Below are 60,948 nucleotides of genomic sequence, written 5' to 3'. Positions count from 1 at the left end.
CATGGAACTTCTGACTTACGTGTCGAGATACAGTTGGTCAGACCCGATGTGTCAGAGCATTAAGTGTCCGTATATACTTCCGTGATTTTCTTCTTCTTTATCAAGCTCGTTTTACCAAAAATAACCCTCACCGGCGCTGCGAATTACAAATTAACGATTGTCCAACATATTGTCAAATTACAAGAATATCCTTCCGTTCAAAAGAAAAAAGAGTTAATAAGACTTATGTTTGGTTTGTAGGAAAAGGTAGGAAACCTTTATAAACCTTGTATAGGTTTTTCTGTCTTTCCCTACTTTTTCTTTCAAACCAAACACAGCCTAAAGAATCCTTTCGGGAGGTTCTTATTAAGATCCTTTTTCACATTGCATAAACACGCATTAAGAATATCTACTATACATATGCTAAATTCATGGAGAAATGTTTCTATTGTACCACTTAATTTTCATTATTTTACTGTGTAAAGAGCTTATATTTGTAGGGAATTCCGATATCTAGATAAATGCCTGTTTGGAAGGGCTGAGCTGAATGTCAAGCTAAATTAGTTCAGCGACTTTGAGTCATTCTCGATATCTATCTAAAAAGTAAAGAGGTTGATTTTTTGTTAAAACTTAAGTTGATGTTTGGTATTGATAATGATTTCTTGAAAATCATTGTCATGTTGGAGTCACATGTACATTAGTATTAGCAGAATTCGTGTTTAAATTTTTTGTTTGGTTGGTCGATTTTGGTGATTTTTAGGAAATCAACCAAAAACAGATTATTGAAATCACCCCTTTTCAGTTTTGGTGGTCCTGGTTTCTAGCTGTTTCCAATTTTTGTATGATAACATGACATCGAATAATAACTAATACAAAAATAATTGGTCCTTAAGAATCAATACCAAAAAAATTCAAAGGCGGTTTCTCGAAAATCAGCTTACATGGCATAAATAACACCAAACAATAATTTTTTTAAAAAATCACTGATTCCTGAATAATGGGCAAGAAATCATCATCAATGCCAAATATCACCTCGGTGGCTTTCTGTATAGGGCTAACCTTGGAAAGCCAGAAGCCATCACATATAAGCTCTCCCAAAATTGGCACTCAAATGACCCAATAACAGCTGATTTGAGTTTTTCTTTTTGTTTGTATCCTTTCATCAAACATCTCTTATAGCTGTCCATATGGGACCCATCTTAAAAAGCCAAAAGCCACTGCAATCCAACCCTTCCAAACGGATACCAAGCCTTATGGGTTTGCAGATTAAAATGCAAGCGTAGCTTGCTTTTCTTAGCAATTGCACTATGGCAGTGATTATGGTTTTATATTATATATATGATGTTTTTATGCACGCCTAGCAAAAACAATAATATATATATATATATATATATTCTATATTGAGAAGGTAGTGCTCGAGTGCTTAGTGGTTAGAATGTTGGCGAAGGTGGGAGTTGGGATATGATGTGTGTGGTAACAAGCCTAAGAAGGCTACTCCCATCCCTATCAAAGGAGATGACAAATTATCTCTTCTTTGAATGAATACAAATGTTGGGAATGGCAGAAAGAAAAAAAAATATTGAATAAAAAATAAGGTTGGGTTTTAGTTTAGGGTTTATGCAGTGACTCGTGTGAATGCAAAATTGTGAATTCTCACCCAATGCATGAACTATTATCAGTATTAGGGTTTGCAATTAGTATTTTAAACTCAAAGTTGCATTTATATTTACTATATAACGCAGATATTTGCATTAATTTTGCATTTAAAAGGTAATAACCTAATAGTTATTAAATCATAATATTTCAACAATCTCACGATATCTAAATATCTTAACCTTTAAATATAATCAATGAATTAAAATATTTATTTAATTCAATTGGGCTTCCATCATTTTATTGAGCTTTGCTTTAGTTACACACATGCATTATTTGGAAATTAATGCAAAGGCTCACATTACAGACATCTATGTTAGATTGACTAAAGACCACATTAATGGAGTCGCTTATGTAAACCAATAATGATCATCACTATGAAATATGGTTGATATTCTCCATTCGTCCACTTGACTCAAACAAGTATTATTACATGTACAGTAAAAAGATCAATTATTCATTATCCCTTTGAGATGTCCTAAGAAGCCACAAAACTTTGGCTTATTTTAAGCACTTTTTTAAAAGTGATTATTGCATTTTTGGCTCGTTTTGGCCTGTCATGTAATTTTCAAAATACCCTTATTAGCCCTGTTTGAGGAAAAAAATAAAGATATTTTCAAAGCACTTATTAAGATGGTGTTTGGTATGGCTTCCATTTATCAATGATAAATGTCGAGGCAATGTTTATTAACGAAAAATGTTTTGATATATTTTTTGTTGTTTGACACCGTTTATTCTAATGTATTCCGTGTAAACACATTCCACCTATCCACGTCACAGTACCATTGGAAGCAACATAGGGGCATTGCGGGAAGCGTCATTTTGTCGCTTCCTGTTTTAGCCTCTATAATAGAATTCGAGGCACTTACGTTTCTTCTTCTTCTTCTTCTTATGTTTTTTTTTTGGTGATAAACACACCAAAACAACTCCAGTTTTTCTTGAATAAATGTAAATGCTTATATGGCACCATTTTTTCTAATAAATGGAAGCTATACCAAACATCGTATAAGATAAAAGGCTTTATTTATCGAATAAGCACTATCAAGCAAGGTTTAGTTGTTCAGCGGGCTGTGGAACCAATGATAAGGTTCCATGCCAGTATTAAATACATGGGGCCCATGAATCTAATACTGACATGGAACCTCTCGATTCCATAGCCCGCTGAACAGCTAAAACGTTCAGCTAATCTGAATTCCTCTCAAGCATGGGGGCTTAAGTTGCATTTGACATTCTTTATTTGAAGGATTTATCTCGTTTTTACACTTAAAATGCTTGTATGAATAATGAGGTTTTAACAGAAAAATAAGATAAGCACTTCAGATAAGGAAATGCCAAATGCAGCCTTTGCCGCTCAAAATATTCCATTTATGTCTATTTAAGTCATTTTGGAATTGGGGGAGGAGAATAGGAGGTTGAGAAATAAGCAAACAAACGGGGGAATTGTGTCGTTGTTCATTTGTAACGGGGAGAAGGACAAATTTGTCTTATTAAGCAGTAAAAAAAGCAAGGGCATTGGGGTTATTTCAAAGAAAAGCAGTGTCGGTTACGTATTTATATATAGATCCGGATTCTTTGTTTAAAGATTTTGCGCGAATTTACAATTCCAGGTGCTTATTTAATGTAACCCTCCTCTTTGGCTTTGGCGGGTATATAAACGAACAGACGAAATGAGCCCCAGCAAGGAGGTCGAACGCTTTGAAAACGGGGGAAGAGAGAGACTGTGAAAGAGAAAGAGGGAGAGAGAGAGAGGGCGACTGACGGACTGAGCCAGAGCAAAACCAAACCAGAGAAAAAAAAGAAGAGCAGCGAGAGCGAGACCCATCCAATAAGCAATCAATCGCTTCATTGCCCAAGCTCCCCTCTCTCCCTCTCCCTCCCCCCTAAATTGATTGGACATTGTTCAACCTTCCTGAATATTCCAGCCCACCACCGTCCAGAACCGCACTCTACACCCGTTCCCTTTTCATTCCTGTAAATTTTTGTAAGGTATACTATACACCGTCTGTACCAATGGAGATGTACGGTCGGAACCCAGCAATGGAGGGGTCGCAATCGGATCCGCCGGTTGACTGGAACTCTCCAGGGGCTCAAACTGGGCTTGAAGGTCAGTTCTTTCTCCTGGCATTTGGGTTTCGTTTTTTTCATTTCGTTGAAGTTTCGTAATAGCAATCTCAGTTTAGGGTTCACGGAATGTGGAGGTTTCCTGAATTTGGTTTGGCCTTGGCTTTGCAAATGCAGAACCCATGTGGCAAATGGGATTGGTCAGCAGGGATTCGTACCCGGAGAGGCCTAACGAGCCCGACTGTGTCTACTACATGCGTACTGGGTTTTGTGGCTATGGTGCCAGGTGCCGTTACAATCATCCCCGCGATCGCAGTGCGGTAACCCCCCTTGATCATCTTTTGCTTTACTTTGAGCTGTAGAAACTTAGGGCTTTAACCGAGGCTGTCGATATGCCTTTTTTCGGATGAGAATGATCAGTTTTGTCGGTTCAATTCAGTATAATATTGTAATGTATGCTATTATGTATTTCATTGTTTGGTTTCAATATTGATTTTGAACAATTCTGAGCTCTTTATGGTTCTTTCTGGTGAAGCTGTGGGAAGACCGTCCATTTTTTTTTTCTTGTTGCCCATTTTCCTTTGAATTATGAAACAAGATCTATGAACTAGAAGTTGGAATTTGTCAATCAATTTGAACAATATGCACTGCTAGGTTCTGGGATCTGCAAGACCCGGAGGGGTGGAGTACCCGGAGCGAGTGGGCCAACCTGTGTGCCAGGTACTTTGCTGTCTGACAATGTTAATATCCTATGTAGTACTTTTCCTAATGCAGGCCAGGCAACCATTTGATCTGGCCGACTCTGATTGGTGATGAATTCACTACATTAGCTTCTCCATGGTTTGTTCGTCTGTTATATAAAAAGCATTATTGCCGTATGGCGTTAATCATACTGTTGCCTTTAAATGTGCAGTATTTTATGAAGACGGGAACTTGCAAATTTGGTGCTTCCTGCAAGTACCATCACCCGAGACATGGAGGTGGATCCGTGAGCCCCGTCTCACTAAATTATCATGGATACCCATTACGACCGGTTTGAACCACTTTCAAATTTTTACTATATTTTTTATTTACTTTTTTTTTTCTTTTGAAATCATTTTTTATAGTTTTTGAGTAGGTTTTGAGACATTTGTAATTAGATTATCCCTGAAGTGAGATTAACTGCAACAGGGGGAGAAGGAATGTTCCTACTATGTTAAAACGGGGCAATGCAAGTTTGGTGTAACCTGTAAATTCCATCATCCACAACCAGCTGGTTCATCAGTGCCGGCACCTGCATCTTCATTTTATCCTATGGTGCAGTCTCCTTCAGTTCCTTCTCAACAATATGGGGGAGTGGCAGCCAACTGGCAAGTTGCAAGGCCCCCACTTTTACCTGGTTCATATGTACAAGGGGCTTATGGACATGTGCTGCTTTCCCCAGGGATGGTTTCAGTTCCTGGTTGGAGTCCTTATCCTGTATGTGAATAAAAACTTATTTCTGTTACTTTGGACTTTTGTCAATATTGTCTGCATTTACTTAGGGGTTATTAGTCCACTTGCAGGCACCTGTTAGCCCAGTGGCCTCTCCTGGTACTCAACCCACTGTTGGAGGAGGTCCACTTTATGGAGTAACACAGCTATCACCTTCTGCACCTGCATATGCAGGACCTTATCCACCATTACCTTCTTCTGCTGGCCCTTCAAGTAGTAGTCAGAAGGAACATGTATATCCAGAGAGACCTGGCCATCCTGAATGCCAGTATTACATGAGGACAGGGGAATGCAAATTCGGATCCTCATGTAAATATCATCACCCCCCAGAATGGATTACACCAAAAACAAATTGTATCCTCAGCCCTATTGGTCTCCCTTTGCGTTCGGTATGTTTTATTTATTCTTTGTCTTGTCCATTTCTTAATGCAGAGTTATAATTGTTGGTTTTCTTGGAATTGAAAGGAAGGCCCTATAAAGATAGATCAGTTATGCTTGCTTTCTTAAGGAAAGAAATGGTTATACACAATGATTTTGAACATATTTTGATATTACATCTAGATATAGTTTAAGTTCTTACCTTCCTGATTCTTTCTTCTTAGTTTGAGACTATTTAACAATACAGGACAGCATCTGCACTGGTGTTCTTTTTTCTGCATTTTTTTGACGTCCTTGCAAATTCATCCGGGGACCTTTGAAGTGTCTTTTCATAAATAACTAGACCTTTGAAGCGTTTTATCCCTTATAAGCATTCAATGTATGATGTTTGTGTGTGTGGGGGGGTTTCATCTGTCATGGTTCCATATAGAATTTGTTGATCTTACTATCATTTTTTTCATGAACAATAAAAAAAGAAAATATCTTATACTATCATTTTGCTTCATGTGCTTTGAGGATGGAGAGTCTATTGGACACTTGTTAATTAACTGCAGCTTTGCCAGAAGTCATTGGCAATTTTTTTCTGGATGCATCTCTTGATGGAAGCTACAGTTGGATTCCTCCAAGTTCAGTCACTGAATTTGTTGCTCCATGGGTCAAAGCAAAAATGGGAAAAAGAGGAAAGCTTTTTTGGAAAGCAGTAATTCATGCTGTGATGTGGGGAATCTGGGAAGAAAGGAACAGAAGAATCTTCAAAGATAGATTCTCCTCCTTGGATAGTATTTGTGAGAAGATTTTATCCCTAATCTTTTCATGGATGCTGGTCCACCAACTTTTTGATGAGGTGAACAGAGGGGAGTTACAAAGAAATTGGCTGCAGATTTTGTATACTTCCCCTTCTTCTCCAACTTCAACATCTCTTCCTCCACCAAGTAGGGACTGTGAGTACCTGTTGTAGTTGGATGGCAGTTTTAGAAGGTCGCTTCCTCCCTCAGCAGCGGGAATAGGGGACATTGTTAGAAATTCTAGTGGAGACATCTTTTGGGCCTTTAGTGGCCCGGTTCAAGCTGCAGATGCCTCTGAAGCAGAAGTCCGCTCCCTTGTAGAAGGTTTAAGGGTTGCTAAGGGGGTCCTTTTCAGTCCCTTAGCAGTAGGAGTGGAGACTCAAGGATCACCATTAAGTGGGCAAAAGAATCAGATGAGGGACCATGGAGGTTATCTCACTTCCTTGCTGAAATTCATGGGCTTTCTTCTCTGCTAAACTGCACCTTTAGATGGATTCCCCGGGAGATCAATAGAACAGCAGATATTTTAGCAAAGCAAGGTTGGGAAGGGATTTTTTGTATAGTGCTAACTCTTTGCCATCTTATAGTTGATCCAGGCCCTTCTTTTTTGTTTTTTATTTTTTCTGGTCTAATTGTACATCTCTTATGTACACCCCTCCCCCCTTTTTTGAATACAAGTTGTCTTTCTCTTCAAAAAGAAAGAAGGATACAAGAGTGGTGATAAGATTTCGCCCACAAGCAAGAGAAAAGAAAGACACTCTTAGGCCCCACCTCTCTCTTCTAAACAATCTTTCTAAAGCCCAACAAAGAAAAAACCCCGGACGAAACACACAAAAAAACCTCACATCACCACATAGTTAATTCAATCCTTACCTTACACTTTAACCTACTCAGCCAATAACTAGGCCAAACAAACCTCCCACTGTTTATACTCATTTAGTCAGCTACAGAGTTTTCAGCTAATTAATTTGCAACATACATGCTTAGAGAAACATAAGTGGAACTTTGTAGTCTGTCTTGCAACTGAAGCAAATATAGATTTTTTTTTTTGAAATAAGAGTTAACTGATTGTAGCAAATATAGAATTATGTGGATCGACTATTGTCTTCGTTCATGGAATTGAACTGGTGTCTATGACATAAACGCCAAGGCAACGCCTAGGTGAGAAGGCGCCCTTGGAGTTCGAGGGTTGCCTTTTGTATTTTTTATTTATGATATTTATAATACTAAATTATTCATTTTGAGGGTTTATAATATTTTCATAATGCTTTTACTAGTTACTTTTTATTATTTCTTATTTGTTTGGGTTCAATCGACACTCAAATTGTCTTGAGCCCTTTAATATTTCAAAAAAGAAAATGAAGAATTTATCCAGTGAGCACACAAGAGCAACCTAGGAATTATTATTGTTATTTACTAATACTAACAAACAAGGGCTTGGTGCTTATATCTTCTTTACTACTAATAAAACAAGAGCAACCAAGGAATTATTATAATAGGTATGCTGATTTTTTATGTTTTTATATGAGGATTATACTTATTTCATGAAGATTGTGGTGATTATTAGTCAAAGACTACTGCTAATTACTATAAAACCTTGGGAACTACCCTGGGATTTATATTTTTTTATTATAAAAACCCATTGCCTAGGCAACAAGGTGCCCCCTGTTGCCTAGGTTTCCCTTGGCTTCTTGAAAACTATTGCCTGTGAGATGGTTTTTGGGTCGGTACTTTGGTAGTGGGTCCTAAGAGAACAGTCGTAATGATGACTGGGTATTCCTCTTATGGTGACCATTTTAGTCTTAAATTGGGTCATCATTTATGAGAATTTGGAAACTAATTATATTTGAAACACTTTTAGCAGTACAGGTTAAAGAAGATTGTATTAATTATTTATAAAAACAGAAGATTCTATTAATTAAAATATGGTTTTTAAGGCACAGAAAAGATATACAATATGGACATCATATTGAAACATAATTACTCCATGATAGCTAGACAAAAACAGCAAAAAGAGAATATTCTATACATGTGATCCAAGGCAATGAAGATGTGTTGTGCATCCTTCCTCTGTTCACTCCAGACCTTGTTAGCACACCAGCAGTGGAGTTTAAGACTCTAATTATCTGTCTCAAAACAGACTTGCATGTGCCCAATAATTGCGTTACCTCACTCAGCTTGCTAGATAGCTGCCATTGGTGCCTTACAAATACAAGTGTTTGGAAGTTCAAGTCAACTCAAGACTCAAGAGGATGGTTTTTCATTGAATCTATCTTCTACACCTTATGAGCCCTTTCATTTTCTTTTGTGTTCCTTTATTTTGCAATCATATCTTTAGTGAAATAACTTATTTTATTTTTGAATGGTTGCCCCTTTATCAAAATTGTAACTTGGCATCCGGGTTGAATCCTTAGTTTTGTTAGATTTCAAGATATGCTAATTTGGTTTCTGGTAGACTCAAATTGGGGGGTGGGGAGGGTGTCAGAAAAGTCATTATTTTACTCTTTGCAAAGAGGTTTGTTAGGTATCAAGTTAGCATAGCAGGGTTGTTTCTATCTTTTTATCTTTTTTTTTTTTGGTTTCAAATCTCTCTTCTTCTTCTTTACCTAAGCAATTTGCTGACCAGCATGTTGTGTTATGGTTTTATGATGATGTTTTATTGAATTTATTGTCCTTATTTGTGGTGTCTTGGTTTTTCCCCCTTCTCCATTCAATGAAGAAAACTTTATTAATCAAAAGACCAAAGCAATACAAGCATCCCTAGGAGAGGCACAAGCTATGGTGTCTTGGGTTTTCCAGGAGAAGTTTCATAAATTAATGGTTTCTCATCACCTTTGAAGTCCATGCCAAAATTTTATTGGGACTGTGTTTTCCGTTGTTTTTTCACTGATTGTAGTTTATGGAGATGAATGATGATGGCATTTTTTTTTGAATGATGATGACATTCATCTGATTATTCCAGAGTAGTCCCTTAATCATAATGCCGTCGTGTTTATTTTTAAGGGTTGTTAATTGGCATCTATTTTTAATGAACTCTTGATTTTTTAACCAATAAAACGGATGGTTGTTCAATGGGGAAAATGGGGCATTGATCAAAAAAAGGGGAAATGGGATTGTTGGGTATTGGTTGGCCTTTATGACGAGTTCAAAAAAAATGACACTCACCATGTACATTAGTTATTCATTTAAGTCGAATAAACTAGGAGCAGAAAGGAAAATGTTACATAGAAGATTGGAAGTTTTTCTCAAGAATCCATGAAATGTTGGAATCCAGTGTGTTTCTGAGAAAGAAACTTCATCTAGTTATGTAAGTTCATGCAACATTGGTTTGAGAGAATTTTTGTTTTGTTTCCTGGACCCTAATGATAATTGAGATAGTGCATGGGTGTCTTGCATTATTCTGAGTGACCATATTTTTTTTTTATCGATAACAGAAATCTTTATTAATGAATAATACTTGTGAAAATTAATTACAGAAAATGGGGAGGTAAACTATCTTAACTCCCCAACATCAAAATGGCAACAAAATACTAAAAATGTGCCCAAAACAAAGAATCCTTAGCCACCCCTTGCTTAGCTAACCCATCAGCCATTGAGTTAGCACTTCTCTTCACCCAGCTGTATTGCACCTCTAAGTCCTTACACAGCCAATTACATTTTTTCTTCTCATTGCTGTAGCTCCACAAGCCACTGATATCTCCTTTCAGCCACCTAATCACCACCTTCGAGTCCCCTTCAATCACTAAGCATCTAATGCTTAATTCTCTTGCTCTTTGGATTCCTTCAAGAATTGCTAGAATTTCGGCTCTAAGAGAGTCACCCTCTCCAATTGATCCAGAGAACATGGCAGTAATATACCCCTCCTCATTCTTGAAAACACCCCCTATCCCAGAGGGCCCTGGATTCCTTAAACTACATCCATCAAAATTCAGTTTTATGAATCCGACGGGAGGGGGGGGGGTCCAAGTGGGACTACAGTTCCTTTTATACATAACAACAGTAGCAACCTCTTTCCATTTTCTCAGCATGTCTGCCATAGAGAATTCAGAGAATATCTCCATTGATTTCAGCCAATGAGAAACCCTTGAAAGTATCAAATCTGTTAGGTTTTCTGTGGTTCTTTCTTTATCTGAAAAAATTCGTGAATTTCTTTCTTCCCATATTGACCAGCACACTGCAGCCCTAATGCTTCTCCACATAATCTTCCCCCTTCTCTTAGGCCAACTAAAGAAAGAAGGGGAGAACAAGCATTGCACACTCCTGGGGGGATTCCAAGTATACCCAAAAGGGAAAACACCCACTCCCAAATAGTCTTAGTAACTGGACAAGTAACCATAATATGATAACCTGTTTCCCCATCAGCTTTGCAAAGAATACACCTATTGGGAAGTAAACAGCAGTTGGGCCTCTTTCTTTGAAGCAAGTCATTTGTGTTAACTCTTTCCAGGAAAATTTCCCAACAAAAACTACCAACCCGAGGAGGAATGGGTTTGCTCCAAATCTCTTTAACCAGGAATGACAGCCCAAGCGGTGTAGTAGGTTGGACTAATATCTCAAAAAATGAAGCACAAGAGAAAGAGCCGGATGAAGAAGGGGCCCATATTCTGGTGTCTCCCTTACTAGGGTTCAAGAAAACATTTTGAAGGATGGTTAGCAAAGATGACATACACCCCAAATCTGTATCCCTTATTGCCCTTCTCAACCCCAGATTCCACCCAAACCCAGAAGAAGAATCAGAAGGAACCAAGGAGGAAATGGGTTCATTTTTCAAATCTGACAAAGCAAACAATGATGGAAATTGGTCTTTTAGGGGTAGGTCCCCAACCCAAATTTGCTCCCAGAATTTTATTCGATTACCAGAGTTCAAGTCGTACCTGATCCAAGGGGAGAAAACTGGAAGCAAATCATGAATGGCTTTCCACGGGGATGCGGCAGTAGTCCTTCCCAAAATTCCAGGATCCCAGTCATTCTCATCCAGCCCATGTATGCTAGCCACAATCTTCGTCCACAATTTGTCCCTTTCCAACGGGAATCTCCACAACCATTTCCCCAATAATGCCATGTTCCTTTTCCTGATATTCCCAATCCCAAGCCCCCTAGCTTCTTGTTCCTATTTACCACTTCCCACCTCACCCTATGGTCTTTCTTCTCCACTCTTGGTTCCCATAAAAAAATCCCTCGTTAATTTTTCTATCCTGTTTGAGACCTTTGTAGGAATCTTAAACACTGACATGAAGTAAATAGGAAGGTTGGAAAGGGTAGACCTAATCAAGGTGATTCTCCCCCCAAGAGAAAGATAATTTTTTCTCCAAGAAGCAAGCCTTTTCTCAAATCTCTCTACTACCAGGTTCCAAAAGCTTTTATTCTTGGGGTTATTTCCTAGGGGGAGGCCCAAATAAGTGATAGGCCACTCCGAGATAGCACACCCTAACACACCTGCACAATCACTTACTTCCCTTTCCTCCAAATTCACTCCCACCACACAACTCTTATCGAAGTTCACTTTAAGATTAGACATCTGCTCAAAGAGTTGTATTGTCAGTTTTAGGTTTCTAATCCATCTTATATCCCCACCCTCACAAAATAGGATTGTGTCATCTGCAAACTGCAAGTGTGTAAGTGGTACTTCCCCCCTTCCGACTCTCCAACCTCTTATTAAGTCTCTAAAATCGGCTCTATGTATCAGTCTCCCCAGGAACTTTGCAATCAGAGTAAAGAGAAAGGGGGAGAGCGGATCACCTTGTCTTATTCCTCTCATGGCCGGAAAGAAATCCACCGCAGTTCCATTCACCAATATCGAGTAATGGCAACTCCTGATACAACCCCAAATCTATCTACACCATCTGTATCCAAAACCAAAACCTTTCATTACCTCCGCCAAGAAGGACCAGTCAACTAGGTCATAAGCCTTCTCTAAGTCTAGTTTGCATACCACTCCCTTTTTCTTGGATTTCCTAAATTTCTCTAAGCTCTCATTTGCAATCAAAATTTGATCAGTGATCTGCCTTCCCTTCACAAAAGCTCCTTGATTGGGTGTGATAATGGCTGGAAGAACTTTCTTAATTCTTAGGGACAATACTTTTGCAATTATCTTGTACAGACTATTCACCAAACTAATCGGCTTGAAATCCCTTGGATGTGATGCCTCTTTCTTCTTAGGGACCAATGCAATGAATGTGGAGTTTAAACCCAGATTAATGATTCCCCTCCTGTGGAACTCCTCAAAAACCAACACTAGGTCCTTCTTCACAATATCCCAACAATCCTGATAAAATGCCATTGTAAATCCATCTGGGCCTGGAGCTTTCGTTCTATCCATTGAAAATACTGCTTCCTTTATTTCCTCTAAGTCAAAGTTTTTCTCTAACCCCACTCTGGTTTCTAAACTAAGAGTTGGCCATTCCAAATCCTCTCATTTAGAGGCCTTCCAAAAATTGATTTAAAATGGGTTGCAAATGGCTTTGCTATTTCTGCTGGTTGGGAAAGAACAACTCCATCAACTTCTAGCTTAGAAATGATATTCTTCCTTCTTCTAGTGTTTGCCACAGAGTGAAAATATCTAGTGTTTCTGTCTCCCTCCTTTAACCATTTACATCTAGACTTTTGTCTCCAACTTATTTCTTCCTGCAATAAGAGATCCCCCAACTGCTTTCTAACCCTCCATCTCAATTCTCTGTCTTCTTCTCCAAAAGAACCCCCTTTCCTCCTTCAAGTCCAGTTCCTCAATTTGCTCCATTAAAATCTTCTTTCTTTCCTCCACTCTTCCAAATTCTAGACGGTTCCACTCCTTTATTTGAGATTTTAGGAATTGAATCCTTTTGTGGAATCTCATCCCCTCCCATTCAACTGATGGATTGTGTTGTTCCCACCATTCTTGGATCTTCTCTACGAATCCCGGATGGATCAACCACATATTCTCAAACCCAAAGGGAGCAGGTCCACCTCCTCTTAAGTCCTCCTTACACAACACTATAGGCCAATGGTCTGAAGTGAGTCTAGGGTGCTCTAGAATTTAGGTTCCCCCAATGCTCCTCCCAATCTGATGAGAACAAGAATCTATCTAACTCAGAGCAGATTGGGTTAGATTGAAGGTTGGACCAAGTGTAGATATTTCTTTGGATCGGGAATTCCTTAAGCTCAAAAGTATCCACAAATTGATTGAAATTTCTCATGCTGGTTGTCACTCTCTGTCTGGGATTATTGGTTTCCTCCGTGAATCTTACTACATTAAAGTCCCCCCCCCCCCCCCCCCCCCACACACACACACCCCAAGGTCCTTCCCATAGGCCCCTAATATCACTCAATTCTTCCCATAACCTCTTCCTCTTCCTATAGTCATTGGGGCCATATACATATTTTGGTACCCATTCAAAACCATCTTCCACCCTGCCTGAATTTCATAGAAATTGAATGATCCCCTATCAGTTCTTCCAAACCTACCACCACATCTTCCTTCCATAATGTTATGATCCCACCCGAGGCTCCCCAAGATGGAGTAGCCACCCACTTTATCCCTTTAGAACGCCAGACACTTCTTGCCCATCTACTATCAAAGTCCATTCTCTTGGACTCCTGGATTAACACCACATCTGGATTGAACTTCCTAATTACTTCTTTGATAATTGCTCTCTTCCTTGCATTACCCAATCCCCTCACATTTCAGCTTAGAATTCTCATCTCAACTTTAGAATTTAACCCTAAAAAATCACCAGATATCTATTTGATTCCTTTCCTTCTATCCCCTCTCACCCCAAACTTATCATCCTCCTCGATATCTCTCTTTAATCTCTCCATTTCACTCAATTTTCTTTTCTTATTCTTTCTCTCCTCCTTTCTTTTTATTAGGGAAACTTTTAGATCATTTAGATTCTTAAGCTTACACCCCAGCTTTCCAAATTCAGCTATCGATTCATCCTTCCTAGTCTCCTTCCCTTTTTCATTTCTGTTCTTTCCATAACTAGTCCTCTCCTCCATTCTAACCTCCTCCTCCTCATTGCACACCAGCTCAGACCCATTTGTAACTCTCCTTTGTAGCTCATTTTTCTCGATTTCACCCATTATGCTCTCAATGATTCCCCATATTCTTTCTTCCCTTAAAGTTCCCTCCATCCTCACCTCTCCCCCCTTCTTTCCTTGAGGACTCAGTGTGGCCTCCTTCTCATGGGCTTCTGAGACTGGACTGGGAATGGAATCTGGAACAAGAGAAATAGAAGCCGCATTAGTAGCAAAAGCTAAATGAACAGGGTTACCTGGGTTCGGCTGGGCAAAGGGAATTGGGATTGTAGGTGGACAGATGGTTGTCAAGCCCTGTGTGTCAAAGTTGGAGTTTTCTGTCTCCTCGTTTTGGAGGGAAATATTCCCCGTCATTCTGTTTTCACAATGACTACTCCCCTTACCCAATTGTTTACCATTCTGTGATGTATTCTTGCTCAGTTCTGGGTTAACGTAAGCTAACACCTCGGTTTTCCGTACAGCACTAGCGCTTGAGAGAGGCTTTTTCAGTTCTGGGCACCTGAATTGCCCCCCACCTCTTTGACTGTGAGTCTCTCTGTTTTCAGCCTCTGTATTGTGCATCTCTGCCTCCTCGTTCCCTTCTTGTTCTCCCACCAAATCTCCATGGAGTAGGCGGTCCAAGTTTAGGGACTCCCTGTTATAGTCCTCTTGAGATCCTTCATCTTCCAAGCTTCCAAAACATGAGATGTCGTCTGAACTCTCCTCCTCAACGTTACTGTCTGAACCACAGCTTATCCACCCTTGGTCTTCTACATCCCTCTCTTCTTTCTTATCCCTCAGATAGCGTGGATTAGGGCGATCTGCTGCCCTACTTTCCTGCTCCTCAACACCCAGTTGAGGGACCCAACACAGAGATTGAGTTTCTCTGTTTGGCATTTTTCCTTTTGTTTCAGTTCGGCCAGCGCAGTTTTGGAAGATGATAGATGGGATTTTTCAACTATCATTAACCTTGTTGGTTCGAGCTGTGCTTGTACTGCCAAGAGAAGGGGAAGTCTTGGTCTTTATCCCATTCACTTTTAAAATTGTAGCAGTTATAGCTTGTCATTGATGCTTTAAAAGAGAAGCCCCAGGCTTTTGAAGAAAAAGTTCAAGGAAAGTTTTATGACTCCAGTCCTTGGGGGAGGTAACATCTCGTGCTTCTTCCTAGGCTGCATGTATTTCTGATACTCTTTCAATAAAATTACTCTCATTTATCAAAAAAAAAAAAGTTTTATGACTTTGGTCTTGCCACTGAAGATGTGGAATTCATCCCATGACCTATTATTATATGCATTTTTTAGGATGTATACCTAGAGCCAGATCTAGATGTTCAACAGAAGCTAATTGACAAGTTGCAGATCGGGCCAATTCCTGCAAAGCCGATGAAGCTTGATCACATAGATACTGTGGTTTCCATGCTAGGCATTAAGCAGAAGGGTCTTATGTTATAATCCAACTGAAGATCTCTATTCTTTTGATGGCTTTGAATCTAAGTACTAGGAGTTGATTTTCTAGTTATTAGATAAACTTTACATAGTTCTTCAAAACTTGGCAACAAGTTTTTGAAATGGCAGGAGGATCATGCGGATGTGGAAAAAGAGAAAGATAACATTGGAATAAGAAACCAGTTTTTTCCTGTTTCATTCTCCAGTGGCAGTTTTTTAAAAATTGGGATTTTCTTTCTTGTCTCATAGGAACCTGGGAAGCTATATGAAGCCAGTCCAAATTGGTGCACCAGTAATCTGAAGGGATCTCTCTGCTGATCTCTACTAATGTCAAGATTTGTTTTAAGGTTTTTGGGAATGAAATTGAAATCTGTATCATCTTGTGTGATGAAGACCTTCTTGGGGTGGGAGGGTGGGTGAGGGAAAGGGTGATCCTGTTTGTTTGACGAGGTGGGACAACTATTTGTTTTTTTGGATGGATGTGTGAGAGAAAGGGTTATCCCCTTTGGGTGGGGAGGTGGGATAGCTATTTGAATTGGTTTGGAGCATAATTTTCAAGGTGCCAAGGCGAGGCCAGGCGACAAGGGGGGTGCCTTGTCGCCTAGGCGATGGATTTTTTTTAAGTAAAACCATATATCCTAGGGTAGTTCCCTAGGTTCCATTTCCATAATCATCTTTCCTTAACTTCTATCCATAATTTTCATAAGAGAAGTATAAATTTCATGTTTAAGTCTAGAAAATCAACATTTTATGAGAAGAAAAAGAAGAAAGGAAGGAAAATTCAAAAAATATAGGGGCCGAACCCCTACTTTTGTTATAGGAAAAGAAAAGGTGGAAGAAGAAAATGTGATGATTAGACAAAAATTTAAGTTCTTCCCTTGCTTATTGGTTCACGTTTTGAAATCTTTGACGGTTCAATCAAGGATCAAAATTTTGATACAATACGCCCCGTATCGGGCGTATTGTATTGTATCTTTGTGGTCCCGATACACCTGTGGTCCCGATACACCTGTGGTCCCGATACACCTGTTTATAGGTGTTTTCGGGAACCCATTTTTTTAAATAATATATATATATATATATATATTTATTTATATTTGAAGATGAAATTGAAAACCAAAAAAATAAAAAAATAGGGGGAGTATCATTATAAGTACCGATACACCTCTGCCGATACACAGAGGTATATTGATACTTTGAACCATGGGTTCAATACAGCAGTTAGCATTGTTTGTGTTGATTAAACCCTAACAAATAAGAAAATAATAAAAAGAAATTAGTATATACAATTATAAACACATAAAATGTATATTCTAGTTTAATAATGTCTATTTTATAATTATATTGTTAAAAAATAAAAAATGTAAAAGTATTTTATAACACAGTACACAAAAATGCTTGGCGATTGGGCGAGCCTCGCCTCCAAGGGCTAGTTGGCGTCGCCTTGACAACTATGGGTTGGAGATATGGTTCAACAATGATGGTGTTTGGCACCATGGGCATTTCAAGTCTCAGTGTTTGTACTTGAATTTAGTATCGGAAATCAGGAAAGTAAAGTGTTTTGGCATATAGCATAATGCACAGTTGTTTATTGTGGTTTTAAACATACAAGTGCCACTGGATGCCACGTATAAAACCGAAGTGGAAACAATCCCTTGTTACTTTCCTCCAACATCATGCACATAATCTGATATAAAGAGTAGTACAGACATTTGTACTTGAATATGCCCAACCAAACACCATTTCGTACAGTGCTAATACTTTACCTTTGTGATTGTTTTTTTTTTTTTTGATCAATAACACTACCTTTGTGATTGTTCTGTTGGGGTCTTTTTGTTTATTGTACATCTTTCAATGTACACCCCCCTGATTTATTTTGAATAGAAAGTTACCTTTTTCTCAAAAGAATTCAAAATGCCTACATGGACTCCAAATGGAAAAACAACAGACAACACTACAGTTCCAAATGCCCCCAAAGAGTGGCGCTTTGGTTTCTTTATTTACTTCTATCTTTTAAGGCTATTTTGTTTGATGGAAAACAATAATAGAGAGATATAAAGTTGGGGAAAAGTTCTTAACAAATTTCGTGTAATTTCTCAAGAACTTCTCCTCAGCTTTCTGTTTCTCTCTTTTTTTTGATAGGTAACAAAATTTTCATTAATATAAACATAAATTATGTACAAGTACAGGCACAGCATCCCTGGGAGAGATAGAGCTTCCTACCTCACCTCAGTACAATTAATTACAGATGACTGCAATTGAGCCCAATACAACTGGTCCCATTTACCCCTTGCTTAGCTAGAGAATCAGCAAAGCCATTTGCAAACCTTGGTACCTAATGACTATTGAGTACTTATCTCCATGTCCCTTGTTAACCACTTAGTCTTCTTTATAATTCTTTATAATTTCTCTGAGTCCAAACCACTTTCTTCTCATCTTTAATCTACCCAACCACTGCCCGTTTCTCACTCATTTTCTATCAAACCAGGTACTGCCGTAGGCTTTAGGTTCAGTTAATTGAGGACAGTTTGGGTGGTCTTCCTTACATCAACACCACAGGATTGTGAGAATGGCAGTATTAAATTTGGATGGCTTAAATTGATCTGATGTTGTAATAATTCTGATCCAGAATACCAGACAGCTGAACTGCTGAACCAGAAACCGCTGGTCTCAGTGGTTTGTCTGGTTTTGGAAAACATTGGTTTTGTTATCTAATCGTGAACATGAGAGTTCGATCCTCTCTCACCCCAATTAATGTTAGCAAACCCCATATTGTTGGGATAAGGCATGGATTGCTGATGATTTTACTCTTTTAAATTTTCTTTTACCCTTTTTTAACATGTACTGAATTGGACTAGGTGAGATTGGGTGTTCAACTATTGGGTCAGATGGTTTGGCCTCAGCTTTGCCAACCTTGCCCAGGTTAAAGCTCTGGTTTCAATGGTTTAATTTGAAGTGGTTGAATTTGTCAGCTTTGTCATGGGACTGGCATTTCTCTACTTTTTTGCACATCCTTTTACCATGCATCTTTTTATAAATAGGATATGCCCCTGATAATTAATACAAAAAGGGAGGCCATAATCCAACATTAATCCTGGTTTTCTGGATCTTGAGAGGGGTGTATTTGGACAAGGACCCTAACCTTCCAACTTTTTCTTGCACAAAATGGTCATTCTCAGACTTCATCCTGTGTTCTCACACTTGTCAGCTCAATATTTTACCATCGCACCGTGAAAATTAGACCTTTCTGTTTCAATAGAAAAGTTAATAACTTGACTCTGAGTGCAATGCCCACACAAGTGGGCCTAAGTAACTCGACATCCTTTTCCATTTCACTTTTGAAAACCTCTCTGACCGTATGAGGTCAAAGATACACAGAGAATACCTGTTGAAGTTGAACTAGCTATTGTGGATGGGAATGAAAAACATTCATAAGTTATTACATCATATGGTGTAGGACAGATAAGGAAATGGGAATTTGTCTGTGATTTTTGAATTAAAATATTTCAATGAAGAGGTTGCTAGACGAGCCATACTTTGTGAAGTAGACAGGGTACAAATAGCTGCAATTAAGATGTTGAGATGGATGAGGAGCAAGACTATTAAAGTATAAATGAATGAATTCAAGATAACTTGGGTACCCTAATAGGTGATGGTAGCACAGAGTTGATTGAGATGGTTTCGTCATCTGCTACAAGGATCAGCAATGCCATGATGAAGTGTCATGGAGCAAGATGTCTTTAAGAGGATCAAGTTGAAGGGTGAGAAGCCTGCATTTTGTGATGGAAAGCATCTGAAGATTTATGCTTTAATAGAGATACTCTCTCTGATATACTGGAATGGTAGAAGGTGATTGATGACATGGAGCAACAGTAGTTAGTATTAGGTTCTATTGATTTTGATAATGAAGGCGTTTAAGTGAAAACATGTCACTTCTGTGCTTGTATGCATGCATTATCAATAATACTTTCTCTCATGTATCCTTTCCAGTATTCAGATATAGCTGAAATATTCTTAATTGTTGGGCACTTTGTTCTTTTTGGATGTGTTTGTTCCAAGGTTCTTCAATGCTTATTTTTTATGATGCTGTCTGGGTCTACATTGCCCTTTTTCTTGTTTCTCAGTATTCTATCTTCATCTCTGTGCACAAATGGTTTCTTTGGCTGAAGTTTCTTTGATCTACCTGTTCTGCTTCTTCCATCTGGTTTTATAGTTAATTTTATATTTAATAATGCTGCAATGTTTTTTGTGCATTTATAAACTCTATTGCCATTACTACATTGCATCTGAGCTTCTATTTGATTAACAGGGTGCTTCACCTTGCGCTTTCTATACACAATATGGGATATGCAAATTCGGACCTACATGCAAATTTGATCATCCAATGGGGAGTCTAAGTTATAGCCCATCTGCATCTTCTCTTGCTGATATGCCAGTTGCTCCTTACCCAGTTGGATCTTCACTGGCTACTCTGGCTCCATCTTCTTCTTCTTCAGAACTAAGGCCTGAATTCATTTTGGTATCAAAGGATTCTTTCTCAACCAGAATACAATCTTCTGAGAACACATCCAGTGGTTCAGTTGGTTCAATTTTCTCAAAGAGTGGACCTGTTCCTCATTCTGCCATCCAACCTTCTGGTCAGACATCCACTTCATCTTCTGGTAGCAGTAGCACGGTGCATGGCAGTGAGGCTCGTAGTTCAAGATGATCATTACAAAATCTGGTCCTCATTATTCCTCTGGATCAAATTTCATGATTTTGGTATGTTCACTGTCCTTGTACCCCAGGAACATAATATATTCAATACTTCCTTTCCAGATAAAAGCCTCATTTATCAGTCGCCGGGTTTCCAACAACAGATCCAGTCATAGCCCAAATTAGGTATAATCAGCTTGTGTTCATACAATCTTTATATGGCCAACTCTCTCATTTTGAATAAGCTATAGCCATTGTTGATAGGTATAGCAACCTTATAGTAGACATTTTAATAACCAAAGAAAACCCCTTTAAGAAAGCAAACATACGCCCCTCCTGTACTTTTGTATTTATTTATGCCCTGATCTTTTCGAAGCGAAAAGGATCAGTCAGTTCTACTTTGCTTGCTTTTTCTTTAACAGTATTGCCACCTTTTCTGTTGTTTCCCCCTTCATTTGGTCTTAGCTTGGGAATGGGCATTCAATTTTGTTGTTCTAAGCTTAAATACCAAAGCTTAGAATGGGATTTAAAGGCTTTCTGCTCCCCTTCCCTTTTTGTCCAGGGGTTTATTGTGAAAAAGTAACTTTTGAAAGTCAAGTAGTATTGCATTTATGCAACATATGAGACAGGAGACATGGCTATGTCTTTGAGACTTGTGCATTGCTTGATGATGGCTGTTATATTTATTAAATACAAAAAGGAAACTTTGACATTGTAGTAATTTAATTATTTCTTTATTTTTCTCAATTAATTTAGTATCATCTCATGCAACATTTTCTGGCATAAGAAATTAAGAAGTATACTTTAGCAGCGGCTACTGAACTGAGATATTATTCTTGCTCCAAGCAATAATTTGTTCTTCCCTGACAACAGTGTGTGCAGTTCAGTCTTAAGTACCTGGTGTATTTCTATAGTTGTTGCATGGTATAGTCAAAGACCCCTCAATCTTTTAAATGTGAAACAATTTTACTTTCATTCCTTGAACGTAAATTGTATTATTTTTGTTTTTTGAAAAGACCACATTAGTCAAGTAATACCCTTAAAGTTCAAAATTGCATGCATTTTCTAAAATAGATTATTTACTGTATCCATAAAAAGATTATTTACCGTCCTATATTTATAGATGATGCACCATCTTCTAATCAGCTATATTTGGTTGTGTACGATGTTTAAAGGTTTTCTTCGCTCATCTCTGACAGTAGGTTAAAATAAAAGTTTTGCTAATGTGAAAAGCTTTTATTTTTTTAGAGTAGTGTTTCAATCCTTGAGCTATCAGCTATGCTCTTAAGTTGGTATGCAAGTGAGGATTTCTGTGGATTCTTTTTTTTTTTTTTTTAAATACCAAAATTTCTATCCAAAGCATCCACTTTCTACTTCCCGTCTCCTTATTTATCTCTAAAATTTACTAATAATTAATTCCCTCTATCGATTATCCCTAATAACGGTATAATTAACCCCACTTATACTATTATTAAGTCATACCCTCTTTCCCAATTTATGACAAACACTACCACTGCATCTCTCATACTAGTTCATGACGTAGCTTTCAATCCTCACCTGTGATAGCGCTTGATTGATTGTATTCTAATGTTTCTACTTTTTAATGCAGTGAAAGAGTTTCTTTTTCTTTTTATTTTTGTTTGATCCCAGTTCTCTGCTATGAGTCAGAGATCCTACCAGCCTCAGTTGGTAATAGGCATTTTCTTATTTACCACAACATATTGGAACGGAAATTTTATTGGATTTGAACCAACTACTCTAATACGTAGTTATTCCTTTTTTTTTTTTTTTAATTTTGATCACGATTCTGTATTTTTTTTATGCCAGGATCTTAATCTTAAACTAGCAATAACCTGACAATTGGATTTGGATTATTGTCTAAAATGCCCAGTTTTGAACAGAATTTATTGGAAGCCCAATTTTGAATAGGAACTAGTGATTGGTTTGGCAGTAAATTGAGTACTTAAGTGAGATTCCTCTCATTTAGAGATTTAAGAGGGAGGCAGGGAGGTCATCCAGAAAAGCTTTATAGCTATGTATATAAGGTAACATTTATTTATTTATTATTCATTTTTCTGGGTAAAAGGGGAATTATATTAAACTAACACAAAAAAAAAACTAAACTGCCAAAAAGATAAAGAGGTCTATGTGAGTCTCTGACTAGCAAGCTCTTTGATGGCAAGGGGGACGGTTCAAAATAAAGATGCCAGATTTTGATACATGGGTTTTGGAAACAGAGGTCTGGATGAAAGCTAAAAAGCAGCAAAGGTAGGTAGAACCGCAGAGATTATATTTACGAGTTACGAGGCGATTTCTTTAAAGATCAAACATTCAACTATTAAAGCATTATTGTCATGGACGTATCACTGCCATTGTAAGTAATCGATTCGAAAATCCCTCGCATTTGCAAAGGAAGAGCTATTTCCTAGAACTTTGAACGTCATCCCAAGTCACAAAAATGGTGACAAGCTGATTCCTCTACTGATTTTTGAGGAAGCCATCTTATCAAATGGGGGGTTTCTTTTCACATTATTTGGGGAAATGACTGTTTAATCCCTTGCGGAACTTTCCAACTTGGGATTATTCTTGTGTGTGTGTATATGTATGATGAAGACTAGGGGGAAGTTAAAAATTGAACCGAATAAATTGAAAATTTAATCCAAACTAAAAGGGGTGAGCTTTTAGTTTATTTGGTTAAAATCGTTCTGAATAAATCGAGATTTTTAAAATTGAAGTATAAATGAAAAAAAATCAACCCAAACCAAATAGCTGAAGTTGATTTTTTTTTTGTCCGATTTTTGGTTAGAAATGAATAATATATAACTGAAACTGAAACTGAAATAGCTGAAAACTGAAAATCGAATCAAATAGCTGAAAACCCAAAACCGAAATCAAAATTTAACCGAAAAGATTTTTTTTTTAATTTCAACCGAATAATGCTCGATGGAGAGTTCGAGGGCTGGATGACAATTTTTACCCTACCTGACGGGGTGGGTCTTTTTGCTTGAAGGACAAGTTTTGGGGCGGAGATGGGTTGTAGGATTTTACAACTTCTATGGGTATGGGTAGGGTTAGGCTAAACCCAACCCTCCCCCACTTGCATATTGTTGGAAAGCATATAAACTCTATGTTCCAAGTGTTGAATTTAATAATATTTTGGATTTCATGTAAAAGATAATTGATAGTTTGTGTTTTTTACATGTCTTAACCAAATAATTGAAAATTTTGTTGTTTATTTGTTTTTACTTATTTATTTTTATATATGACAAGAAATAATAGGAAATTAGATATGGGTTCTAAATCCAACCCTTGAATACGGGGAGGATAGGGTTTTGTGTTTTCATGTGCGGATAGGGTTTGGATTCTCAAAATCCAACACGTGATGGGTTTTGGGGCAGGTATGGGTTGAAAGGTTTAGGGACTAGAATTTACAAAACCCTTTTAGAACCTGCCTTGTTGCCATCCCTAGTGTCTAATGTTATTGACATTTCTATTTTCTTATCTACTGTCCGTCTGTTTTGAGTTCGGCCAGCCTTTACAGTCTTGCATTGGGGATATCTCCATACTTGCATGTTTTATTTCATGGGTAGATATTCCTGATGCAAGGTTGCAAAAGGTTCTTGGCACAGTGTGAGCATGGACTTTCCCTGACCGAACCCGATCTTGTATGTTTCTTGTTATTTTGTTCCTTAGGTTGTGTTTGATTGCAGTGCAATTTTATTTGTTCTAGTACAAATTTAAGGGAGTGCAAATGAAAAAAAAATGTAAATTTTGATTTAATTTTGCTTTGAATTTTAGGTTATTCTGCCTTAGGTCTTCATTTTTACTGCAACCAAACAAAGTAAAGCAAAATTTGAAACAAAAATAAATCAAAATTTACACCCAAAGCATTTGCACTGCCATAGTTTTGCATCAGTGCAAATTTATTTGTACTGCAACCAAACACAGCCTTTGCGGTTTAAATATTCCATTCTCCTTATTTTCATCCAAATTCCCAACTTCCGAGAATGAAATAATAAATTTTGACAATCAATATTCTGGTCTTTTTTAGTTCAACACATCCATGTTTATATGATAAGGATTCACCTGCTCGGAGCATTTTCATTTTGGTTTAGATGGGAATGGGTCCCGCTGATGAGAGAACCTCTCATAGGCCGAAAATGTAACACGTGGTAAGTTACTGACGCAGATTTGATGACTGTCAATCTGGTCAGTAGCAATGTAGCATATCATTCATTCATTGCCCTGTAAACTAAAAAGAGATAATGGTTTGGTCTGAACTCTCTCTGAAGCTCTACTTTTTTTCTAGGAAGTTCAGTAAATGTTCCCAACAGGACTTTGGGTCTATATTCTATAACACCAACACTGGGGGGATTTCTTCCGTTCTTTTATTTTCTTTCGACCATTGCTTGCTTTCTTACCAATCTATAAGCTTGTGGTTCCTATTGATATTGAAAACCCGACACAATGGGAATTGAAAACGCAGACGAACCCTCGTTTGATTTGAAATGACAAAAGTCAATATATAAGTCACTTTTTTTTTTTGTCTTTTAAATTTCTCTGAAGATGGTCGTCTTGACGTGAGGCCGTGGTAACATGAATAAGGCAACATCTGGAAATCGGAAACCATGCAGATTATTTAATATTTGAAGGCACACGAGTGACCCGCATTATTTGGTTGAAGCAATTCTATACTTGGTACATATAAATTAAAAGGCCTCTAGCACATCCCAGCCATCAGGGCTCTAAGGTCTCGTTTGCCCTTTGATAAATTATTTACCTGAGTAACTGTATCTGTCCATATTCTTTTATTTATTATGTAAATAACGTAGTTATCACTTTAGCCATAAAAATCTATCATTAAAAGGGATATTTTTGTCGCAACGTTGGTAACTTTCTTTTCAGGTGTGAAAGTTATTTATTCATCCAGGAGATGGGTATCACTTGCTCAGATAAGTGATGCCCAAGAAAATAAACTTTTCCTGTTCTCCACATAAATCTGATAAAAGAATATGGATTTTTTGGTGACGGGAATCAAAATCTCAATGACCAAATTTCTCTCAAAATTTGAAAAAAAGAACGCCCATAAAAGATTAAACCCCAAGTGAATCTGGATGAATACGTGGAAAATGGTATGCCATTGTTCCTATGACTTCACAATCCCAAGTTGTAAACGTTCTCATGCATGAGAAGTAGACCTGTTCATGGGCTGGGCCGGGCTTTGACTCTTTATTAACAGAAAACTGTTAGGCCCGAGCCCGAGCCCGAGCCCGGCCCGACCAACGGGCCTACAATTTGGGCCCAAGCCCGGCCCTGATGAAAAGCCCGAAGTCCGAGCCCGAGCCCGAGCCCGATCTAATAAAAGAAATTCAAAATTTTCTGACATTTTCTATTTTAATTTAAATGTTTTTTCCACTATTTAAATGAACAATGGATCTACAAGTGAATCAATGACCTCAAATCAAAAAATTGATTCAAATAGACATCACATAGGGTTTTTACTTAGGTTTAACTATAGGTCGGGCCGGATTTACTTAAGTTTAACTATAAGTCGGGCCGGGCTATTTTAGCAGAGCCCGAGCCCGGCTCAAATTTTATGCGGGCCGGGCTTTTTGGCCCGAGGTTAAGCCCGCGGGCCAAAAATCCTGTTCAAGCCCGTCCGGGCCGGCCCGTCGGGCCACCCGGCCCATGAACAGGTCTAATGAGAAGTTACCATTAGGTGAGGGGTAAAAGAGTAATTGTCCTATTTCCTTTTGACCGAAAAAACAAACAAGGGCATGAATGGGTTAACGTATCATGCCAGAACGTTTTCAACAGCCTAGGTTAGGCTGTCCGCAGTTCGTCCGCAACAGCCAAAGCTTTCTCGTAATCATCTGATTCTGATCCATCACATTCTTTCGGATGAAATTTGAAACGTCCTGGGGTGTCTGTAACAATAACAGAAGACCAGCATTGCCTGACTCTTTTCGGAATCATGAAAAAGCTAGTTGGACTAGCTTAATCTTCACATCCCATCCCCACTGTATATTAGGAATATTTTTCATGAATAATAATTAATAACATACAGGACATGTGCTGTGAGGTTAGTGTGAGAAGCACATCCAGACACCAATTATAGTGCCCTTTTCATGGCGACCACAACTAGATGTGGTATTTATACCGACAGAGCCTACCGGCCCTACCCAACCTCGGCTCTTTTTGTTTACCAAAGCCTGCTTAGGCCCCGTTTGGGACATTTGGGGCCAACTGGGTTAATTGAGTCACTTAGGTTGAGCACTTGTATTCTAGGTAAGCCAGTCAGAATAATTAATTTCATGGTTACAGTCACAACCCTGGCATTTGGAATGCTGGCTTTTCAGATTTTCGTCCAACACAGCTTCAGCTGTGTGGGGCCCAGTTCGGAATGCCGGAAGCCCTCCCAAAAGGGCACTTAAACTTGGGCTCAGCCTCAAGTATCAACTGATATCAGGGCTGATGGCTAATGGGCTCATTTTACAGTTTATCTTCTTGGATTTTTCTAGATTTGCTCCATCTAACGGTGGGCCCAATTTTATGCATGCCCACGGTGGGGCCCATTAATTTGATTTGCGTGTTGCTCTGGGACGCTTAATAATGACACATTTACTGCTTCCATCACTGATGTATTTTAGATTATATATGCACAAGCCAGAACATGAACGACTGATGGAAGGTTGAAACACAGGAGAAGGTTGCAAAGTGGAGTCTCCTTTCAGGAGAAGCTTTAATTTATTGGGACTGAAAGAAGAACCAAAGCTAGATGAGATTCCAAAATATTCTCTTTTTTCCTTTAGCTTTGTTAGATGATGGAAGTCTACGATCTGCAGTGTAATCACAGCAACAGAATAATTGCAGAAAACATGCAAGAAAAAGTGAAAAACTAGTGTGAGAAAGTTCAGACTACTGACGTACTTACTTCATGAGGAAACTCTCCTCAAAAGAGTGAGTAACCCAAGTCTATTACATCAGTAAACGGAGGAAAAGATGGAGAGCAAGTTTCTATGTGAGTAGCCTGAGACAGGAACTCGTACCCAGGACTGTCCATGAAGGGATACAGAGCTTCCATGCACTCGTCTTCCACCATAAAAGGTTTGCTGTCTGTTGCAGCAATCAGCCCACAGGAGCTGAGATCCCATGACTGCAGGTCACCAGCCCAAAAGCCTTGACCAAGCTCGTCCAAGTAGGGAAAATTCTCGGAGTTCATTACAGTTGCTGACCCACCAAATATATCTGGTGGTGGAGCTCCGCTGTCGTTGTAGTGAGACTGAATCTCCGGAGGTGAGCTAGTGAAAATCGAGTTCGTCGAGCAAAAGGTCTGCTTATCTGAACAGCCGCTAAAGCTACTCTTTTCAGAGCTCAAGCTCGTGGGGTTTGAAGGAGGAGGCCGCAAGTAACTCTCAGGAATAATGCTCCCCAGGTAGCCTGAACCAGAGTCATCAGCAGAGAAGAAGAAATTATTGTCGAACACAGACTCATTTGACGCTGGACTGTTGCACGCGTCCTGGTTGAATTGGAGGGGAGTTTCACTGGGGTCGGGCTGAAATGGAAGGCTCTGGTCGATGGTGGATTGTTTGGTTTGAGGTTGAGGGATGGTGAGTAGCTGCGATGGTGGTAAGAAGGCTTGAACGTCGAGAGGTGTGAGAAGGGAATGAAAGGTGGTGTTTCCAGTGTAGATGAAGTTGGTTCTTGCTTGGGTGCCTTTCATCGAGAGGGCGGCCCTGTCGTAGGCCAGAGCTGCTTCGTGAGCAGTGTCGAAGGTCCCCAGCCAGTGCCTCTCCTTGGTTGTAGGGTCTCTGATCTCAGCGGCATATCGGCCCCAAGGACGGCGCCTGACACCGAGAAACCTTCCTGGCTCCACTTGTTTTCTACGGCCTCTCCGCTCAGTTGATTGAGGTGGGGATGCGTTAGACTGCTGGGGTAGAGAGAAACCCATTTGAGCTAACCCAGTTTCTCCGATTTTGAAGGATTTGTCCAAGGTTTTGGCCATCGACATTGGGGAAGCAGTCAGCAGTGAAGGAAATATGGTTCAGTAGGTGGTGGGGTGGGGTGGGGATGTGATAAAGAATGAGAAAGAGAGGCGGAGACAAAGACAGAGGAATGTCAGGGAGATGTGGTTGAGTGCGTATAGAAGTGATAAAGAAGGAGGTAGAGAGAGAGAGAGAGAGAGGGACAGAAGAATGTCAGGAGAGTAGAGACAGAAAGGGAGAATGGAAGCTGAACAAGTGAAGTTCTTAGTTTGGGTAAATGTGTGAATGAGAGAGCTGGTGGGACTCTTTAAAGACTCTGATTTGATCATGGGGACACAAGGAAAAGGGTATTTTGCAATTGTCACTCATTCAAATCCTATTTTTCTTTTCCTTCCACTTCTTATTTTTATTTCTCTTATATATATATATATAACATTCAACTCAAATATTTATAAAATAAGATTAATGGGTTAACTAGAACATACTTTGTAAGAGTTACAGTTGATTTCTTCCGGTCTCCAATGATTTTTGGTTCAGAATGTCCTATTGCTTAGAGTGAAGAATTAATATAATACAAAAATATAAATAAAAAGCAAATGAAAAAAAATGTGAGATCACTTAAAATCATGGTTTTTAAAACCGAACAGGTCAGGGATCCGGTTACCGGTTCGAACGGCCCGACTGTTTAATCCAAATGGCCAATCCATTTTGACAAAAAAATAAAAAAATTAAAATAAATTTGAAAAAATGGTCAAAACCGTTTGAATGATTAACTGACTGATTCAGCGGTTTACTGATCAAAATCAACGGTTTTGGGGAAAAAAACAGATTTGGGAAAAAACGGAATTGGTCAAGTGACCGGTTCCCGGTTTTCCAGTCCGGTCCAGTCCAATTTTGAAAATCATGCTTAAAATCTATATAAAAACACTAAAATTATTGGAGAGTTCTCTTAGTCCCGGTGGATCTCAAAAATTAATTTGAATTGCAAAACAATAGCCAGCTGTTCTCATCTCAAATGTTCTAGTCTGCTCCAGTATTTTCAAAGGGAGCAGTTAGATAGTATCTATCTAAGTGGAAGATGTAGCCTAAAGATAGTGCCATAATGGTTTAGACGGTTCTTTCTTATGACATGGAAGCAACCCCACAATGAAATCCTACCACAAGAGGGTATCTTCCACAACTGTGGCCCCCACAAGTCAAGAATTGGAGCCATGCCACTGCCATTATTTATCAAATGGGTTCACCCATCCGATACATTGTCTCAATTTATGATGTTAGGACCAAGGTTTAAAATATCGCAATGTATTAATGTGTATCAATACCGTAAATATTGGTTTAAATCTTGAAAAGTATCACCTCTTCGATGTTTTGCACAATTATCGGGCGTGTTGATATATACTCTGAACCATGAACCATGTCTAGGACTAATAGTTTACCACAATTTGTGTATATTTATATTAAATCTTACAAAGTCTATGTATGTATGTATAATAAACTTAAAATTGTTTGATCACATTCCTTCTATATCATGTAAATTCATAAAATTCAAAGAAGAGAAAGATGGGTATATGGTCTCGAAAAAAAGGTTATGGGTCAAAAGGTCAATCAAATTATAAGGTATCAAGCCGCACACACACCTACAAGATTTAGTGGGAAAGTAGTCTATTTTGATTAGTAGATCCAATATGAGGACAGTTGTGATTGAATTCCATTTGTATAATTCTATAACTCATTTGGTCTTGGGAACAACAAAAAGCAGCTAAAAATAAAATTGGTCAACCTAATTACTTGTTTTTAATGGGAATTTCTTAGGTCTAAACTTGTCCCCACTAGGCACTACTGTGGTCTTTTCCTAATTATAAATAAAGAAGTGAGATGTAAAAGACAAGGTAGACCAAACTTAGACAGCTGAGAGGATCACTAGACTGACTAATTATAATATATACATAAAAATACCTAAAATTTATTTGCAGTGTGACATAGACATGGAATCTATGACTGAGTCTTGACTCCTCCACTTAGTCAGTATGATTAGTTTCATTGAACCCCATCTCGGGTTTCAGATTAAATAAATCCATTTTTCATGTAGAAAATGTGATGCAAAGATAAGCTGTAGTTCGGTTGATTTAAGAAGATCAGTCTTCCAATCAACATGAAGAACCTTGGGAAGATACTCTCAATAGGAGTTAGTGATGTGAGAGTAGTGTTTGTTTTGCTTCTATAGGGGGTTTGCTAAGTTGCAGACTGACTCGATGTACTTGAATGAATTACAAATTGGGATACTCCAAGAAGAGTCATCCCCATCTCAAAAGAAGTGAACAAGTTGGGTTGACATGGACATAAAAGGTATTTTATATGGAGTTCCTTAAAAGGGAGATTTGTGGTATAAAAGGCAGTGGTGGGTCTTTCTTCCTTTCATCTCTCTACTTAGTTTTTCTAGGCTTCTTGTTCTTTAATTGGAGTTTGGGTCATATTGGAATTTTGCACATTCCCCGAGAAGATCACATGCTTTTGTCTAGGGTTAAAGGTCGCCCGGGATTTGGGGGAAAAGATCATGTCTTAGGACTTGGACTTTTGTGGAGAGAGAGAGAGAGATCCCTTTTCTAGTCCTATATGCATATAAACACAAAAGAAATGGAAAATAAGGAATTAAAAATTTTCTAGAAATAGAAGAATTAGATATGATGCTTGGAACACTAGATGAAACCTCATTAACTAATCGATAATCACAACTTGTCATATGGTTAGATGATGAGATGATCAGGTGGGTCCCTTCCCAAAGACCTAAAGAAGTGGTTGATGTTAAACCCCATGTAGTGGATGGGTTGGTGACCAAACCAACCAAGCATAGTTGGCTCCCTAATGATTAAAGAGATTTTCTTTTTCTAATTTGTTGGAGACTATCCGTTGCAAGTAAATGTTAGGAAAATCCATTTTTGTAAGTAAAGTTTGGTTTGCTTTCCGTATTCATCCAAGAAAGCAACCTGTTTTTGCCTTCCAAATTATAAATATTGATTTTAAGAAAGAAAATGCACCAATGAAAAACCAGAGGAAAAGGGAAAGATGTTTAAAATTAAATTTTATATATTGGGTTTTTAGTAATAAAATTTGATAATTTTCAGGGAAAACAAAAATTGAAAGCTAGACAGAAAAAAAAAAAAAACACAAATCAGTAACAGCTATAACTTGATTGAGGAGTAAGGCTAAGGATTGAAGTACAAGATAATGCTATGGCTTGGTCCGCTTGGAAGTAGATAACACTTTTTTTCCCTTCTTTTTCATAGAGATGACAAAGTATGTATGAAAGATGGACTGTCCCTTCAGCTTCTTTTGTTATCCTGCAATTTCAATTTCCAAGAAAATAAAGGCTAACCTATCTAAAACTAAAGCTTAATATACATGATGTTTTATACAGCCAACAAACAAAGTGATATACTATGTAAGCATGTGGATTTGATTTACATTCTAATAGTATATGTACAGAAAATCCCTCAAAAAATTTATTAATTAGTAGATATAAGCAAGGTTTAAAATATCGATACAGGCCGATATATCGATAGGGGCGTATTGGCCTGTACCTTTGCTCACTTTTTAATTTTAGTTTTATTTTTATTTTTTCTTTTGAAACTGGTTCAGAGGGATTGGTTTAAGGCCGGTTTACCCTGTTCAGGCCAAATCCTGAAACACCCGCTGCAAGAGTATATCGAAAAGCCTCCAATATAATATGTATCGACGGATATGCCCTGATACATTGCAATATTTTGATCCTTGGATATAAGTTAGTATTAGTATATATTTGTGGAGGGATCTATCATTATTAACTTACTTTCTTCTTAGTTGAGCAGAAGACATGTTCATTTCTAATTGAGTGGGCGATGTGTTGATGGAATGAGCTCGAACTAGCCATGTTTATGCTGTCAAATCCACAAGTGAATTGTGTTGTTCCAAAGGAGGCAGGAAAGTTGTTCATTTGATATATATAGTTGCCTAACTGACAGTTAGCTTGTGTTTTTGAGAAAGAAATGTCTCCTTTATCTTGACCTTGGGGCCTATTTAGAGGTGTCAGATGTATGACTTACATAGTTCATGTAACTCATAAGCCAAACTAAATATAGTCAGGCCAAAACTGGGCTGGTCCTGGCCCCAACCAGGTTCAGAATTCAGACTTCAGAGTCAGAACTCAGAACCCATTCTGCAATTCTGCATGGACACTGCAGCCAGCAGCCCTGGTTTTTGAGGGGAATATATATATCTTAGCTTTAACTGTTAGCTAGTTAACCTTGGAGCCTGGCAGAATGTTGTGGTCTGTGGTGAAGTGATCAAGGTTCATAGATAGAGGCAGCATGGTTTCAGCTACAGCCTAGCTAGCTGATCAGAAAAAAATAGGGCAGCTAAGCTGTAGAGAAGCAGAGGCAGAGGTATGGGTTCCTATTATTGCAGGATAAGTAGTGAGTGGCTGCATGGCAGCCGAGATGGCTGCAGGAACAGACAAGTACATGTATTCCCCTATATTTTCAGTCAGAGCTGAGAGGTGAAGGTGATGGGTTGGGGCTGGCATGGACGAAGCAAAGGCACCGTCTACGTTGTGTACGTGACCAATCAATATGGTTGGTCGGATTGAAGGCCGCTCAAAATCAAATCTGAAGCGATCATTTTTCGTATACTCAAGTCTGGAAATTATAAAATGAAGCTGGGATATATAGGGCGGAGGAGCAGCTTCTCTGGTATAGTTTGTCAAGCTTCTGGTTATTATAAAGAGCTAGATCATCACTTCCACGGCTCCGGTTTGTGTGGGTTTGATAATTTAAGTTCTTCTGCATGGCAACTCAGATAAGCATTTTTATATTCAGAAGATAGATTAATTAAACCACTCAAATGATGATCAGAGAGAAACCCAGAAAAGAATCACAGAGTTGGGTCCTTGGTGGAACTGCAAAAACCATGGGCTTAGACTGAGAGAGGTCATGATAATTACAGAGTTTTCATTAGCAATTACACCTTTCTAGTAGTTCTAATATTCTAATGGAGATTCATAAGGCATTAGTTTGAAACTTTGAATGGGACAGGGCCATCATTTTCCTTTGGAGTTTGAATGATACAAGTAACAATCATAGTCACAGTCTCTCTCTCTCTCTGGTCCAGCTGCTTTGAAGTGCTCGGATAAGCTATTTAAAGAGACTGAAGTGGAAAGTCCTAAAAATGGGTTTTCCAAACAAAGCTTATAAGCTATCCATGTGGAGCCCACTTTGGGAATTGATTGACTCGGATCGGATATAAGTAGATCCAAATTTGATTTGTTTAAATTTAAATTGGAATTGGAACCTTATCCATAAGATTTTATGTCGAATTGAATTCCAATTGCAATAGGATATTGGATAGTATAAATAAATTAAACTACAATTGATCAAAGTATCATATATTATTAATAAAATGAACTAACCATGATTTTGATATTATATTTTATGAACAAAATTACTTATATAAAATTTGAATCAATGTAAATTTGTAGAAAAACAATTGAATTGAATTATATCATATCAGATAGGGGTGGATCTATATTTGATCCAAATATAGAAAGATCAAATTAGAACCACTGTGAATGGGATTGAATTTGAATTCAGACAGTTTGATATAGTTTGCAGCCCTATCCCAAACAGGCACTTAGGGCCCATTTTAGAGGGCTGCTGAGTTGAAAATTAAGCCAAGTTGCTTCAACTGCTTTGAAGCACTTTAGATAAGCTATTTAAAGAGACAGCCCTTGCCCTTCAAATGATACTAATTGATAACTGACTTAAGATTTTCGGATTTTAAGTTTTAACCAAACATAGCTTATAAGCTATTTGTCTGACAATCCATCTTGGAAAACAAGAAGCCACTACACTTCAACCCTCTCAAAGGGACACTAAGAGACAAAGTAGCTGAACGAAAGTTTATCTTCAGCTCAGCCCTTCCAAACCATTGTATTCTTAGAAGTGATTTTACTTTAGAAAATAATCACTTTTTGTTTAATGCCATGTCACTCTTGTTTAATGCCATCATCATTCTATTCTATTCAATGGTATCATCATCATCATCATAATGCATCAAATTTCTTTAACTAATTATATTTTACCAAATATACTGAATTCGACTTTGACAGTGTAAAAAGAGCAAGGAAGAAATGTTCATATTTCATCATTTAGCAAAATTTCAAAATAAATAAATAAGTTATATTTTATTATTTTATGGCCCTATGCTCTGAAGTCTGATCCCTTTTTTCTCTTTATTTTATTTTTGTGAAAACGAAAAAGAATGAAAATAAAGCCCTGGAAACTGCAAAGACTTCCTATGGATGATAGACACAGATAGAATTGTAGGGAGAGAGAGAGAGAGGGTCTTCTAATCCAACCCATGAACCCAACACACAACCCGATTCCACGCCCTCCCACCAAAGATGGTGATCCCCAATTCCCCACCAATCAGAACCCGCCACCTTACCTCATTATCCACCACCTAAAACTAAAACAATAGGCAGAATCACGAGGGGGCGTGCATACTGTTGCCACGTAATTAACCACGAAAAGTGGGACCCACACAACGTGTCAGCCGCTCGGAACTACGAACTAATGTTGGCCGCGGGAAAGATCTCCAGTCCTTAATTCCTTACCGATCCCTTCCCCCCTCCTACCGGCTACAGTTGATCTATAACCCTAACATCAGCAGCATCTAGGTGACGTGTCGGAATCTCAGTTGGAGAGTTGGTCGACGTGGATTAGAAATAAAATGTTTTTCTCGGCCGGAGACTTTTTACCAACTACGTGTCAAATATCTGGACGTAAATCGCGGAACACGAGATACAGATACGAGGTTGGACGTACGATGAAGGTGGAGGGAAGGAAGGTGTACGGACGGTAGAGAGAGAGAGAGAGACTCGGGCCTGGGTTGGAACAGTAAAACCAAATCAACGAGAATGGTAGTCAAAGATACGGAAACTTGCTTTAGATTGGACGGCTGAGGGGTCCCGTCCCGTCCCGTCCCGTCCCGTCCCGTTTGTCCATGTCCATCATCACTAGACCATGTTTACCGTCTGCATGCACATCAGAACCTAGTGCTTAAAAATAATTGCTTATTCAGAATCCAAATAAGCACTTATTTTGGAAACAAATAAGTCCTAATAAGTGATTATTTCTGAGAATGCTTATTTTTAAGTGATTAGTAAATAAGCCTGAATAGTGTTTATTTCCTTTCTAGTCTGTCTTGGCCCATCAGTCATTTTGAAAATACTTATGCTATTCCTTTTTTCTTTTCTAAAAAAAAAAGATTTTTCACCAAACGCTCATGAGAGCTTATTAGAACAAGTACTCCCAAAGTTCACCTAAATACAACTTATTTGGTTAGTGGTTACATCCCACCCGTGTATAGAAGCGATAATTTTGATAGATAATGTATAAGATAATTTTGATTAAAAATACATGATTTATTAATATAAATAATTCTGCTATTTTACAGTCATTTTTATTAAGGGTCCATTTGGTTCTCAGTTGAAATAGGAATGAAAATTCTTCGGAATCAGAATTAGAATGGTCTATTCCCATAGTCTGTTTGGTTCAGACAGGAATGGGAATGAGAATTGGAATAAGCAGGAATAGAATTTTATTCCTAAGGGAAGGGTGGGGAATGACCATTCCTTCAAATGGGGAGAATGCTATTCAGTAGGAATGGGAATGGGATTCCGATTCTGCCCAACCAAACAATTAGAATCAGAATAGCCCATTTCGATTTTGATTCCAATCCCCTATTCTTGCGAACCAAACAGGGCCTAATATTATATTATCAAAAAACCAAATTTTAAATTAGTTTTTTATTTAAATAATTATAGCTGTCAGTGTTTCCTATTATTGAGGGGGACAGGATTGGTATAACTATAAGCTGTGCTGAACCAGATTTGACCCGCTGACAGCCTTATTGACAAACATCAAACTCCCCAATCCACTTACTCTCCTAATGAAACTCATTAGGCTAAGGCCTGTAGCCCAGTAATACATATTCATGGACCAACCAAACGGCCCATGTAATCGGGATGCCCAGTCTAATGCATGAATTGGGCCAAGCTGGGCGTCTATATCTGGCCCGGAGATCCTAGCACTATCTCCACATGGACACACCGATAGACCATGTATGTGTTTAATAGCACAGCTCCTCCAACTCTCAGTCCCAGACCCAGTTATGCTTGGTCAAAGACCCGAAGAACCATGAAATTGAGCTTAAGTTTGGGCATTCAAAGCGTGTGTTTTGTTTTCTGGGCGTTTTGTGATAGACATTTATTAAAATGCTGTAATGTTATCGTTAAATCAGCATTTTTCCTATCATGTTTATTGATAAAAGTGGATTTTGATTTATGTGTGTACTAATAATTGGGGGAAGCTTAATTTTAATGCTTCCCCCTAGAGGTGTAAAGTGGGTTGTGCCGGACCGGCACGATACGGCCTGCGGGCTATCACGGGCCATGCTACCCTCCTTGATGAAAATTTTGGGGGTCGGCTCGGCACGACCCAGACCTGTACGGACCCGTATTGTGCCGCAGGCCGGACTGGCCCATGGGCTAAGCCTTGGGCTAGGTCGGGCCGTACATCGGGCCAAAGCTATTTATTTAAAAAAAATTGACAAACAACTTAAAATTTTAATTTTATATGAATTTTGTGTATACAATTGCTTATATATACAATAACTAAATAAATTAGTATAATAAAATAAAAAAATAATTATTTTATTAATATATTAATATATAATTATAATATTATATATATATATATATAATATAAATATATATAAAATATATAAATAAAATATATGGGCCATGCCGCGGGTAACACGACCTGCTCGGTTGTGTCGTGCCGTGCCACGCCGGCTCGTGGACCTAAAACCCCAGGCCTAGCACAACCCGCATGATCGTGCCGGGCCTGGCATGGCCCACGGACCATCGTGCCAAGCCGGTCCAAGTTCGTGTCATGGCATGACCCGATTTATACCTCTACTTCCCTCAATGGTTGAATGTTTATTCACTATTTTGCTGATGTGGTGCCTAGTTGTCCATAAACGGTTTATCAATTACTTTTTTAGGTTTTAAAGACAAATCAAGTACAAACGTTTATTTAATAAACAAAAGCTATACCAAACACATATAAAGTTGGTCTAGTTTTGTCCAGCTGGAAATCTGGAATGCAGTAAACTTCTATGGCTGTGAATTGAAGGGTTCTGATTTTTGAACCAATCTTAGCACTAACCACTCAAATAATCATTGATTTTGTCTCACTTTAAATTGCATTAACCACCCATTTTTTTCTTTTCCCTTTTCTCTTAAATCCTAATTAATCCAAAATGGTTTTTATTTTCTCCAAACCAAACGGCTAAAACAACAAGAAACAAGTTTTTTTTTTTTTTTATTATTGTTTCATACTTTCATTTCATTGATATGGAAAAACAAGTTTATTTAAGTTCTTATTTCATTTCACCACCATGAATGCCTTTCATCTTATAATATAAAAACTATCCACTCATTTCTCCAATAAATGAAGAAAAACAAATGAAACCTTTAATTTATATCTATTAGAAAGAAATCTCTACCATTTCATCTAAATGGTAGTTTGGGGATTTAAAAAAAATAGTTGAATGAGAATCTTTTTTAAAGTTAACTGAAGGAATTCTAATGGAGGGGTCTATGTAATTTATCCCCCCCCATTTTTTTTTAAATTTTAAAGGGGCCCGACCTGAAAGCCTTTATACATTTTGCAAATCAAATGTCTAACTTTAGGGATGCAATTGAATTGAGCTCTAATCGAATAGTTTGGGCTCGAGCTTGATTATGCTCGATTCGAGTTTGATTCTAATCAAATTTGAATCTTGAGGTAACATGATTAGTTATTCAAACCAAAGCTTGACCAGTAAAAAGTTTAGCTCAAAAACTCGTGAGCCTAGCTCGATTAACATATAGATATATAATAGAACATGACAGTATATTTTATAATATATATTATGAAAAATATTTTTATGTAATCTATTTTTTATATTCTATATATAATATAATATGCTACATATTATAATATATATTATAAAACATTAAAATATATTTATTTTTGAGTTTTAAACTGAATTCGAGCTCATCAAATATTTAATCGAACTCAAACCTAATAGTATTTTAATCAAATCGAGCCAAGACATGCAGAAGTTCGGCTCAGCTTAGCTCGATTGCACCCCTATCTGATTTACATCCCTAATGATTTACACCCCTACTTAATGAAAATTTTGCCGATATCGCCCCTCCAAATTTTGCATTGCAAAACCTATTTACACAATATTTCTCTCACCTTCATTTTCTCCCATATAAAATGGGGATCACTTGCACTCCGATGTATTTACTTCCATTTGCAGTCTTCTCATGTGTATCTAAAACAAATAAAATCAACCACAATTTGCACTCTCCCATTTACACCATTGCAAATAAAGGAAAAAAAATACAAAAAGAGTGAGGTAAATAAAAAATAACTATTATTTTTTTTTGTCAGAATATTAATATATGCTATTTAAAAAAGTGGAAGGTTCAAGTATAATAAAATAACCTAATCACGTGGAAGGAAAAAATATGATATTTATCATAATTTATTAGATTATGATATTATTATATTTATGATTGATGAGGGTGGATTTGGCCCTCCAATGATATTGTGACACATGACACCTCAGAACAACTAGGTGACACCCGGAACCACTTAGGCAACAACTTGCCTTAGCCAAGTTGATGGTGTCCCACCTGGCGGCCTGGCACAGGCGCCGACTTGGTGGCCTGGCCCAGGTGCCGACTTGGCGGCCTAGCACAGGCGCCGACCTGGCAGCTTGGCACAAGTGCCGACCCGGCGACCTGCGAGACGTGCTCGTCGACAAATTCAGCATGCATATCCTAACACTCCCACGATCCTTGGAAGTTGGTCCAAATACTGAACGATCCGGAGGGTGGTCAACGTGCATGGCGATTGCCTCAGGGAATCTCGGACCACTTAGATAACTTCTCAGAAATCTCGGATGTAGTGCGTGAAGCCCACACCAAACAATGCCTATATAAAGGAACCAATCCCAATGGCATAGGGGGGCAAGTAAGCATATTCTAGCTCTCATACTTTGTGATTTTTAACTCGCAGTCTACTATGAGAGTACTGACTTAAGCATTGGAGCGACCTCGCCGGGTTAGCCACCCTGGGTCCTCTGACATTGATTCCTTGCAGGTCTCTAAAGAACTATGAAGCTCAACAATCAATCCAGCTCGCCACCAGGTAGCTCGGCCCTCTGGTCAGCTCGACAACTAATAGGCAGCTAGGCCCTCTGGTCAGCTCGACATCTAATAGGTAGCTCGACAACTAATAGGTAGCTCGACCCTCTAGTTAGCTCGGTACCTAATAGGCAACTCGACACTCTGGTCAGCTCGTCACCTAACCTGCCTAGCTCGGCCCAGTCAGTTCGGCACCTAACCTGCCCAGCTCGGCCCAGTTAACTCGGCACCTAATCTGCCCCTAGCTCGGCCTGGTCAGCTCGGCATCCTGGTCCTCATCCAGCAAAAGTTCACTTCGGCCTCTGAGTAATCAGCCACTTGGAAGCAGACCAAATGACGAGGTACTTAACACAAAAAATTGATACATCACCCAAAATTGATTCATCAATTAGCACCATCTGTGGGAAACGCTACAAAAAGCTAAGTTCTCATCCTCCGAAAGGCTAAGTCCTCTTCTTCTAGAAAGTTAAACTCTCACCTGTTAGAAACTAAAAGCTCTCGCTTTCTAGTTTCCATTTTTTATGAATTCATAGACTATGCAGGAAGTTGATGGCCAACAGACTAAGCAGCTCTACCAACTTTATTTCAACTCGGATAAAGCCACATCAGTCCTTTTCGCGAGGTACCCTCTACAAAGATGAGCTCTTCGTGGCTTCCGTGGGAATAGGCGGCCAACAGATTGCATGGACACTCCTAGTAGCTCTCGTGCGAGCTGGTGACCAGAGGGCCTAGTTGCCTATTGGTTGCCGAGCTGACCAGAGGGCCGAGTTGCCTGGTGGCGAGCTGGATTGATTGTTGAGCTTCGTAGTTCTTTAGAGACCTGAAAGGAATCAATGTCAGAGGACCCGGGGTGGCTAACCCGGCGAGGTCACTCCGATGCTTAAGTCAATACTCTCATAGTAAACTACGAGCTAAAAATCACAAAGTATGAGAGCTAGGATATGCTTACTTGCCCCCCTATGCCATTGGGGTTGGTGCCTTTATATAGGCATTGTTTGGCGTGGGCTTCATGCATCACATCCGAGATTTCCGCGAAGTCGTCTGAGTGGTCTGAGATTCCCTAAGGCAATCGCCATGCACGTTGACCACCCTCCGGATCGTTCGGCACATGGGCCAACTTCCAAGGATCGTGGGAGTGTTAGGATATGCATACCGAATTTGTCGGCGAGCACGTCTCGCAGGTTGCCAGGTCGGCACCTGTGCCAAGCCACCAGTTCGGCGTCTGGGCCAAGCCGCCAGGTCGGCGCCTGGGCCAGGCCGCCAGGTGAGACACCATCAACTTGGCTAAGGCAAGTTATTGCCTAAGTGATTCCGGGTGTCACCTAATTGTTCCGATGTGCTATGTGTCACAATATCATTGGAGGGCCAAATCCACCCTCATCAATGATATTATAAATAGGAGTATATCTTGGGCTGGATGGTGTTTGATTAAGGTCAACCCAAGCCCAACTGGATGAAAACGTACCTCCATCCCAACTTTGGTTCTGTTGGGTTTAGCTCAATAAATACATAATAGAGATATTCACTATGTTAAGCTGCGAACATTCCGGATCTGCCATCCATAAATTGTTTTCACATTCCTACCCAAAGAACACCACCACCGTATATTGGGAATATGAGTTCACATCTCTGCCTCATAACGTCTTGCCCCACAACACCTCACAGCATATCCCTAGCTTGTATTGAGAGCATTTTCCGATGATGATATCATCGATTCTAGTATCATCATCGGGAGATGTTTCAAATATACGACGGAAATATGCTATGGAGCGAGACATTATGGGGCAGAGATGTGGTCTCCACCACTGTAAATTAGAAATATATTCCCATAAATGATAAAGGAGATATTCCCAATATACAGCTGTAATGTCTCGTAAGTAGAGTTGTCGGAACAGCTTGTAAGTAGCAAGTCCGAGTCTGGTATCCATCTCTATCTGTCTATCTTCAGCCCATAAGCCATGTATAGTTCTCCACTCCTATTTTGATAAAAATACCAGCACCCGAATTGACACTTCTCGTCTCACATGGAGGAGTCAAATGAGGTGGCCGTGAGTCATCATCAAGGGGATGTTGGGTTTTTTTTTTATACCTTACTTTCAATCTATTCAGGCCTGCGTTTTGGGCTTTGTCCATGAACATTTTGTATTTCTTTGGACTTTGGGCTTGAGTCCATTCAAAATTTGGCAAATGCTAAGCATGAGTCCGGCTCATGAGCAGGTCTCCATGAATACCAACCAAAGCACTGAAGCCGCTATAAGATTAACTCCTCCAAGTTTGATTTGATAAGGAATTAATGGCATCCAAAATCTTATTAAGTGTATGAACAATGCATCTGAATTCGGCTCCGATCAGAATTTTTGGATTTCAGATTTTACCAATTGTGATGGATTTATGGCCCGTTTGGCATGTCTTTCCATGCGGTTTTTTGACTGTTTACAAGTTGAGAAGACCAATTTCCGGTCTATTTTTGTTTGGCGTGTGGAAGATTTAGTTGCCCAAAGACAAAACGCTGAAATGACGCGAAAAGTTCATTTTGGGTTGATTTCAGGAAGTTGCAAATGAAGCTTTTCACGCGGAAATATGCACGGAAAGATGTGCATCTGCTAAACGTGCTGTGGGCTGTTTTGACTATCAGAGCTACCAGAAGATCTTCTCAAAAAGACGCACCAAACTACCCCTTACTCTAGGCTCAATACAAAGTTCTCTTGTTCAGAAGTCCAATTATGTACTAAATACACTAAAGGCCTTGCATTTTTATTCAAGGCTTATTTATTTATTTATTTTTTGTTCAAAACAAGACTTAAAAGTTCAATGAAAATGAACAAAACAAAATTTAATAAATTATACTATATATAACATATCCTGAAGTTCAATTATGTATTTATTATATAAAAGTTGAGTAGGATGTCTGTTATGTATTAAAACTTCTTAAAAAAAAAACTTGAAATCCCACTAAAATGTTAAAGATTGCTATGTATATACTCCTCAAACTCCTAAAATTAAAAAAAATGTTTATTTTTTTTTAATCCGTAATAGATCCAAACCTTTTTGTCCTATTTCTTTTCAAACACTACCTCATCTACTCCTTATCTCATTTTCTTATTTAATTAGTAAGCATGTATTTGCTATGCATGTGGCAATTCTAAATGATGATAATGATAGTAATAATGTATCTAAAAATTTCTATAAATATGTATTTTTTATTTTTTGTTTTTATATTATTTATTATTAATCAAATGTAGAATGCAAAATCCAAATCTGATTACATAAATCAGCTTGTTAAAAATATTGACATAGATCTAATTAGTAGCATTTATTAGTGAAAAATAATTTAAATATATGATTTAATAACAGAAAAATAGGAGTTAATACCCTTAAGTATAAGACTTAGCATAAGGGGATTAAATGAGGTGGAAAGTAATAATAATTGAAGCTACATTTTCAACCCCTACAATTTGAGTTGGAATAAATAGACAAATATATGCATTTTAGTAGCCACTAAAGCTGACATTAAGGTTGTAATAAAATGACTTTTATACCCTTTATCAAACAAAGAAATAGAGGGTAAGTTTAGTCTAAAAAAGCTATATATATATACACGAGAATGGGTAGGATATGGTATTAAGTATTCTTGGAAGGCATATGAACTTATGTGTTTGGTGTTGAATTTAATAATATTTTGAATTTTATGTGAAAGATAATTGATAGTTTATCTGTTGTATATATTATTTAATCAAATAATTGAAAAATTTGATGTTTGTTCATGTTATTTTATTTGTTTATTGCTTATATAAAAGAAAATTAGATGTGGGTTTTGAACCCTACTTGCCAATTTGATCCATCTACGTCCGAATGTAGGGAGGATAGGATGCGGAAGGGTTTTGCATTTTCATGTGTGGAAATGGTTTAGATTGTGAAAATCCAATTGCTACAAGTTTAAAGAGTATAGGTTAAGAGGTCCAGTGGGGTGGGGTAAGGCAAGTAGGATTTGGAATTTATAAAATCCTCCCCAAACCTACCCCTTTTCCATTTTTGATCTCTTATAAACAGTTTTGTTTTCATTTATAAAGGGTAAATCGCAAATTAGTACCTTATACTTTGGGGCTAGTCTCAATTTAGTGCCCAAACTTTAAAATGTGCCATTGTATTACCTAACTTCAGAAAGCTATCAATTTAATACCAATCGTTATAGTCTATTAGTTATTTGTATTACATGATGATATGTGCGACTTAAATTTTTAAAATATCAAAACTACCCTTTTTAATATTTTTGAGACCATTTTACCTTGATTGTTTTTCTCGACAATGGGAAGAATTAATTACTCGTTTCTCAAGCAACAACGGAAGTTTAAGGTCTCTTTGTTATGAATTGAATAACTAAAAAAGGGAGTACAATGATGACAGTCTAAGTCCCTCTTCTCCGGTAATGTGTTATCTTATCCAATGATGTTTTTTCATGTAACTTCTTTGGCAAAAAATGAACAATGGTGCTCGATCATAGGGAAAAGATATTTAAATATGGTTATTTTGACCATTTCGAAATTATGCATTTCTTACCTATTCAAATTGGAAGGATATTTGTGTCCTTTCACATGCCATCCAATATCGATTAACGATTTTTGGACTGATTGATAATTTCCAAAAATTCAAATTGCACTTAATTAGAGCAGAAATCAAATTTGGTCTTCACAAGACCATGCTCACACCACACAATCCCTTGCAACCTTGCATTAGGAATATCTCCCCATGAAAAAAGCAATGTAAATCCAATCTCATCAGAGCACTAACATGCAATTTGCCCATAATATATGTAGAATAAAAAAAAGGAAAGAGGGGGAGGTGAGGGGTCCTCTCACCACCTCACACATATCTCTTCCTCCTCTCCTTTCTCACACATGCACATATTTATTTTTAAATCAAATCATTAAAATATAACAAGTCAAAATTAAAACTCATATGTGTTTTAATTGTTTCTCATAAAATCCATATTTACTCTTTACTAAAACTATTCATAAATCTCTCTCTCTCTCTCTTTCTCACACACACACACACACACACACACACACACACACACATATTAATAGTCAATGTTTGTAACATCTTCCTTATCCATTAAATTCCCCTTTTCCTCTTAAAGCTTAGTCTGGGAAGAGTATAAATGCACATATGTATAGCACATATTTGTATTTGTATTTATGCTTTTCCCTAACTAAGCCTAAACTTTTGTTAATTTCTTTTGGTTCTTTCTAATAAAATAGGGGTGTAAATTAAATGAATTGAGTTAAGTTAAGGGCCAACCTAAATATGAACCCTAGATTGGACCCAAAATTTCCCACCAGTATATGGGGTGAACTAATCTTCTTATATAAAAGTCTAAAGAAACCATTGCTCCTTTCCATGGAATATCATGTTTTTCTCTCTTTTTTATTAATTTAATGTATATTTGTTCCATGGATTGTTCTGGTTGAATAATACAATGCAAAGAAAGCATTTAATGTGAGCATTTGGTTATTTTTGTCAATTCAATTTGATTTTTTTGGAACTTGGTTATTGATCTAATACTAAGCACATTTTTTGGCTTTTTTACACAATGGAGGAGACCATCCGCCAGACCCTTAAACCCCCAAAGAACCTATCAATTAAGCCACCATCAATTGATTCTCATGCTAAATAGTTGATTTATGTACTTCTTGTAATATATAAGTTATATATAGAAGTATAAGTTTGAAACTTAATAACCAAAGAAAAAAAATGATCTTTTCTACTAATTTATAAAAACTTCCACAAATTATTGTTACTTCAATTTTTCTTAAAAATATATTTTTAAATAGTAACTCATGCATTGCAGGTATAAAAGAGCCGAATTGTTCAAAGACATGTTGTGGGGTTGGAAGAGAGTGGGCGAGTCAAGAATCGAAAAAAGCCATTCTCTAACAAACCCCGATTGTCGATTACATGCTAACATCATTTAGGCTTAGTTTGGAAGGAGTACAAATACAAATATGTAGAGTGCAAAACCTTGTCTTTTGTATTATTTTGTATATATTTGTACAATACATATTTGTATAAAAAATTATGTTATCAAATATAATAACGAGAGGTCATAGCTTCAGGTTGCCCTATATATATTGATATAAGCTAGCGCCGCCAGTCGGTTAAGTTGAATCCAAAACATTCTCTTCTCTTCTCCCTTCCCTCCTCTCTTTCCTTTCTCTTCCTCTTCCTTCTTCTCCTCTATTCTGTTGTTAATAGGGCTCAATATAAGAAATTTAACTAATGACCCTGAAAACTGAAGTATCAATAGCCAAGATGCAAGCATCCAATATAAGAAATTTAACTAATGACTTCTACTCTTTTTCATACACATGCACATGCACCGAGCCGAGTCAGGTCGGGTTGGGTCGTGGGCAATGGCGTAGGTGCGGGTGCGAGCATGCTACACTAGATCGTTTTTTGCCTTTGACCGATTTAATTCTTTTTGACTTTTGAATTTCAAAGTTAGTTTGAAACATTTTTTTTATCTTCTTCTTCTTGTTCTTTCTATGTCTTTTCGAACAGGTGCCTTGTTGCACTGTTCTGGAGAGACACTTCTCTCTGTAAAGACACATTTGTGTCTGTCTGGATGACTAAAAACACTTTATAAATAGAGTGGTGGTCGACCCAGTGTTACACCAACAAATTCATTGTTTTGTTTTTCTCTTTCCTAAGAATCATCTCTAAGTGGTTTACGGAGGTTTGTTAAGCGAGTGCATGCCTACCCATGGAATGTGGGCTGTTTTATCTTGGCGACAAATTTACAATCACTCGACTATACCGTAGGGGCAAATGCGGTTTTAAGGAGAATGACCAAGTGGGACGACTCAGCCCTTTTTTTCTGCAACCTTTTACTTCGCCATCACAATTTTGCAACATTGTTGGTTTAGAAAGTATTTATCGATAAGTTTCATTTTGTCTTATTTACATTATTTATCCAATAACAATCCATGGAGTAAGGGAAGCACCAGGAGACTCCAAAAAAAATTTAAGTAATTAGACCAGATTTGAGTAGTGAGTCTTCTATGGAACAGAAGTGATTACCAATACCTACACGGAGTTACTAAGGTGCAGCATTCTGGGCTTGAGCATGGGTTTTGTGTTCAAGTCCAGGCCCAGAAATTTTTGGGCCAAGCCCGGGTGCTGCACAACTTTTAATATATTTATGGTTTAGTTGTTGGCCTGACTTTGTATTAGGTACATCTTCCGATGATTAGATCGGAAAATAATGAAACATCATCGGAAGATGTATTTAATACAAGGTCAGGATGTGCTGTGGGGCGCAGATGTAAGCTCCTTCGACATCACTGCTGGAACAAACCAGCTAATACACCAACGGGCTTTGATTCCACGCCACTGCTTGAACAAATCAGGCTATCAGCTAATACACCAACGAGCTACCTCTCGATTGCTAAGCTTTTCCCTGGTTGGTTGGTTATCAGGTAGCGCAGTTGTCAATCTGACATCTACAGGCCTAATCTTTTTTTAATTTTGATTGAATACTTATCCAGGCCAACTTTAGGCTTGATCAGATCCAGAGGTTAACATTTCCTTGTAGATGAGGATCATTTGAATTTCTTTTTGTGGGTTTTTAAAATGGGTCAGTCTAAAATCAGATTCAATCACCTTGTCTCAGCTTTTGGCTGGGTTCTCTGGATTTTCACTAAACATGACTTAATTATTGTTCATATCGGCCTCACGTCAGAAAACCAGGTGTGCGCTTCAGCCCTCCCAAACAAAACGGGCGCTGATTCTGAAAAGATTAGAGATGGCACTGATTCTGAAAATGTTAGGTATGGTATGAAACTATGAATGATTAATTTACTTGAACATATACTGGCTGGAAATACTTAAATGGAAATAAAGAGAAAAAAAAAATAATAAAGGAACATCAATTCATTTAAAAGTTAGTTTTCATTAACTAATTGTTGAATTTGGCAAGACTCAACAGGCTGGTTGAGCAGTTTGATATGTGTTGCTACCAAACTACCCCCTAATGGATGGGCATCAATATATAGTTTCTAATTATAAGAAAGGGTTTGTTGACTATGATGCCGAAAGATGTGATATTGGAAAAACTTACAACCAATCAATTTGCATTATAAAAGAAGTAACCAATAATCAGGTGGGTTTTCATCAAAATTCACCGGCCGAGGTACCGGTTACCGGTTGTGCATCATGTCTTTCCGGCATTATAGATTGATGTTCATTATAAGAAAACAGAAAAGTAAGTTCATATTCATTGTTGACTTGCAATTTACAGCAATAACTTATGATAGAGAAATGACGTTATTTGGATTTCCAAAATGGAATTAAGGCCCTTTTTGGTTCTTAGGAATAGGGATCTAGAATCAGAATCGGAATGGATTATTCTGATTCCAACTATTTGGTTAGGTGGAATCAGAATCCCATTCCCATTCCTGCTGGAATGGCATTTTATATCTCTCCCTTAGGAATGAAATCTCATTCCTGTTGATTCCAATTCTCATTCCCATTTCTATCTGAATCAAACAGACTATGAGCAGCACAGACCATTCCGGTTCCGATTCTGATTCCAAATGCAAACCAAAAGAACCAAAAGATGGTCCAAAAATCCACAAGTTAAAGACAATAGCTCCCTCCAGTATGTATGATTGGTGGGCCTTTTTAACATGGTATGACTTTAAAACTTCAAAGTAACAAGGTGTTTGTTACTTGCAGCTGCTACAAATATACCATGCAGCAGAGAGAAATGCCAAGACAACCATCCTCTCACCCCCTTACACAGAGCCAACCGCAAACAGTGAAAGGCTTTTTAACTACTAGCTGCCTTGAATCTCAATCAACCTCACCTACAAGCCAAAATTGGATTAGAAATATACTGTCCGGCCCCCACACTCACTAATTATTTGAAGATGATATATAAATAAATAAATAAATAAATAAATAAATAAATAAATAAATAAATAAATAAATAAATAAATCATGCACTGAGTACTGGACCCATTTGATCGATATTTCAAAATTTATACAATCCCAAAGTCCATGTCTTCTTGTTCCCTTTCGTGGGGTGGGGGGTGGGTGGGTAGTAATTAGAGGAGGCACTACCTTACACTATCTCATGCTTCAAAGCTGATTAATAACTTAGATTAAGGCCTTAATTATTTTACAGTTATTTATTTTTTTTAGGGGGGTTGAGTTCATACATTTTAGGGCTTGTTTATTTGCTCTGAAGTATGACATCTGAAAGTATCATAATTACATTAAAAGGTATATTGTTATTGGTAAATTTTTCTTTTCTCTCAACTCTGAATGAAGGAGAATGTTGTTTTGAATTCTGAAAATTATTAAATATCCATTTTGACTCTATATGAGAGTTATTGTTTGTTTTTTTGGGAGTATCGTTGAAAAACAAAAAATTGTATGATTGCACTTTAAGAGATAAAAGATAAGAGGAAACAAACCATGGTTTTTAAAAATGAACCGATGGCCGAACCGGTTAGGGGTCCGGTTACCGGTTCGAACGGCTGGCCCGTTCTGACAAAAAAATAAAAAAATTAGAAAACGGTCAAAACCGTTCGAACTTTTCAAACAGTTCGAACGGTTAACCGGCTGGTTCAGCGGTTTGCTGACCAAAATCAACGGTTTTAAGGGAAAAGCGGTTTTAGAGAAAAACGGACCAGTTCCTGATTTTTCTGATCCGGCCGTCCGGTCCAATCCAATTTTAAAAACAGTGAAACAAACAATTATTTTTTTCTTAAACTTAAAAAAATCCTCTTAAAAAATAAGAATTGTGAGAAAATGAATAAACCCTTAAAATTGAATTGAATGCTATTTATGATTAATAAATAAATCTACAGACCCACAACTCTATAAATCATTAAATACCCCTACAACTCATTAGCGTTTCCATATCGAGAATTCTATACGCTCTGCAAATTTGTCTAAGTTTACAGAAAGATGGCTAAGCTTTTTGGCAGTTTCTTCTTTGTCCTCCTCTTACTCCTTTAAGGTTTCTTAAACATTTCCCATATACATGAATCTGCATCTTGGACACTGTGTGGCAGCCATGGTCACATCACATGGTGCAATCCTTCAACACATGGTGCAATCCTTCAACAGTCCAAATAAACGTTCTTCTTTCTTTGGATTTTAATTAGTATCGATGTATAAATTTGTGGCTCTATACAATTTTTGATATTCAAATAATCCATCAAAATTTGATCCGAAATTTCATATGGCTTAATCGAATTGGATATTGGATTGGACTGCAGAATTTTGGGTATCATTAATAAATATATTTGGGATCATCTGAGCTAATCAGATGCAAAGGAAGCCCCAACCATACTGCTCCAGGTGCAGGACATATAATTGAAATATAATACTCTATACCAACATACATAGGTAAAGGGTTGGGTTGCCTACGATTCAACCCTATCCCAACGTTCAAAGTATCAGTACATAGGTATTGGCCGATATGTATCGTGTTATAGGTTTTCGATGCATCTCTCCAAAGGTTGTATCACGTCAGATACTGGTTCAAAGAATAGTTAAGCCTTAAACCGATTCCTTTAAACTGGTTTCAAAAAAATAAATAAAACCTGAAAAAAGTATCCACACAAGCTTGTATCCATACTTTGACCCTTGCCTACCCCCCAACTCACCCAAAATCAGGTTGGGTTGAACATAAAACCCGATTTTCAAAAAATCTCAATCCAACCCAAACTTTTTGAGGCAATATTTTCCGAATCAAAGCTTGAAATCGAAGGGGAAAAGTCTGTATACTAAGTAATGAAACCCTAAAAAACAGGGTGGGATGAAGGCTTAAAAAAGAAAAACCTACAGTTACACCGACAGAAAGACCATTGTGTACAACCAAAGCTTCATCTTCATTCTTCCACCCACTCACCCGACCCAAAATGTCAGATCAAAGCTGCCACTGAACCTATTGTATCCATTATCAGAGGCAGCCATGCTGCACAATTATCATTCACCCACAAAACCCGCCTGATTATTAGCAACAGAAATTTGAAACATCAAAACTTGGCCCACATTTTACCTTCTTCTAGGGTAAATTGGTGAAACCACCCCCAAATTTTGGTAATTGCAATCACCTCACCAGAGCTTTTTACATAGTTATCGGTAGATGTCCTTTATTAAAATCCTCTAATAAAAGCCATGAAAATGTCCAAAATACCTATACTATTATTATTGTGACTAATTTTTATTAAAAAAATATATAGTTTTCAAAATCGGATCGAACGGGACGATTAGATTGTAAAAACCGAGAACTGGTCAGGTTCCGTTTTATCTCAAAATCATTATTTCCCAAAAAAACGTTGATTTGGTCAACAAACTGTTGATCCAGGCGGTCGAACCATTCAATGGTTTGGCCGATTTTTATTTTTTTGTCAGAACAGATCGTCTGTTCGGTTTGAATGGTTGGACTGTTCAGCCCAGGAGCTGGACCCCTGACCAGTTCGGCTTTAAAAACCTTAAAAAAACAATACAAATTTTATGAACATTGAGAAACAAAAAAAAAAAAGAGAGAGTTTAAAGTTGCAGTTTTTCCTTTGCATGATTGGTATTATAAAGGGCAAACTTGAAAAGTGAATCAATTTCGGAGAAGAGGTTGGAAGGGATTGGGTAGTAGTAGTTGACATGAAAAGAAAATTTAGAAAATAAACATTTTGATCAAAAGTAATTGTATGGGTATTGTGAACCAATTGTTACAGGGTTTTAAGAGAAGGATCTACTTGCAACGGTATCATAAAGTTCAGGGGAGGTGATTGATTGCTATTACCAAAATCAATGGGAGGTTTTAGCAATGATCAAAAACTCCAGCGGATCTTTCAGCAATTTACCCTTAAAAATATGAATGGATTAACAAGTAATAATGCCCTGTTTGGATAAACTTTATTCTTTGAGCTTTGGGCTGTGAGAAACGAAATTGGGCCAACAAGTGTTTGAAGACAAAACACTTTCAAGCCCCAAAATACTTTTGAGGTTTTCTGCTCTTGGGCTTTAAAAGCACCATTCCTGAAGCTTACCCAAATGCACCCTAAGTAAACTTCATTCAGTAACTTTAGATTTGTAAGATTCAAGACGAAAAATAACAATAGAAGCTAGGTTATGTCGATGAGACTTCATTGGAAAGTTGAATGAAGAAAGATAAATATCATATCGATCACCAATCCTGTCTGCCAAAGTGGTAGAGTATATCACTGTATCTGATTGGATGGCTATGGTCTGTTCTAGGCTTCTAGCTTTTTTGGGTTGATCTTTGGTCATTCACTGTCTTCAAATGGGTTAATTAATTACTCTGCAAATCACGTCAACAATTGATTCCTACCCTAGAATTAGATGGACATTTCCTAATCTGCTGCTTTAACTTTTAATAATACTAAAACAGGGCAAATTGAAAATGTCAAGTTCATCAATCAACTCCCCCTTTATATACTTTAGAAGACTAGAAGTTACTGGAGATTTGGAAAAGCAAAACAAAAGGTGCTTTTAGGCAAACAGATATTTTTTTACTTTCTTCTTCACCCCCCCCCCCCCCCCCCTTCTCTTGTTTTTTTTTCGCATTGTTTGTGATTTTCATCACCTTTGCTTTCCCCAAAGTGTTCAATGTATTATGTTCCTTTGCTAGAAAGAGAAATTTAGCACTGTTTGGGACAGACAAATTGATTCCACATTCTTGGAAAAGTACTTTTATTTACTAGTGCAGTTGGGCTTGTTATCTTGATGGGTTTTCTAGGAACATTAATACTTGCTAATGCTACCTACACTTAGAATCTTCAATGGGCTAATTGTTGGGGTGGGCCTAAGTAGGGCCCATAATCAATTTGGCGTCGGCAAAGATATGGCTCATACAACTGGGCCCTAAGGCCCATTCTGTTTCAACTGAGCCTAGAAAAGATAAGGGTCCCACTCAATATAGTGATAATGTTATTTCTACGGAATTCAAATTCTCGTATTGTAACTCAACATAAAACCTTGTACCTTAATCAGTTAGTCCCTACAGCAATGATCCGACCTGTCTTGTCCATGCAAACAGTGCTATTAACTCGGACTGTAGACGAAACGTTTTAAGGCACTGGGTCACGGATCTAATGGTACAACCATCTGGTTCAACTGCTTGACTCACTCAAATTAATAACTGTCAAAAACAAACAAATAAATAAATGGATAAATGGTTCTAGATGATCTTTTAAAGCTAAGAACTGGGCATCTCAAGAACCATTCCGGGTGCCGGTTTTCGGTCCAAATGGTTCGACCATCGGAGTATGGCAACAGTGATTCATAGTAAGAAACTAACAGTGAGGAGATTTGACCCACACCCAATGGATCTAGCTGGTGGGATTCTTAGGTCAAAGTGTCGGCCCATGGACCCTAAAATGAAGAGGCAAACAGATTCTTTTATGAATCATTCCTCATGTTTTATGTGGTTGTCCAGAAGTCATGGGGGGTAGAGATCTACTTTTGGTCTGAGATTGAGATTAGAAAGCTTCCCTGTCCAACCTGGGGCAGCCCATTTTGTCTTAATATAAATTTGGGTAATTTACTAAAAGACCCCTATAATTTACAATCGATATACTTAGCGGTTGTTTGGTATCGATGGTGTTTATAAAATAAACGTTTTATACAATTTTGTCTTGAAAAATGAGACAAAATTGCTTTAAACGTTTTGTACGATTTTTTACACCTCAGCGCCATTAGGCGCCATATAAGCCAAACAGTAAGAAAGCGGTCTTAAAAATGAGAAACATCAGATTTAGCATTTTTTTGATAAATGGCTCTCAGATTTTTCAGAGATCCGTTTATCTGATAATGCTGAGTGGGCACCGTTTCTCTGAAAAGATACATCGATACCAAACACCATCTTAATTGGCCTTCCTAGTTACTAAAGTTTGCAATCTGTTTATTTAATCGACCTGCCATTTAAGAGCCATTTGCATTGTTAGTCTGAAAAACCTAAACCAAGTAAGAGGAATATGTTTATAAAGGCATGGGCCATGATTGTTTATTCTAAAAATACCCTTAGCACTTCATAACAATTCTGGTTCTTCATCAGTGTAGAATGATAAAGGCATGGGCCATGATTGCTTTAATTTTTATGATAAAAGCAACATTTGGTTCCCAGATCTACCAAACAATGTAGAATGAGGAAGAAGAGAGAATAAGGAAGGGATCTGGGTTCTTCATCAGCAACAGTGTATCTTCCTTCTTCGAACAAAGAATAATACTGACCGAATAGAGTGATTATTTTCTTTTGATTAAATTTATTCCAATGGATGTTAGGGTTAGAGCCATCCTTTACCACTCCATTCCAATGGAAGGTTGATAAAGGAGGAGTTTGACAAGTTTTTTCGTGTGATCTTTCGATCTTTTCAAAACTTGGAAGACCAAAATTTGGTCTTTCTCTGTTTGGCAATGAAAGATGGAAAGCCACAAAGACTTATGCCCTAAAAAGTTCATGAAAGCCCAAATGACAAAAAATCTGGAAGCTTCAAATGCAGCTTTCTGCCTTTCTACACCTAAAATCATTCATTTAACAACTCTGTAGATCACAGTGGACAAGATACTTACTAAACATTCTAGGTCTTTAAAGACAAAATCCCAAAAGCTCATTACATCTTTTAGCTATCTAAGCTGTTGGAAGCAAGTTCAAAGTATTGATACTGGCCGATATGTCGGTAGGGCATATCGGCCAGTATCAGTCCTTTTTTTTTACTTTTACTTTTTTTTTTCGATTTTGATTCAGAGGGGCCGGTTTAAGTCCCGGATACCCTCTGAATCAGGTCCTGACCTGATACAACCCTTATAGGGGCGTATCGATACAATATGTATCAGCCGATATGAACCGATATGTAACAATTTTTTGAACCTTGGTTGGAATATCTTTGTAAAAAGACTTACCAAAAGGCACCTAAGTATCAGTTGGATTGTTTTAAATCACTAACCAAGTATTAACCATGTTGTCAAACTCTAAACCCCCCAAAAAGAGGGAAAAAAAAACCTTTGGCTTGAATCATCCAACCAAGCCAAAGGGTTGCTGCTTCCACATGCAGCTAGCTAGAGCTAATGTTAGCGTGGTGCACTTTAGACTTTAAAGGGCTGGTGCTGATGGGGTCAACTGTTTTGTTGGTACATACAATATAATGGTGCATCATATGCTATCAAGTCTGTATAGAAGTTGAATGGAGAGGGGGCTCACATGTTTTCTCTATACTATAATTGTGGCCACCAGCTTTTCTTCACCTGCTCTAATCATTCAATATCCATCCTCCTTCCTTCCAAACTCCCTTGGACTATTGCTGTCCCTTTGCCTTTGCTTCCCACCTGTTTCTACTAATACACTTCAATGCACACATCCCAGCCCCTACACTACACCCTTTTTTACCAGATGACAAAAGACTCCTCTTACAGGGAGTTGATTCCCTAGTCCCTAGACTCCCTACCAGTGTGATCACTGATCACTGATCACCACCAAACATCCCCCATTGATCTTCATTATCCATCTCTTTCCTTCACTCAGGCATACATTCTTTTGCAGAACCTGCCTTATAATTTACTGAACATCAAAAACTAAGTAAACCCATTTCAGCCAGACCAATGAAATTCTCAGGGAACTTTTAATACATGTTAAATTAATTATCAATTACTATATATAAACCAAGCCATCATCTGCAATGAACTTTGACATAATTTGGAGTGGTTTTAAGCCAAACTTTATTTGGGTAGCTTTCACTAGCCATGATTACAGACCCCAAAAGCGCTGCAAGCCTTTCAGGATTCCTGCAACCCAGAAAAAATAAATCAAATTAAAAGCTATTTCACCCCACTTTCACCGAAAAGTGCAAGGATGACTATTTTCTTGCCTCTACAAAATATTAAAAAAAAACTTGGAACAATACAACGACATCTCTCATCCCTAATACTGCATGATTCATGTAACTTTCAGCTCACTCCAGCTTTCACGTTTCACCTTCCAAAAAATATTAAAAAAAAAATACAGAGGGGGAGGAGGAGGAAGGAGAGTCCCTAAACCTCTCATTTTCTCTGCAAGTAATTTTTATGTGTTCTTATCAATATCGGTCGGTAAAATACAGTTGGGGTGTGTGGAGAGAGAGAGAGAGAGACGGAAGCTTGCTGCCTGGTGGGGTTGGTGGTAGAGATCATCTACTGAGAGTTAAGAGTTCAATTGGGGTGTCTTTGACGAGATGGTTTCTGCTACTGTTGGTGAATTGAAGCCAAGTATTTCTGGGAAGAGGTCATTTCGTCCAAATTCGAGTACCAGGCACACCACTGAATGGTATTCTTCTTCTTCTTCTTCTTCTTCTTCTTCTTCTTCTTCTTCTCCATTACTACTACTACTACTAACAAAGTACAAGCAAAACAACTCGGTCCTCACATTACTATTGCTACCATTGAATCTTCATTAAAAGTTTGTGTCAGCCTGGTATTCTGTTAATTTACAATCTTTGTCTCGACCTTGTATTGCATGCAAGGGTCGGTTGGAGCTGCAACCAAAGATTTTGGACCAAGCAAGTGCTTTGAACTTTCGGTTTTGGATTATAAAAATCTTGGTTGTCTTAAAAATTTAACTTAAGAAAAAGAAAAGGGAAAAACAAAATTCTGATATGGGTACTCTGCTGCAGTAGCACTGAAGCTAAAGTTTCTTGGGTTTGTTTGGTGTGTTCAATCACCATCATTTTGGCCTAATTTGGCCACTTATTTAACCAAATCAGTTAAATATAATTCCTTCTGCGTTGGTAGAACCAACAAAATATCTGAAGATTAATTATCTAAACAAGTTTTTGTGCAAATAACTAGTTTATCAGGGGAAACTTATAAAAATCGATATATCATAACTCTGATGAGTTTTTGCCTAACAATTGTAACAGCATATCTGCTTTATTAAAGAATAATCTTCAAACAGAGGCTGAAGTTGTGATCCAACACAGGCAGGGCCATCTGGGAAACCAAAGATGAAAAATGCAATTCTGGAAGTACTGCAAATCTCTGATTTCCCATCAGAATGTTTTACCTGAGTACCTCTGAAAATGAACAAAAGAACATTTTTGTGGTATGATTCCAAGTGCCTATCTTCCTGATAGGTACAGCAACGTGACGAATCATGACAGTTAGGTTTAATCCTGGCCTCAACCTGAAACCTGAAAAATTTTTAGAAGAAATTAGACCCTGGCACTAAAGAATTTGAGTTTGGGCTCCCCACAGTACTGAAAAGTTGGCATACACAGTTGTATGACTATGACAAGCTTTGTAGACCATTCAGGACACAGAAACAAAACACAGCTTCCGAATAAAACCAAAGAAACCCAGATGGCCTGTCTGTCCCATCCCCTGCAACTAAATGTGATTTGGTGCATCAAGGACTTTAAAACTTTCAAGCAATTCCAACTTTTGGAATCTTGAATGGAGCTTTCCACCTTCAGTGACTCAACCTTATCCTTTTTGGACTTAACCCTCTGTGGAAATCATATTTGGAGTAAAGTTCTTAGATATATTCACATGCTTTCTTATCTGGGCCGACTATGTTGAATCATAAAATCCTAATAGATCACATTTTACATTATTTTGATTGATCAATTGTTCAAATTCCACATGTCACTGGCCTCAATATTTTTGGAGCTTATGGTTTCAAAACATTGTGGTTGCAGTTGACATCATTGGTTTTCTACACAGCTGTTGAATTATTTGCATTAACAAATATGTATGCTATGTTTCTTTATCAGTAAAATATGTAGCCTATTGTCTTCCAGATTGTTTATTCTTTTCCATTGGTGTGGTGATGGAAATTTAACAGTGTATGTCATTGCAGGCCGATTTCTGACGTTTCTAGTGATCTTATTGTTGAAGTAGGAGCAGTAACTTTTCCAATTCACAAGGTAAGAGTTCTGTTGTTAGGATTACAGATAATAATCACTCCTTGTGTTCTATTTTCCAGGTTTTCTTTTTCGAGAACAGTAATGAAGGATTTTTTTCTCTCTCTGTCTTTATGTTGGAAAACAAGCTTGGCTTGGAATTCAATTGCTTTAGTTTCCTCACTGAAGCATAATCACTCCTTGTGTTCTATGGTTCTTTTGCAGTTCCCTCTGGTTTCTCGGAGTGGAAAGATTCGGAAACTTTTGTTGGAAGCAAAGGATTCCAAAGTTTCAAGGATAAATCTTCCATCTGTTCCAGGTGGATCAGAGGCATTTGAGCTAGCTGCAAAATTTTGTTATGGTGTGAACATAGAGATCACACTATCAAATGTCGCCATGCTACGATGTGCAGCTCATTACCTGGAAATGACAGAGGAGTTTTCTGAGAAAAACTTGGAATACCGAACGGAAATATATATCAAGGAGATGGTGATCTCGAACATCTCAAACTCCATATCTGTTCTTCACCACTGTGAAACTCTCCTTCCCATAGCAGAAGAGATCAACTTGGTCAGCAGGATTATCAATGGGATTGCATCTAATGCCTGTAAAGAGCAGCTAACATCTGGCTTATCTAAATTAGAGCAGAACTTTGCTGCCAAACCCATCACAAACATAGAACCAGAGACACCATCAGACTGGTGGGGAAAAGCACTTGCCAAGCTTAATCTAGATTTCTTCCAACGTGTTCTATCTGCAGTAAAATCGAAAGGCCTGAAACAGGATATGATCAGCAAGATCTTGATAAACTATGCACATAACTCTCTTCAAGGTATCATAGTCAAAGACCCTCAATTGATTAAAGGAAGCATACTAGATTCAGAATTGCAGAAGAAACAGAGAGTGATTATAGAAGCAATCGTAGGTTTGCTACCAACCCAGTCAAGAAAGAGTTCAGTACCAATGGCTTTTCTTTCCAGCCTGTTGAAAACTGCAATAATTGGGTCAGCTTCTACTGCTTGCATAGCTGATTTAGAGAGGAGGATGGGACTACAGCTAGACCAAGCAATTCTTGAAGATATCCTCATACCAGCAAACTCACATGGCAACAATCATCATTCACTGTATGACACAGAAACAATATTGAGAATCTTCTCCATCTTCCTGAACTTGGATGAAGATGAGGAGGAGGAGAACTCGAGGGACGAAAGTGAAATGGTTTATGACTTTGACAGCCCTAGATCTCCTAAACAAAGCTCAATTCTTAAGGTGTCAAAGCTTTTGGACAATTATCTTGCAGAAATTGCACTAGATCCAAACTTGATGCCATCAAAGTTCATTGCTCTAGCAGAATTACTTCCGGATCATGCTCGTATCATGAATGATGGGTTATACAGAGCTGTTGATATCTTTCTCAAGGCAAGACCCAAATTCTCACAACTCTTCTCCAACCATACATATTAACTTTGTTTACATTTACATGTATACAACTTTCTTTTGTTTTTCTTCCTTTTTTTTCTCAGACAAAGTCCTACTGACAGGTTCATCTCAACATGAAGGATTCTGAGCGCTACCGACTCTGCAAAACCATTGATTGTCAAAAATTATCTCATGAAGCCTGCAGCCACGCAGCCCAGAACGAAAGGCTGCCTGTGCAAATGGCTGTGCAAGTGCTGTATTTTGAGCAGATAAGGCTTCGGAATGCAATGAATGGAGGTCACAATCAATTATTCTTTGGTTCAACCAATACCCAATTCCCTCAACGTTCAAGCAGTGGTGCCGGTAGTGGGGCCATATCTCCAAGAGATAACTATGCTTCTGTGAGAAGAGAGAACAGGGAGCTAAAGCTTGAAGTAGCACGGATGAGAATGAGGCTAACTGATCTGGAGAAGGACCATGTCTCTATGAAACAGGAGCTCATTCGATCAAATCCTGCTAATAAGATGCTCAAATCTCTCGCCAAAAAATTAAGCAAGCTCAATGCCCTATTCCGGATAAGAGATGTAAAACCAATTGGGTCCAGGGCTAATTCAGAAGCTCGATTTCTATTTCAGAAGCGAAGGCGCCACTCTGTTTCATGACCATATACGTCTGTATAAAGAGTTGTATAGAATTTATATGTAATATTGTGATCATGTCTAATCTCAGATTGATAGTTTTGAGAATCAATTCTGTGTTCAATGTGGTAACATTCTTGAGTATCTGATGAGGTTTTGTGAGCAGTGGTATTCCGTCCATTAGTTGGACTGTAAAAGAAAACACAAACAGCAAATGATGCCTCACTTCTATGTTCTTTCAGCTTAAAGGCAAACTTATGGATTCTTCGATTGTTCCAACTTCTAACCATACACCATGGTCCATGACGATCAAAAGAAGAATTAAAAAAAAAAACAAGACGATTTCAAAACCTCCCCTGAGGTTTATGATCAATACGTGAACCTCTTCTCTGGTTTCTGACGGGACTTATTAAACCTCCATTGTTGGAACTTGGAATATGATGTGGTAAGACGTTTTTACCCTTCATTGTCTTTTAAATTTTCAAATCGCAAGTGCTCCACGGAAGAATGTCCAAATTTCCATTTGTCAAGGGAGTCAAATGAAATCTGTGCACACCTAAAACCCTAGAAGAAGAAGCATTTGGAATTTCTGTTGTGAGTGGACTTGGTTTGTTGGAATAGGGATCTGGAATCGAAATCAGAGTGGCCCATTACGATTCTAATCACTTGGTTGGGCCTTGGACAGATTCTCATTCTTGGCGAGATGGCATTTCAACCCCCTCTTGGAATGAAATCATTCCAACCCTTCTTCCCAATCATGCATGTATCTTAATATTATGGAACCTGATTCTGAATTTCTGATTCCAGTCTAAACCAAACAGGTGGGGGAATAGACTATTCCAAAGGGATTTCATATTGATTCCGATTACAAATCAAACAGACCCTTAAATTTTCAACAAAGGGTTATTCCTTGTGCATCCCAAGGTTCAAAATATCATCCAATAGATATCATATCAGTGGCCTCCTCATACACCCTTACCTGATAGGGGTAGATGGGCCTTGAACCAACCCCTTTTGAAAAAATTCAACTAAAAAAAGGGAAATTGTCTAAAACCCACCATCACTTTTTTTGAATTCTCTTAAACCCACCACAACTTTTCAAAACGTCAAAAACTCACCATGTCAGTGAGATAACGGTAACTTGACTACGGGCATCATTAATTTACCATTTTACCCTTCACCGGCCACTGCTTTCCCTTCGTTTGAGAACTTGAAGAAGAACAAGATGCATCTGAGAAGAACA

General features: G+C 38.0%; 3 protein-coding genes and 1 pseudogene across 4 annotated transcripts; 2 read left to right on the top strand and 2 right to left on the bottom strand.

The window, feature by feature from the left end:
• Window positions 1-1,411: 1,411 nt before the first annotated feature.
• Window positions 1,412-1,525, bottom strand: LOC148800800 (U6atac minor spliceosomal RNA; annotated as a pseudogene).
• Window positions 1,526-3,309: 1,784 nt separating this feature from the next.
• LOC104586343 (zinc finger CCCH domain-containing protein 34-like) lies at window positions 3,310-21,208 on the top strand. The gene is made up of 7 exons (XM_010243539.3): window positions 3,310-3,736; window positions 3,871-4,013; window positions 4,348-4,413; window positions 4,607-4,726; window positions 4,864-5,151; window positions 5,238-5,555; window positions 20,076-21,208. Exons 1-7 carry the CDS (start codon window positions 3,643-3,645, stop codon window positions 20,472-20,474), a joined length of 1,428 nt encoding a protein of 475 aa, XP_010241841.1. The 5' UTR covers window positions 3,310-3,642; the 3' UTR covers window positions 20,475-21,208.
• Window positions 21,209-27,279: 6,071 nt separating this feature from the next.
• On the bottom strand, window positions 27,280-28,707 carry LOC104586349 (uncharacterized). The gene has a single exon (XM_010243553.3). It carries the CDS (start codon window positions 28,470-28,472, stop codon window positions 27,414-27,416), a length of 1,059 nt encoding a protein of 352 aa, XP_010241855.1. The 5' UTR covers window positions 28,473-28,707; the 3' UTR covers window positions 27,280-27,413.
• Window positions 28,708-55,695: 26,988 nt separating this feature from the next.
• LOC104586359 (BTB/POZ domain-containing protein At1g03010-like) lies at window positions 55,696-59,817 on the top strand. 2 transcript variants are annotated; one of them, XM_010243562.2, is made up of 4 exons: window positions 55,696-56,075; window positions 57,606-57,672; window positions 57,874-59,067; window positions 59,190-59,817. In XM_010243562.2, the coding sequence occupies exons 1-4, from the start codon at window positions 55,984-55,986 to the stop codon at window positions 59,727-59,729; spliced, it is 1,893 nt and encodes a 630-aa protein (XP_010241864.1). In that variant the 5' UTR covers window positions 55,696-55,983; the 3' UTR covers window positions 59,730-59,817. The 2 variants fall into 2 exon arrangements, with proteins under 2 accessions (XP_010241864.1, XP_010241873.1); XM_010243571.3 differs by lacking the exon at window positions 55,696-56,075 and adding an exon at window positions 57,234-57,497.
• Window positions 59,818-60,948: the final 1,131 nt, after the last annotated feature.

The sequence above is a fragment of the Nelumbo nucifera genome, chromosome 4 (genome assembly GCF_055504915.1).
Source record: "Nelumbo nucifera cultivar China Antique chromosome 4, China Antique-T2T, whole genome shotgun sequence".
Classification (NCBI taxonomy): Eukaryota; Viridiplantae; Streptophyta; class Magnoliopsida; order Proteales; family Nelumbonaceae; genus Nelumbo; species Nelumbo nucifera.
The sequence above is the reverse complement of the archived record's forward strand: the minus strand, read 5'-3'. Positions and strand labels throughout refer to the sequence as shown.

Excerpts from the sequence above, each read along its gene's own strand:
- LOC104586349 (XM_010243553.3), bottom strand. The coding sequence starts at position 28,472 with ATGTCGATGGCCAAAACCTTGGACAAATCCTTCAAAATCGGAGAAACT.
- LOC104586359 (XM_010243562.2), top strand. The coding sequence starts at position 55,984 with ATGGTTTCTGCTACTGTTGGTGAATTGAAGCCAAGTATTTCTGGGAAG. Across the intron at positions 56,076-57,605 it reads ACCAGGCACACCACTGAATG|GCCGATTTCTGACGTTTCTA; the intron begins GTATTCTTCTTC and ends ATGTCATTGCAG. Across the intron at positions 59,068-59,189 it reads CTGTTGATATCTTTCTCAAG|GTTCATCTCAACATGAAGGA; the intron begins GCAAGACCCAAA and ends TCCTACTGACAG.
- LOC104586343 (XM_010243539.3), top strand. The coding sequence starts at position 3,643 with ATGGAGATGTACGGTCGGAACCCAGCAATGGAGGGGTCGCAATCGGAT. Across the intron at positions 4,014-4,347 it reads ATCCCCGCGATCGCAGTGCG|GTTCTGGGATCTGCAAGACC; the intron begins GTAACCCCCCTT and ends ATGCACTGCTAG. Across the intron at positions 5,152-5,237 it reads CTGGTTGGAGTCCTTATCCT|GCACCTGTTAGCCCAGTGGC; the intron begins GTATGTGAATAA and ends GTCCACTTGCAG.